General features: G+C 37.3%; 1 protein-coding gene across 1 annotated transcript; it reads left to right on the forward strand.

Moving 5' to 3' along the window:
• Window positions 1-9,588: 9,588 nt before the first annotated feature.
• ZBTB10 (zinc finger and BTB domain containing 10) lies at window positions 9,589-39,644 on the forward strand. Its single transcript, XM_045849425.1, has 6 exons — window positions 9,589-10,665; window positions 16,358-17,246; window positions 29,006-29,110; window positions 34,023-34,199; window positions 34,403-34,575; window positions 34,832-39,644. The coding sequence occupies exons 1-6, from the start codon at window positions 9,721-9,723 to the stop codon at window positions 35,135-35,137; spliced, it is 2,595 nt and encodes an 864-aa protein (XP_045705381.1). The 5' UTR covers window positions 9,589-9,720; the 3' UTR covers window positions 35,138-39,644.
• The last annotated feature ends 32,445 nt before the right edge of the window (window positions 39,645-72,089 follow it).

Consider the following 72,089-nt stretch of genomic DNA (forward strand, 5'->3'; position numbering starts at 1 on the left):
GTGGCTGTGTCAATTCCTCAATAATTCCAGAATATTCTTTTGTATAAAATATTCCTGTTTACACTGCATGAGGCCAGTGGTTCTCTCAGGTTTTGAACGCTGTTAGAAAAAATTTTTTTTTTAGCAATTTAGGGAGCAATGAAGAAAAGAACATGAAAAAAAGCTACCATGCATTAACATTATAATTATATATCTTAAGTCTAAATCATCAGAAAGAATATAATTTCAGAATAATAGTCTTTTAAGTTGAACAAATTTACATTTATTAAAAAGTCTCTTTTCCACCACCAACTGGTAAAAATGGCATTTGGGTCATATTGAATTAGGCCAGTGTCCCCCCCAAAACAACTCTGAGAGACTATGTATTATTTTATACATTCTTCAGGTAGCATCTGAGATATTTTTATTGTAAGTTCAAATTGTAATGGATGTCATTTCTGGCATGTTGTAAATATTGACACAGCAAAATAAAATATCTTCTTAGAAAATCCATTCAATGTCCTCTCTATACCATAATTATTTGACAACCACCATCACTCATTTAAAATACTTTAAGTTGGAAATTTACATTATTCCTTTACTTCTGTCCTACTTCCCCACAATTTTATAATATGATTTTTATACTCAGAAGTCTATTATCAATTAAAAATTTTTAAAATTTCCATATCCCTAAATGTTATAAAATACCCTGAAATTATAATAGCATTATAATTATTAGTGCACACTTGGTCAAAGTAACATAAATATATTAATACAAACAGGACATAAACATTTATTGGAAATACATTTCTTAATTAGTCGAATTTTCTTCCAACTAATTAATGTGCCAAGAATTTGTTTGCTGGAATGAGAAAGGGATTGTCATCATTGTATTCCCTTTTATTCTTTTGAATATGTGCTGAGAACATTTGGTCACAAGAAATTATGGATGACGGGAATAGAAGTGGTTTGTCTTAGCTATGTAATAAAATTCTTTGAACTCCTTCCAAGTTATGTGCAAAAAACCCTTAGTGATCTATTGTTGCAAATGATTTTTAATGGTCAACTGACACTTCAACTAGGCCCTTCAGTTTTGTTGAAGGAAAGCTGGAGACTATTAGAGCTGCTGCAGGGTGGCTTCCAAGCGATTAGTGACATTTACTGTCTCTGGGGCCAACTTTCCCATTCTGGGGCAGTGTAACACATTAGGGGTGAGTGAAAGGTTTGCCTTCTTTTGCTGAAGTGGGAGAAGGGGGTTTGTGAAAGGGGAGATGGGGAATTCTTTGTATTCCTCCAGAGGTAAGCACACCCCGCTGAAGAGCACTGGGCTAGCCCTGAAAGTACTAATTTTCTTTGAAGTAGTTATATTCCAATCCCAGATGTACCCTCAATCTCAACCATATGGGAGAGTCACCCTGATCACATCTTTGGGGAGGTGGGTTCTTTTGTAAAGACCAATCTCATGATTTATATCGATTCCATGGATTTAGTTTCTGACCTTGACATTACCTCCAAATTTAGGCAAAAGGAAGTTACTTAAGTTAGAATCAAAGCTCCCTATGAAGTGATTGCCTGAAGCTATGTAGGAAATCCTGCCCTAGGGTGTTTCTTCATAGCACTGGACCTTATGGCCTTGGTACCTTTTCCCCTTCCATACCTGGTCCTGTTGAAGGTGACTGGTTTGCACTGTGAATTTATGAAAGAGGTGGATGACTGTCAAATCTGTGGCAACTGAACAGAACCTAGGTAATCGACCTATCAGGGAAATAAATCTGTGAACCAAACAGTATCTGCAAACTGAATGGTTGGCAAGGATATCCACAGAAATCAGTAATGAATATGTGGTTTTAATAATTCAGTTTTCAATAAAAAATGAGTGTGAAACCCCTACTCCACTGTTCTCATTCTTTGCAGCCTATATAAAAATTCATACTGTAAAAAGAATCTATTTTTGTACAACTCAAAAAGGAGGCATTTTACTTTTTACTTCATCTCTCTGAGACTACAGTGACCTAACTTCTATTTGCAATTAATTAGACTATGAAGAAACTACAATCACAAAATGATTAGCTATCATTAAATTAGGAATAAAAAATTTTTAATTAAGAGCATAACTTCACAGATAAAGTAATGTTGTATTTAATGGCCTAGTAGTTTTAATTAGAATTATTTTTATTCATGTTTTAATTTTAAAAAAGTTTCAAAACCTTCTTACAACTGTATACTGTATGGAAATGCCTTACATTGAATAACATGCAAATATTTATCAACACTTTAAAGCTTCCACATTTCTCTTCTAGTAGTTTATTAAGTATAATTCTCACCTATGTTTTAGTCTTTTGTTGAAAGTTAAAGGTTATGTATACTTAGTACTTGCAAATTTTCACATTCATTCACTGATCCATCCAACAAACCCTTACTGATTGCCTGCTTTGTCATAGTCACCGTTGCTAGATGTTGGAAGTATAATATTCAACAAAACCAGAAGTGGTTCCTGCCCTATTGAAGCTATTAGTTTATTGAGGGAACATGCAATAATCAAATAATTATTTACACATGTGTACAAACTGCAACTGTGACAAGCTCTGTGAAGGAGAGTTAAAAAATGCTAGGAGTATCTGAGGCAAGATGTTTGAATATTGAGGTGGAGGTGGGGGGTGGGTTGGTGGTCAGGGAAAGCTGCCCTGAGGACATAATCTAAGGATGAACTAGGAGGGGGAGGAAAGAGCCTTGCACAAAAGGAATAGCTTGTGCAAAAGGCCAGGCAGGGATCAAAGCAAAAGTGAAGGACAGGAGTGTTGGAGGAAGGAGGGAACCAGGCAGGAGATGAGGCTGGAGTGCTGGAAGGCAGCCAGACCTTGCTAGGCTCTGCAGGCAAAAAGTGTTTTGATATCGAGAACAACAGAAAATAATTGGATCCTTTGTAGGGTTTTAAGTGTAGGTGGGGTGATAGGACCAGATTTGCATTTTGAAAAGATTACTGGCTTCACTGTAGGAATGGATTAGAGGGCAGAGCCAGAATGCAGGATTTTTTGAGATAGATGCTTCCTTGAACATACGCATGTAAACTTAAGCTTTTGAAAAACAAATGTTTTAAAGGAACTGGAATTTTCTAGGAAAAGAAACAACTGGTATTTATCTTTTAAGCCTTTTGTATTTATTTGGGGTAGGGGAGGGAGACAGGGCAAAATTGGTTCACAGTAAGTGGAGAAAAAGAAGAATGAATAGTATTCTTTCCCAGAAGTCTTGGGAAAAAATATGTCACTGATTATCAAAGTTAACTTTTTCCCCCACAATGAATAGCTTTACTGGAGGTTTTTGGATTATACATTCAATATAAATTATATGCTCAACATAAGACAGTATAGAAAGTGTATTAATAAAGTTTTTTAGAAACTGAAATTCTACTGAGGAAATTGTCTCCATTCTGATGAATATCCTTGTAAATAAACTACCTTCAATGCTTTTATTCACATACAAACTTACATATATATTCTAGGACCACTGCTGTTTCTTGCTCAACAATAAGCCTTGGAGTTATGTAAGACCACATCAACCTTTAAAAAAAAAAAGATTTTATTTATTTACTTTCGGAGAGAGGGGAAGGGAGGGATTGAGAGGAAGAGAAACATCAAAAGCACCCCAACCAGGAATGATCCCTAATGCAGACATGTGCCCCGACTAGGAATCAAACTGGTGACCTTTCAGTTTGGGGTATGAAGCCCAACCAACTGAGCCACACCAGTTAGGGTGGCTGCATCAACCTTTTCTTTTTATTATTTTTTATTTTATTTTTAGAGAGAAGATAAGGGAGAGAGAAGGAGAGGGAGAGAAACATCAATGTGTGGTCACCTCTTGCACACCCTCAGAGGGGACCTGGCCCCAACACAGGCATATGCTCTGACTGGAAATTGAACCAGTGACCCTTAGCTTTGCAGGCCCGCACTCAGTCCACTGAGCTACACCAGCCAGGGCTTACATCAAGCTTTTTAATGGCTAGTCAATAAATTATTATAGGTATGTGCCATAATGTATGTAAATAACATCACATTGATGGAAGCCCATGTTTTTTAGGCTTACGAACAATGCTATGAGGAACAGTAGAGTCACTGCGTGGTGGAAATGTGCGTGGGGGGAGGCAGGAGAGAGTAAAGGGAGGATAAATGGTGATGAAAGAAGACTTGACTTGGGATTGTGAACACACAATATACATATGACTAATTATAGAACTGTACACCTTAAACCTATATAATTGTATTAACCAATGTAACTCTGACTTAAAAAAAAGTGTATCATGTGTGTTTTAGTAGCTAGAGAGCATTACCCTTGTCTTTAACCTCACAAATATAATTTTGGCTTATCTAATAACCAAGTCAGTTAACCCTTTTGTACTTGACTTTCCTCATCTATTAAATGAAGATAATAATAACCTACCTTGATTAAACTCACAGGGAAGCTGTGTAAAATGTAATACACTGTAAGCCAGGAGTCCCCAAACCCCAGGCCACAGTCTGATATCAGTCCATGCTTGTTAGGAACAGGAGGTGGGCTTGAATGTGATGTACTTGAATCATCCCAAAACTATCCCCCTCAAGTTTCCTCGCCCCTCCACCCCAAACTTGTGCCCCACACTCCCACCCCCAGGTCCATGGAAAAATTGTTTGCCATAAAACTGGTAGCTGGTACCAAAAAGGTAGGGGACTGCTGCTGTAAGCTACATAGAAAATGGTGCTAACAATATATTATTTACATTCAACTACAATTATCATTGCTTTTTTTTGCTTAAACCTCTTTACTGAGGTATGACTGACATACAAAAAGCTGCACATATGGATTGGCATAGAACTTGATGAGTTTGGAGATAAGTATACAAGGTCTCTCCAGAAGGTATCCAGCCATCTAATATGAAAAATAGAAATATTTACTGAAGAAGATAGAAGACACAAGAAACATTGTACATAGGACAATGATGCCTCAGTCCCCTTCGAAGTAGGCACCTTGGGACCTCACACAGTTCTTCCAAACACCATCAGCTACCTTGTCTTTTCCTGAATCTCACTGATAGTCAGAAATCTCTTCCCTTTCAAAGGTGATTTTAGTTTTGTGAAAGCCAGAAGTTGCAGGGCACCGAATTTAGGCTGTAGGGAGGCTGAGTCACCTGGATGATTTGATGTTTCACCAAAAAATTCTGCAAAAGACGTGATGCATGAGAGGGCGCATTATTGTGATGAAGCTGCCAATCACCAGTTGCCCATAGCTGTGGCCTTCTGAATCATCCCAATAGTTTCTGCAGAGGAATGTTCAAGCTTAACACAAAATTTTATGTGGATTCATTGCTCTACTCACTCAGTCATTTTGAATGCGAATGTCACACAGTACACATGCTCACTCAATGGCATCTACCATCCCCACTGACTAGTACAGTGAAGTGGTCATTGTTCATGCATGTGCATTCCAGTCCACTCTCCTTAGCTGCCAGGCTGCATCAATGTCCTGAAAACTGTTCTCGTTATATCAACAATGGTTGGACTTTTTCCGGACAGACCTCATATACCCGTGAAACCATCACTAATCTATGCCATAAACATATCCATCAGCTCCAAAGGTTTCCTACAGCTTACTTTATTATTTTTTGGATGTGATATGGACACGTAAGATCTACACTCTTAGCAAAATTTAAGTATACAACAGAGTATTGTTAACTTTAGGCACTGTGCTGTCCTGCAGACTCTAAGACTGTTCATCTTGTTAACTGAAACTTTGTACCTTTTGGCCAGTAACTTTCATTTCCCTCCCACAGCCCCTGGCAACCACCATTCCACTTACTGCTTCTATGAGTCTCACTAGATTCCTCATATAAGTGATATCATGGAACATTTTTCCTTCTATGCTTATGCTTATTTCGCTTAGCATAACATCCTCCAGGTTCATTCATGTCGTTACAAATGGCAGGATTTCCTTCTGTTTTTAGTGCTGAATAATAGTCCTATACATAAATTATTGATGCTTTTAATATAAATTCAATGAAAGCATTAGGTGAATTCCTTTTACAATAATATTTTTAAAATTAGCTTGGGGGAAAAAAAGAAAAGCCAGGAGAAAAGTTGCCTACCAAAACAGATTGTGAGAGATAAGAGTCAACAAGCATTTACTAACTGCCTACTATGTGCCAGACTGGGGTTGGATGGGGTAGGGGAGTATAAGAGTGAATCATACACAGTCTCTATTCTCAAGTACTTTATTCTGGAAGATGATACATGTGCATCCACAGACAATCACAGGTCATTATCCCTAGATCCTAAAGAAGCAAAGCAAAGGACAGTCAAGTTTGACCATCAAAGGTCAGTTGAAGCAGATATGGGAGCTTGGCTTCATACAGAGTGACAGTGGGACAGTATCAAGATGGCCTGCAGTTTTATACAGGCTAAAGTGAACTTAGGGGACACATTGGTTGGGGATGCCCCATTCTTGAGGGGTTCCCCTGGTAAGCATAAGGGGGAATCCCCCTGAAATGGTGGAACCCCAACACTAAATAGAAGGGTTAGAGGGGAGAACAGATCCCTGATTGCTAGTAGAAGACTGGAAGGGGTGGGGGAATTCTTAAAAACTCCACTTACAGAATAGGAGATCCCCTTCTGTTACTCAAAGTTTCCTCAAACAGTGTATTCTGAGACATCTGTGGTTACTATCCTCCTGAACTTTGTTTCTGATTCTATTTTCCTTCAGGGTTTAGAGGAAGACAACTGAATATATAAGTATATATATAAACATAGAATAATAAAAGTATAAATACATATACACATGTACATATACCACACAATGGCTGTTAGGAGCTCAGTGGTCCCAGAATTCATGTTATTTATTTGTACCACTGGAAACTAATTGTTCATTCATAATTAATCCATATTTAAACATAATTTCAGGCAAGAGACAATGTAAGGCAAGATATATGTGTGAGAAAAATTCAGTCCTTACACAATACCATTAGGGATTCCAACATTTTTGGTGGTTCCAGTGCTACCAGAAAACAAAATAATACTAGCATAAACTTATGTAGTATCTATTATGTACTAGGCATACAAGATGAAAAGAAGAAAAGATATGAATTTAACCATTCTGGAATGAAAATAACCTTTGAAGTTGATGAAAATTCTTAAGTCCATTTTCATTTCCCATCACCTTAATCCTAGATAAGCAATTAACTTCAGTAACTCTTCTGTCTTTTTATGGAGAAGGCAGGGGTGGTTAAAATATAATAAACAATGCATTTACTTGCAAAGTGCATGGAATTTTAACAATGCATTAAGGACAGAGCACAGTATTATGGCATTCTTCAAAATGTTCCATGGAAGCACATATTAAATACAGCCACACAGACAGAATCCTCTCATCTCTCCAAGGTACAAATTAGTTAGATCAACATCAGACATTCTACTGCCCTAAACTTCCCAAATACTAAAACAAAGTAGAACAATTTTTAAAAAACCCATAAACTGTAACAATCTGAAGACTTGTAATGGAATTTCAGACTGATGATCACTGGTGGTCAGGTGACAATATAATCATTACTGGGGGAAAAAACCCAAAGCCAAACTTTTTGTGGCAGGTTAGTAGCATCATTCTTTACATTAAAATTACACTTCATCTATTATATAGATACTAAAATTAGAGTGAATTATGTGCAAGTTGCTTTGAGTAAATCTATGCAATCTATAGTAGAGTCTGACTCTGCCTACATGTGTATAGTTCATTCAAAAATATTCAGATAAATGGTATTTTATAATACAATGTTCAAGAAAATCTGTTTTTAAAGTTAATCTTGAAAAACATACCATATTTTATATTCCACATTATATATTCAAAGCTTTAAATACTTTTATTTTTAATGTAGAAATTTCTTAAGAGAACAGAATCATAAAACAAAGGGCCTAAAAAATGTAATACAAGCTCTTTATAGAACATGTATAACTTTCTATTTATAGATTAAACCTCTATAAATATCCTTTGCCCACTCAATAATTATCATGAATATATTTTGTTAGTTTGTGATTAAACTGTTCATATTTTAGCAGTAAAAAGCCCCTCTATAGTTTGAGAACATTTTTACCTGAAGTAGGTTTGAATAAACGTACTTTGAGATTTCACATATAAAAAGAGTAAAATGAGTCTAAACATTTTAGAATTTGCTAAATTTAGCATATTAAACATTTAAAAATCAGTATGAGGGCTCTAAGAAAAACTTTTTCTAAAAAAATTGGACTAAAATTATAAGTTTCATTTCTAGCTCAATCTGTTTTTCTAATAATTCTAAATTCCATTTGCAACGTCAAGTTAAAATGTTAAGTCTTAGAAACAGATTCTTGTGTTTGAACAATGATCAGAGTCCCACACGACGTCGGTGTGAGCAGACTCCTCCCCGCTTCTGGGGAAAACCCTGCCTAATATTTATAACGTTATGACAGTGTAATACTCACAAGGTGGTTGTAGAAGTATAAACACCACTGCACTTATCTGATTGGCTGCTGGTGATGTAACAGCCCTGTCAATACTTCCCAGCGAACGCACGTGTTCGACCTTTTATTTAAATTTCCATTTCATCACAGCAGTAAGACACTCCCGGAGGTGCATTTTCAGTGAAACGATTGTCGCCCGGGGCCCAAGGTGCTGCCTGGCACACACGAGGCGTCGCAGCGGGAGGTGTCCGTAGTTGGAGTCTCCTCGCGCAAAAGGCACCGCCCGGGCCAGCCTTTGTCAAGGAGCAAAATAAAATAAGTTCACTTCCTCGGGCGCCGCCACCCGCCCCCAGCTAATGACACCACCGGAGCGCCGCTCCCACCGCTCCCACAGTCATTTTCCAAGTCCCAGGTGAACGCGTGGCAAAAGAAGGAATATGAGCGTCCCGGGCGCCGGTAGGTGCGTGCGGGCTGAGGGGAGGCGGCCAGCCCCTGACACTCGCCAGCTGTCTGTCCCCGCGGAGCCCAGCCCCGGCTGCACACGCTCGCCCCTCCCGAGACCCCGGCCCACCGGGGCTCTGCGTCCTCCTCCCCTGGCCCCCAGCCCCCGGCCAGCCTTTCCCGCCGCCGCCTCCCCCGCCCCCTGCCCGGGTCTCCGGCGCCCCCACCCCAGCGGCCCGGCCCCAAGCCCAGCCCCCTCCCCGCCCGGCCCCCACCCTTTCCCCCTCCAGCGGTGGCTGCTACCCCGGTGCATTGTGGGCGCACGGTCCGTTGTTCATTTGCCATTCGACCTCCGCCGGGGCCTGGTCGGACGGAAACGCTCCGCCGGCTTCATTGTCGGGCGTTATGTGGCGGAGCCCCGTGCTCTAACGAGGCTCGCGCCCTCAGCGCCTCGGAACCGGAGGCGGCGGACCCCGCGGGCGGCGCGCCGGGTAGGCTCTCGGCTCGGAGGGTCGGCGCGGCGTCCGGAGGGGCGGCGAGGGGCGCCCCTACTCCGCCCCAACTTCCAAGGCCGCACGCGCCCGCCGGCTCCTCGCCTCCCCGCCGCCCACTTCTCCGCGCGGGACGCGGCCCGGAGCGCGGCGGGGCGGGGACGGAGGACGCGGAGGCGGCCGGAGGCAGCGGCCCCGCGGCTGCGGACGCGTGAGGCGGCCCCCGGACGGAGCCCGGGCCGGGCGGGAGGGCGAGGTCGGGCTCCGCGAGACCGGAACGCGGGGAGCGCGCGGGACGCAGCCCGAGGCAGGAGCTAGCCGGGCACCGGGAGGAGGAGGCGGCGGCGGCGCGCGCCATGTCTTTCAGCGAGATGAACCGCAGGACACTGGCGTTCCGAGGAGGCGGGCTGCTCACCGGCGGCGGTGGCTCAGCGAACAATAACGCCAGCGGGGAGGCCTCAGCTTGGCCCCAACAGCCCCCACCGCGACAGCTCCCGCTGTCCGCGCCGCAGCACCTCAACGGGCGAGGGGCAGACGAGGAAGTGGAATTGGAGGGCCCGGAGCCCCAGGACCCGGAGGCCTCCGCCGGCGGGGCCGCCGAGGAAGCACAGGAGCCTCCGCTGCCCCCGGACGCGGGCGGCCCCAGCTCCTTGGGCGGCGGTGCTGGGGGCCCTCTGCTAGCGGAGAGGAACCGTCGGACTCTAGCCTTCCGCGGCGGCGGCGGGGGTCTTGGCAACAATGGCAGTAGTCGCGGCCGGCCCGACCCCCCGGCGTGGCCCCCGCGACATTTCAATGGGCGAGGGCCAGCGGCAGTGGAATTGGAACTGGACGCGCTGGAGGGGAAGGACCTGATGCCGGACGGCGCGTCCCTGAGCGACAGCACCGAGGACGACGAGGAGGGGGCGAGCTTGGGCGACGGCAGCGGTGCGGAAGGCGGCTGCAGCGGTAGACGGTCGGGCGGCGATGGCGGGGACGAAGCGGAGGGAGGCGGCGTGGGGGCCGGTGACGGAGAGACTGTCCAGCACTTCCCGCTAGCGCGGCCCAAGTCCTTGATGCAGAAGCTCCAGTGCTCCTTCCAGACCGCCTGGCTCAAAGATTTCCCTTGGCTGCGGTACTGCAAGGATACCGGCCTGATGTCTTGCGGCTGGTGCCAGAAGACCCCTGAGGACGGCGGCGGCAGCGGCGACCTTCCGCCCGTGGGGCACGATGAGCTGTCGCGAGGGACCCGCAATTACAAGAAGACCCTCCTCCTGAGGCATCACGTCTCTACCGAGCACAAACTCCACGAAGCCAACGCCCAGGTACAGTATATCCTGCCCCTACTTTCTCAGATCCTTTACGGAAAGGTTTACCAGCTTAAAAAGCCGCTTTCCTTGGGGAAGCATCGTTGCAGTCGGGAGAGGTGTCGTCCACAACTTCTGCGTGGGAGGTTAGAAAGCCTGGGAACAAGTTTTCAGAAGTTGTGTATTGGGAGCGAGAGAGAATGACAACCGTAGCGCTGAGTTTGTTTTACTTTTTTATGATTCATATTTCTTTGCCTATCAGGTTGAATCAAAAACAAAACTTAGTAAAACAAGGTTGAAGGTTTTAACCCAAAAGGTTGACTTTGCGGAAAATGGGATTGCCTGTGATTTTTGAAAAGCTCCTTGGGTTCATATGCTGGTGGAAGTCAAATCTGGCAACTTTTTGAAGAATGAATTAAACAATTTCCTTAACATTTGACGCTTACCTTTTTTAGGGAAATATCCAGCCGAAAAAATTCTTTATATCAGGTTAGAATAATTTGAAATATGACAGTAGTATATAAATGTAGTGGAAGCTATTTGCTTACCACTCCTTTTTCTTGTGAATAATTTTACTAAATTTATTGCCATCGAACTTCTTATTGAACTTTGCTTTTGGTAAATTGTTGTAGTTTTTACCTGTTTCCTTCTACCCAGATTTCTGTGTTGAGATTTTTGTATAATTACCCTCTTTTCAAAAGGTAATTAGAACTGGTAGAGAACATGTTTACCAAAGTTGTTAAAAACAAGTTCTTAGTTACAAAACAAGTAAGCTGCACTTCATTCTTTTTTGTTTTAATATTTTCTTTCTGGAGATAGTCTTTATCATTTTGATAGTCCCCTTTCAAGCCAAGCAGATGTTGATGAGTTCTCCTTTAAGACTTTGAGACAACCTTTGGTAGTTGATGGAATTCATTCTTTTGTATTGGTAGCCAATCATTGGTTTAGAAAGTTGACTTGCAGGTATTAGTCCCTCTGTTGGCATGATATTGTTGTTCAAAACACATACTGGAGTTAATTAGGCAGTGTTTAATAACCCAGTAGTCCAGAAGCTTCTCAGAAGTTTAAGGCTTGAACCTCAAAGCATAGGTTTATTTTTCCCAGTGGACAATGGAAATAATTTTTGCCCAAATTTTAGCTGCCAAAGCCCTAGAAGTAAGGTTACTTAAAGATAAAAGGCCCAGAAAAGTTAAATAAATTATCCTGAGTCTTAGAGCCATTGGTGATAACTGAGACTATAGACTGTAAGGAGTGGGAAAAGAATGGGTTTTGGAGTAAATCTGGGCTCAGATCTCAGCTTTCTGCAATTACTAGCTTTGTGAGCTTGGGCAGTGGAGTGAAGTGGAACTGACATTTCCTTGTCTTCCATATGCAAACACCCATTTACCTTAACTCTATAAAATAGTTACTTTGTTCTCATTTTATAGAAGAAGAGGAACCCTTTAAAGGGTTAAGTAATGTATTTCTGAAGTTAATAAAATGATGTAGGTGGTGGACTTGTGAAAATGAAAAGTGAACCTTTCTAAATAATGGTAGGTTGGTTACTTTGGAAAATCTAAAAAGACATTTAGAATGAATTTTTGTAATATACAATGGACCAGTTATTCCTCTTATCAGCATAGTCTCTCCTTGTAGGTAAAGCTTAATGGGAATGAAAATTGGAAACTGAGATTAGAGGAAGGGGAATTAGTTGGATCACCTTATGACAGAATTGGTATGGTGCATGTATCCATCCCCCAGGCATATATATGTTTCAGGGATTTCGTTTCTAGGTAAAACCATTATTAAACTCAATCTCTGAATTATCCCTTCCTTCCCATCCCCTTTGCTCCCTTGAAGCTCCCTTGTTATAGGCCTTATGTGCAGCCCATTTTTCTCTTGGGACATTCTTTCATTAGACTGAGGGGTACAGCTTAGTTTGTCTGAGGCTATATATTGATTCTCTCCGTTGGATTTTGGATGTTTCCACTCTGAATTGATCCTAATCATTTCTCTATTTTAATTCTAGCTGACTTTTTTGGGGGGTGTTACTTTGCTATTTTGTGTGCCTTGCAGGTACCACCTGCATTTCTCTTTGTTAACATGAGTGATGGTTTCGAGAATTGACATATTTCTGTGGGCAGGAGTTAATTTTTTTTTTTTTATTGTTCTGCAGTCTCTGATATCTGTAGGAGGCAGTATAACCCAGTCTGTAAGAGCATTTTTGGGTTTAAGGTGAGGGGGACTGGGATCCTAATCCTCTTTCTTGGCAGGCAAAACTTCTCATTTCCTCACATATGCAAAGTATATATGTCAACACATAATCACTTAGTAAATGATAACTATTTATTTTTTTATCATTCTTATTTTACTTGTAGGTAAGTATAACAAGATGCTTTTTCTTGTGGCCTGGTATTTCCTGTGTCAGTGTTACCAATCTGATCAGTTTTGAAGCCACTTTATCTCATGGAATCACTGATTTTAGAGAGCAAACCAGCTTCCTTTTTCATACCTTCAGAGACTTTGGTCAGCCAGTTCTTTGAACATTTTGGGACTTTATCATCATACATGCATTTTTTTCTCAGCTTCATAAAAAATACCTTGCATTAACTTTCTCTTGTCTTAAAAATATTGAGAGTTGTGGAGTTTTTAGGCAAGAATTCAGTTTGAGCCTGGGGTGGTTCACTCCTTTTATTACACACACACACTAAGTTTTAAGGAGGCCTATTTTTTGAGACAAGTTCGGCCAAATCTTAGTATGTCACTAAGGCTAAGGGTTACTTTTCTTTCTTATTTTGCTGTAAGAAAAGTTCTTCTTCATTAATATCATGGTAGTGACCAAATCATTTTAGTATCCTCTTAAAAAGTTTGATATTCTTTTGATAATTGGATGTAGGTTGTTAAGGACTCATGGAAGAGTCTGCAAATGAGCTTTCAGAATCTGTTTTGAGCCTTCTGTTTCAAAAAGATCCCTGTGTTCTTCATAAGGATGTGTGAGTTAGGATGTAAGGCAGGAGTTCCCAACCTCAGGGCCTCCACGTTAGAAACCCGACTGCACAGCAGGAGGTGAGCTTGAATGTAATGTCCTGAAACCATCACTGCCACCCCCTGCCCCGCCCGTGGAAAAATTGTCTTCCATGAAACTAGTCCCTGGTACCAAAAAGGTTGGGGACCCCGATGCAAGGTACAACACATAGTTTTTATTTTGAATAACACCTGTAACTTCATAGAAAGTTAAAAAATTAGCTCATACAGAATTGACCATTTGGCTTAGAGGACTTTAAAATTGCTTTAATAACAGCATTTATCACTGTATCTTGGTTCAGGTCACTTTCTACCCACTTATGAAATTTTCATAGCCTAAATCACACATTCCGTCAACTTCTCAGTTTACTAACCCTGAAACATGTACTCAGGTATATTATTGTTATAAATTTATTTAACTTTTCCGAAAGTAAATACTGAAATCAGATTAGTGGTCTGATTCAAATTACTAATTAAAATATGTTGAGACCAGCAATTAACGCAAAGGTGAAACAAATCTGCCAGTCTTCTTGGATTTGGCAAAAATATGTCTCATCATTTTGTAGAATAATATTTATATGAGTTCTGATATTTATTGTGCTTGATTATGTGACCATTTATTAAAAGGAAATAATTCTGAGTAGGGAAGTAAATACTAATTACTTGTTGATTTTTAGCTAAATAATACATTCTTATTTATAGATTGACTACAGATGCGCTCACTGTTTGCAACTGAAGTTATCTCTGCCACTCTTCTCAGAAGGGTGTTGTAGATTTCTCTCAAAACTGATGGCAGTATCTATATGTCCAAGCTAGAATGCTGAAGACCCTGTAATTCTTTTTTCTCCCCAGCTCCCCAGACTCTGTCTTACCACCTCTCCCTCTATTAAAATAATCCATCTTCTCTAGTTAAGGTCCTTGCTTGCCACAAGTATGTTCCACTAATAACAGTAGTTTCCCCTGGTCAGATTATCTCATTTTAGTCCCCCAATATTAATCCTCCACAGTCATCTGCTAATCCATTCAGATCACTCTGCTTCTAAATCTCTGTAAGGCACCTATAGCAGTGTTCTTAATCTTGTTGGGGATTCCAGTCTCCTTTGATAATCTGATGAAAACTATAGACACCTCAAAGTGTTCATAAGTGCACATTTGCATTCCTTGGATTTTTGGATCACCTTGAAGTTCTTTCATAAATCTGGAATTGTGAAGATACTGTAGGCCATCTTTTTTTTTCTCAGTCTATCTCATTCACTTAGAATGTGTATCCTTCCATCTTACTCTTGCATCCTTTAAGGCTCTGCTGAAATGTTTCCTCCAAAAAGCATCTCCCCAGCATCTGAAAAAACTGGATTAGATACGTCTCCTGTCTGCTCTCATAACACTCTAGTCATATTCTTCAGTACCTTAAGAGTCTTGCCCACTAGTGATAACTTTTTTGTCTTTGGTACTAAGAACTTTCTTGGTCCAACAAATCATTTTGGCCATTTATTTTAGCTCTATTTCACCCAAATCCTCAAGTAATACTGTCCTTGGAAATTACACACACTCTTAATAAAGCCTTCATTGCAAAGGGCATAATTAATCGTTGCTTCCAAAACTTAGCTCAGTGCTCTAATCAGCAGCACGGAGAAATGCTAGTGCTGCTTGTAGAAGTAGGGAACATCACTGTTCTTATATAATAGTAATGAGAAAAACTAGTAGTTGAATCATTGTGCTTGATTTGTATAGTTTGTGTTAAAATAGAATGGGCAAATGTTTTGGTTAATAAATTTTTTCCTTAGTTATTTTTTAAAATTTGGTCTGATAATGGCAGAGAGTTTCAGAACTTGGTACTACCCCAGGAAATTCAGAACACTGACCATAGCCTAAAATGACTGCTACTGTTAGACATAGCCACCTCCTTAAAGTATCAAACTGCTTAATGTGTGAACTTGAAGTAGTTCTTATAAATGCTAATTCATTGCTTTTGTAGACATTTCATCATGTGCTGCCAAAGTTTATTTTAATTTTAAATAATTCTTAATTCGCATCCTTATTTTATATTTCAAAAGAATAGTATGGAACATGCTATTCTGTAAATGAAATCCTGCTGATCCTGATTCAGATGTTTTTCTCTTCTAATAGCAATGACACACCAAGCTATTCACTCTTTTCTCTCAGCATTTGGATTGTGAACACTTCATAATGATTACTAACATTAGTATACAGTTGGCCCTCTGTTACCTACAGGTTCTGCATCCACCAGTTCAACCAACTGTGGATCAAAAATGTTCAAGAAAAATTACATTGTTGCCAACACACACTAGGTGGTTAGACCTACTATGGTTGTGTCTGTTCGAAAGATACATGGACTATTTTTCTTTGTCATTCCCTAAACAACACAGTGTAGCACCTGTTTATTTACACAGCATTTATTACATTGAATTGGGCATTATAAGTGATGTAGAGATGACTTAAAGTACACAGAAGGATGTGTGTAAGTTGTATGCAAGTACTACCCATTTTACACGAGGGAATTGAGCATCTGTGGATTTTGGTATTGGTGGGTGTCCTGGAACCCAAACCCCTGTGGATACTGAGGGATGATTGTGTTTGATTAGTGTTTTTAAAAAAGTTACATAGGTGATGATAGTACATTTTTTCTTGATTTGGAGGCTTTAAGAAGTAAATAAAATTTAATATTAATATTTTCCATCACTTACAGGAATCAGAAATACCTTCAGAGGAGGGATACTGTGACTTTAATAGTAGGCCAAATGAGAACTCCTATTGCTATCAGCTTCTTCGACAACTGAATGAACAGAGAAAGAAAGGTATTCTTTGTGATGTCAGCATTGTGGTGAGCGGAAAAATCTTTAAAGCTCATAAGAACATCCTGGTTGCAGGCAGCCGTTTCTTTAAGACTTTATATTGCTTTTCAAACAAAGAAAGCCCTAACCAAAACAATACTACCCATTTAGATATTGCTGCAGTTCAAGGTTTTTCAGTCATCTTGGACTTCTTGTACTCTGGTAACCTGGTGCTCACAAGCCAAAATGCCATTGAAGTAATGACCGTGGCCAGCTATCTTCAAATGAGCGAAGTTGTTCAAACTTGCCGAAATTTCATTAAAGATGCCTTAAATATAAGCATTAAGTCAGAAGCCCCAGAGTCTGTAGTTGTGGACTATAATAATAGAAAACCAGTTAATAGAGATGGTCTGTCTTCATCACGGGATCAAAAAATAGCCAGTTTTTGGGCAACACGGAATCTTACCAATTTGGCAAGTAATGTGAAAATTGAAAATGATAGTTGTAATGTCGACGAGGGCCAAATAGAAAACTACCAAATGAATGACAGTAGTTGGGTCCAGGATGGTTCACCTGAATTGGCTGAAAATGAAGCCCAAGGTCAAACAAAAGTGTTCATTTGGAATAATGTGGGCTCCCAGGGAATTCAAGAAACTGGCAAAACAAGAAGGAAAAACCAAACTACAAAGAGATTTATTTATAATATTCCACCTAATAATGAAACAAATGTAGAAGATTGCTCAGTGATGCAGCCATCTGTTGCCTATCCAGAAGAAGATTTGTCATTCATTAAGGAAGAACCAGGTAAATACTGTACCTACAAAGGTATTTCAGTTTCAGTTTAATTCTGGTTGGATATAATGTTGAAGTATATGTTTTAAGGTTTCTTTTTTTAATTATAAAAGTAATACACCTATGTAATATTAAATTTGAAAAAAAACAGAAGGGAAATTACTGAAGCACAAAATTTTGGTATCTTGGGTTTTTTTCTTTAGGCATGTACATGTGGGTTTCTCAAAGGTTGTATTAACAATCAGGCATTTGCCTATATTGTGGTATGGCATGTGAATTCCACTTAATGTATAATTCTTTGACTTTCCTGATCTTTGGACTCTGCTCACTTTTTTTTTTACTAGTTTTTTTTTTGTATTTATACTTAACTTTTGGGCCATAAGCTTTTGTTTCTTCAGTTTTTTTCTGGATACCTTTTTCTTCTGTACAACTTCCTCTTCTGGTTTATAGAGCAATTTGCTCTTTTCAGTACGGATCATCTTGTGGCAGGGAGAGCTCCTGGGTAGGTTAATCTGCTCATGAGTTCTGGAAGTTCTACAGGGCATCCTGGGAGTTCTGTTCACTTGGATGTACTTGATGACTGGAGAATCTACATCTAAACTTTTACATTCAGCATTTTTAAGCTTGTGCAGCAAAAAAATTCAACACTCTTTTTGGGCCACCTACCCTATGTCCAGCCCCACTGTTTGGCCTGGGCACATCTACCAGCTCCACCATTGCGATGATAGGATGGCACATATTGTTTCTGTAAAGTGATATCCTTCAGATGCTTGGTAGTTTTTTGAATATCCATACCCATGATGCCCCAGGGAATTTCACAAATGTTCTTAAAGTGAATACAATATTTGAACTTCTTGATTTACATGATTTTGTGGGGTTTTCTGGATCAGGTGAAGAGCAAACCATTTTCAGAGGTGGTCTCTGGCCGCTTTCGGGAAGAGATCTGTGCTCACAGTTTTTTGCACTCAGTGCTGGGAAAGATAAACTCTTTAGTTGTAAAATGTTGTTTGTCATTTCAGAAATTTTTGAGACCTAGTCTACATCCTTTACTCTTCCATTTTTTTGATAAATTAAACATTTATAAGTGTTTATAGAATTTTGCAAATGGTATTGGGATTCTAATTTGTTTAGAGCTACTGTTCTCACAATGAATTTTACAGAAGCTGAATATTTTAAGCTTGTCTCATTTCACCTCATTTTTATTAGTTAAGAGAGGCCTCTGAGACCTATTAATATATCCCCAAAGGAGTACATACAAGAATCTTAGCATATCACATTTGTTGTGTGGGTTTTTTTTTAAAAAATGGGGTGAGGGGGCATTGTTGTAGAGTGTAAATACATTGAAACTTTAATGTAATTTAATTGCCTGTGTGTAAGTTACTTTTATTGGAAGAAGCAGCCAAGTTCTCTGTGCAGACCCCAGACTTGTCTACTACTAGAATATATGCTTTAATGCTTGCTTTGTCCTAAAGCACTGTATCTGTTCAGTGTTAAAAAGAATTACTGTTTTTATTTCCTTTCCCTTTGGGAAAAGGGCAAAACGTCCTAGTAATCCTATGAAATGGCTCTTCTGGCTTTTTAGGCTTGGGTTTGGTTTGCATCAGTAGAAATTTTACTTATTTGAAAATCAAAATACATGTGTAGTAAAACACTTGTTCTCTTTTCCATCATACTTATCAAGAAATAAAAACCTCAGAGGCAGTTTGTTTAAAGTAGCAGCACTTTATTTTGGCTTAATTTTTCATATAGAAGACCTTGAAACAATTCCCAAAATGCAGTTATGTTTTTTTCTGTGGCATGGATTGTTTAATAGCATGATGGGAACCTTAGCGTTTTTTAAAATACATGCATGTACACTCACAGTTTAAGGAATAAGCAGATTTTCTGGGTGGTAGCTGAATGGTAAAACTAGTCAGAGCTATCCCTATTCTTAAAATTAATCTCACATTTAATTGGAGTGATCCAAGAAAAGGAAAGCACTAATATTGACCCACAATGCATACCTCAAACAAAAAAAATCACCAGCAATTATCTTAGCAGGCATCTCTAGCTAAGGTTGTATTAATTTTTGGTAGTCAAATATGCTTTTGATTTCTTCAGTCTGTCTTGTAAAAGGTAATTCTGTTATGTTGTTGGTATCGCTTTGATATCTGAACATTGCTTATCTCACAAATTTTTATCAGCGATGTGTGCTACATTCCAGCTGTTTTTTGTTTTTGTTTTTGTTTTTTTAACAACTTTGTAGTGCCTCTAAATCCAACTTCATTTATTGGTAGAAAATGGGTCTTATAAGAGTACTATAGTTAGGCCATAATTGATATACAGCCAGGTGTTGGCAAATTTTTACTGTAAAGAGCCAAACAGTAGAAAATATTTTTGGCTTCGGTCGAAGTTCAGTTACTTAACTCTGCCATTGTAGCATGAAAGCATTTGTATACAGTGTGTAAACAAATGAAAATGGATGTGTTCCAGTAAACCTTTATTGCTAACCCTTCGTATAGAGCAGTGGATGTTAACCATGCCTGTATGTTGGCATCACTTGGAACTTTCTTGGGTCTCTCCCAGGTTGTCCATTTAATTGGTCTGGGATGTGGTCTGGATGGTGGGATATTTATAAGCTGTACAAGTTACTAACACTGTGAGCCAAGGTTGAGATCCACTAATAGAAATAAAAGAGTCCAAATAGATTCAGGATTTGAAAAGGCACTCTTCTACTTACCCACTATGTGGCCATGATCAAATTAAGTTAATTCTTGCCCTCAGTTTTCTCATTTTTAATATATGGTACCTAATAAGATTATTAGGAAAATTAAATGACAAACATAAAAGCACAACTATCATGGTCATTTTAATCTACCTTAAAGTTGGGAGACTGTTGAGGTTATTTAAAATCAGTTTTCCAGTACAGTGTACTTTCCACTAAATTCTAGATAAAGTGGTCATATTAGCTTCAGCTTGACCTTGTGTTTGAAAACTAAAAAGGATTCTTTTTAAAGCAGCTATTCCAGTATAGGATGTCTATGATTATGAGGAAGTTATTTTATATTGATACAATATTTGCTTTGCTTTAACTTCCTAATTATGCCATTTGGGGTAGTGTAATCTGACCTTAACCTTTAACCTTTAATCTCTGAACTACCTGATAACCCTTCAGATATTAGGCATTTAAAAAATTGCCCTGAAGTCTCCTAGGCTAAGTGCTGTGCTCTATCTCCCACTTTGTGGATTCCTCAGTTGTAGACAAGACATGGCTTGTTTCACCTGGGAATTTTGGTGGACAAAGTTGACTGCAACTCTTACAGGGAAGTTCTGACCAGCATAGAACACAGTGGATCTTTGTTTACCAAGGTTAAAACCTTTCTCAAGGTCATTTGACTAGTAGATAATAGAGGCAGGTTTCATGGTTTGTTTGGGACTGTCTCACATTAAAATCTTGCCATTAATAAACTAGTGCATTCTGTCTTTCAAAAAATGAGTCCCTTTTAAAACTAAACATGTTTATGAATTCCACATCATTGATTATACTTTGATTTCCACTTACTGAGAAAATAGTGAAAGTTTTCAGTGAAATAAATGCTTTTAAGCAAACTTAAATTTCTATGCATAAATGTCTGGAGAGTTGTGGATTCTTCACTTTGTAAGCAGTGCTTGGCATATTTGCATATCTGGATCCCTTAGGAAATGTAACATCCCCAAATTCTTAAGCTTCCAGTTTGTAAACCACAGCTCTAAATAATGTCTTTTTGCCACATGACATTGAAGCTGCTGTTTGGATGCCTCAAAGAAATGTAAGATGTTGAGATAAGATATACCCCAAAATATGAGGGATTTTATTCAGATGGTATTTTTTTTTTTATCTTAAACTAGCATCTCTGTAATTTGACTCAGTACTTAGATTTGAATCATTTGGTGTATGAGGATACTTGAAAGTAGAACTCAGGAAAGGTTAGAAACTTCTTTCCTTTTTACTGTTTTATTGGGGTTTATAGGATAATTAAAACCAACAGGAAAAACTCAATTCTGAGTAATAAAAGAGGAAAATAAAGTGTCAGTTGCTCTGGTAATGTAAAAATTTTAAATCTTTGTTTTGCTGACTTATAACCAAAAAATAAATTTCAGGTAGATAAAGTGGATAAACATGTAAGAATTTAAATTGTAGAAATAATTTATGCCAATTTTTTTCCCAAAGTATACTCATATACTGTTATTTTTAATCAGCACAAATCAGATATGCATCCCATTTTTGGTCTTTTGATGCTTTGAGCTCATGGGACATATTTTTCTGAATCTAGATTTTCTATTTATATTAGTCACACTAGCTGGTTGTACCCATTGTAAATAACTAGTCTGCATGTATGTGTACATTTTATTTATATATGCATACAGACCTCATTTTGAACAAAGATTGTGAAATGATTGACACGAAACAAATGATCAAAATGCAAATAAAATTTAAGTTTAGTGAGCTAGTCAGAGGTGTGTTAATATGGTTGTCCTAATCAAGCTTTTAATTGGCTCTAAAATAGGCACACCTCAGAGATATTGTGGGATGGGTTTCAGAGCAACTCAAGAAAATAAATTGTAATCTTTTTGCTGGTAGAGGATCTTGCCTTTGCTTTGTAAAAAACACAATGCTGGTGAAGTGCAATAAGACTAGGCATTGTGCCTCTACTAAGCAGCTTTTCTTTTTTTAATTAATAGACTTTTTTTTAAGACTAGTTTTAGATTTACTTGCCTTCCTTCCCCTGCACCCAGTTGTGGTACATTTAATAAACCAATATTGATGAATTATTATTAATATATATTAATGTGTTGTTTATCACAGTAATGGTCACTGTGTTGTAGAGGTCTGTGGGTTTTGACAAATGCCTAAAATCATGTTTCTACTATTACAGTATCATAAAGAATGGTTTCACTGCCCTGAAAGTCTCATGTTCTACCTATTTATCTCTCCCCTGCCTCCCTATCCTCAAACTCCTGTCTGCTCCTTTGATGTCTCTATATTTTGCCTTTTCTAAAATGTCATATAGTCTAAGTAGCTTTTTTCAAAAGGGGGAAATGACAGTTCTGCAGGATGACAGACTTCCCTGGCACTGAATTCTAAAAGGAATTTCTCCAGTGTGGTTTTGTAGAGTTGACACCAACTAGTATAATGGACAGTTTCTTCAAAAGTGTTCTCTAGTAAATGTAGCAGTAGATTATATAATTGATTTTCATCCTTAATAAAAGCCGATAGAATTCAATACTAATGATTGTTTTTTTCCTTAATTACTCACAAACATTCTGATGCAAGGTGGTTTTACTTGATCAAGGGATATAGAGTTAATCTGAAGTTCCTTCCTGTCATCTGTACTTCTGATGGGAAAACAGCTGTACAGCATTTGTAAATTTTTATTTATCCTTACAAGTAGAGTTAAATCAGGTTTATGCTTTACATTTTCAATATTATAATTGCCTTTTGGCTAAAAGCATATAATTTGAGTATTTAGTAAACAGTTTTGAGAAAAGAATGCTGACTCAATATCTTTAAGATACCCTAGATGCAGCACACAATTTGACATTTCATTATTAGTTCTAATTACAGTAAACTTTTATATTAGTTATCTGCTAACTAGCACTTGTGCTCTGCTCTGTTTTGGGTTGTGGTATTACTTTCATATGCTGCAGAATCTTAAAATGCTTTCTAAATGATATTTTTTAAATTATTAAACATTTTTATGATTCTGAAAATCTGTGGTCTGATTTGAGACTTCTAATATTTTGACCATGTCATATACGTTGACTGTATGAACTATTTAAAATGTTTAGAAACCATGGAGCATGGGCTTTGGACTCAGTTTTGCAACTTAACTAGCCTTGAGTGTATCCCACATGTCTCTAATGGAAAGGAAGGAAGAAAAAGGTCATAATTCTGAAGTCTTGAAAGCTGTAAAGCTGTAGAAACTACCCAAAGATTTTTCTTAATCATTTTGCTAACAAAACCTGATACTCAGATGGCAGCAAAACCAGCTTTTTATATTCTTATTTCTTTAAATGTGAATGTATTGTTGCAGAAATAACTGTTTGATTACAGGATGCTACCATAGGTAGATGCCACTGAGAGTGTTATATTTAATTACTTTTCTAAAATCTGAAATTTTTGCATTCTGTGTCTTACCCCAAGCGTTTCAGATAACAGGTTATAGGCCTGGATCTTAGGTTAGTTTTTTACTCTTAAATTAAAGTTCCAGATGTTCTGCCCTAACTTTCCAGCATCCTTTTTCATTGAATATATTATAAAGGATGAGCTACAGGTGATAATGTTAAGTAATTTTTCTTCAGAAACTGTTAATAATCAGGTTTTAAATGGTAGTTTGAAGGCCTTATGCTCATTTTAAAACATAAAATGGTCACTAGTTAATGGGCTATAAAATATACTAATACCTAAGAATCTTCAACACTTAATCTTAAAAGAATGCTAGTAAGACTATTCTGCCTTCTTTTTCCCCTTTTTTTTACTTTTCCTCTCCCTTGTATTCTTTTCCTTCTGTTTGCTGTATTTGACTCTAGATAAGGCTGTACTAACCTGTAAGTTAGAGCCCCTAAGGAAATAGACTGTGTGCACACTAAGTCTGGATGCTGAAGAAGCTTTGTGTAGATCAGGTAGAAAAGCATTTTTATGATTTCTACCTGCTAAGGTTACTAATTTATCTAAACTTCTAAAATGTCAAATCCTAAGTTTTTATAGTATTGAACATTTGATTTGTGACATGGCTTTAATATTGTGGGTTGACCACATAGTTTCAAATTTTCAAAGCTTTATTCTCTAGAAATGTTATGTTATAATCAAACATTGCATTTCTGAGGCTCCAGAGTAGTTTTCCACATCATAATATAAGAGGAAATTTGGTAATAAAATTTTTATTTAAAGCCCCAAGAAACTAAGCAACATGCCAGATAATTGCTGATGTAACACTGAGCACTTGTTCACAATGGAATGGCTGTGGTACCCTAGGCAGTGTGTTAAGTGTTTAATAAGAAATGTGGCAGGGGTACAGCTGCTCAGAAGAGTTGGGGGAAGCTTCCTGGAGAAGCAACAATAGGGTTGGCTCTTGTGTGTGTTGAAGTTTATAAGGAGGGGAAGGAGGACATTCACCAACTGCAAGGTAACAAGAAGTTGGAATAGTGGTTAAAAGAATAGAAGGGGGAGGGTATTGCAGGGAGGTGAGGTTGGGTGAATAGTTTAAGGCCAAATTGTGATTCTGTTTGACATAGTAATAAATTGTGAATTTTATTTTACAAACTCTGAGACAATGGGAGGTTTTAACTAGAGATTCGGTCTGTTTATATTTGCCTTGAACACAACATTTGCAGGGTGTTATTCATAGAGTGGAGAGTGCCCTAGGGAGCCCTGTTAAGGCCTAGTCATGGAAGAAATAACAGGCTTATTTGAGCAGTGCAAAGAAACAGTAGAGTCTAGTGTAAGACAGTAGTCACTTCAAGTCAGCAAGCTTCCGGGTGAAGGGAAACTACTGTTTGTTGAGTCTCTAGGCTGCTACAGGAATTCAGGATGCTTTATATAATAACACTGCAACTGAATTTACTCCACTGAATGGAGGAAAATCTTGATTGCAATGAAGGAAGAGAAAAATAATCTATACCTGTTTATAAAAACACTTTCTGTTGCTTGTTAATCAGATTTTTAAAAGACCCATGAACAAGAGGTCATGTTTTAAAAATGCAATATATGGTTAATCACAATTCTTTTAAATGCATGCTAAGGAGGAGGTGGCTTTAACGATAGACAAAAATGTATTGTAAAGAACTGATAGCCCAAATATAAGGTCCACTTTAGATTTTGACATGGTTTTATTAAATAAAGAGAAGGTTAATAAGCGAATGCTGGTTTAGCAGAATATAGGTAAGGTTTATTTTTGCATTTAGCAGAAAAGAAATTAAGGTGAATAGACTTCTGTACTTTCATTTCCAGCATTGCAAATTGAACCACCACCACCCTCTGCCCTTTTCTTGTGATCGCTTGCAGTGTGCCAAGCGACACGTTTTGTGCTCATAATACATTATCAGGAGGCAGTGTGATACAGTTAATGACCAGTGCAGCACTCTGCTTATAGCTTACCTTAGTTTCCTCGTACAGTTGAGGATAAGAATGTTCTTACTATTATTACATAAACATGTAAAGTTTGAATGAGAAGGCATATCCAAAAGGACTTACTGCTTGATGCATAAAATCTGGTTTTAGTTTGTGTCTACTTTTGGGCAGGGATCTGCTGTTTCCTGCTCATGGGAGAAAGACATTTGTAAAAATGGAAGAAATTTTACATGGCTTATCATTTAGCTTTGACTTGAATGATGTTACATAGCACATATAATACCTGCTACCATTCAAAAAAGCTATTATCTTGTGAAACTGTTTAAATTGTTCTCCAGAAAGGTGTGTCATTTGTAGAGAGATCTTAGTCCTTTTTGCAAAGTTTTTAGGTGAAGTGGGAGATTTCTATAGCAAAGTTACAAATGTTTAAAAAGCAGTATGTTAGATTTATTTTTTAATCTTAAAATTTTAGAGAAAAGTTGATGAGCAAGAGTTACTGTTTTTGCTTTCCAGTGAAGCAAATGCATTCCTTAATCAAGTGAGTGGTTGGTTGCCCAGCTTCTCTCCTACTCATGTCAACAAAACTGATGAAGAATGAGTTGCTAGGCAGTGTGGGTGTTTTTAAATAAGGTACAGCAGTGATATGATGTATTGGTTCCTGAGTTAAGCATGATATTTATGAAAACTTATTGTCAGCCTGGAAGAGCTTACCTGTTTTGAAATTTGTTGTTGATATAAAGAACTAAGTAGTTGGTACCTCTCAAAAGAGATTTAGTATCTATAGCATGGGTATGATTTTGATTTGAGAGGAAATATTGTATACAGGAAGAATACATTTGCCATCTATTAAGCATACAGAATACATTTTAGGGTGAGATGTTCTGTACTTAGTGTCCATGTAGGATTAAATATCATAAATTAAATTCTAATACTTTAGAGATAGGGTAGGAGAGGGGGTTTGGCATCTCTGGGCTATACTGGCAGAGTTGTCTTGAGCCACACTTTAAGTACACAAACACTAATGAAAACTGATAAGCAAAAAAAAAGGTTTTAAGTGAATTTATGATTTTGTGTTGGGCTAAGGGTTGGACACCCCTGGTTATTTTAAGAACCAGTAGAGGAAAGCCTTCAACAAATCACTATAGAATGTTATGTAAATAACATTTATACCCTGTATTTACAAACCAACTTGGGAGAACTTTAAGAATTGCCCTCTGAACAGACTACACTTTAGAATGACTTTTTAAGAAGAGATACTGGGAAACCTAGTAAAATTGTTTGGATAATAATTTGAATTTTATTTTTGATTATTGAAATACATTTAACTTTTCATAGGAAACCAAAGGTACTGAATTTCAGTTAATTATTTTCAGCTTATGGGTATGTTTTACTGTTTACTGCACACCAGAAAACTGAGAAGTTATTCTTCAAATGCTATTAATTAAAACTAAATTAGTAAGACAGGTTGTAAAGGGCAGAATATTTAAGCCAGCATTTAACATTTTTTGAAAAGCTTTTTATTTGTCATGCATTTTGATAAACACTGGGAAAAGAAAACCTAAACAGTATCCCTGCTCTGAAGGAAAGGAAGGTAAAGAAGTCTGTGACTGTTTACTGTCCATGAACTTCTCAGGTAAAGAAGTCTGTGACTGTTTACTGTCCATGAACTTCTCAGTCATCCTCCTGACTGCCAGCCCATTTCCTCTAAGCAGTAACGTCATAGTCTACCTGACAGAAAATAAGAGCCATTAGACTGAAATGTCCTCAGTGCCTATCTTCAAACTGTTCTCTGGACAGATTGTCTTTGCAGACAGACTCTAGGAATCTTACAAATCAGATCACTTCTTTTGGTGATATTTCTTCAGTACCTTTAACTTCTCTTGTTAGTGATTTGTGTCCTTTGGGCATCTAACTATGTTTATTACTTTAACCTTAAAAAAATCTTACTCTGTCACTCTTCCCTTTTTAGGGCCAAATTTCTCAAATTGTGTTGTATCTCATAATTCATTGTTTTCCATTCACAACACAGGCCACTCTTACTCTTTCTGTTTACCCTACCAACCCACTTAGGTGCTCAGTTTTCTTGGATGAAATGAAAGTAATGCATATTTCAGGCCTCATTTTGAATTCTTGACAGCATTGTCACAGTAGACTACTTGAAATACTTCTCCTTAAGCCTTTTTATATACCCTTTTGTAGCTTATTAAATGCTAGTATTCTTCAATAAATTGGTCATTGCCTTTTCCTCATGGTCTCATCTGTTCACTCCCATGGCCTTATTTACCATGTATAGTCTATAACAGACATTTTTGTCACCAGTTCAAGCACCAAATCTATAGCCTTTGGTACTAAATTCCTCCACTTGGAAATTTAAATGGAAAAAAAATACTAGTTAAATTTTTTGAGTGTTTGCTATATACCAGGCCAAGAGCTAACAAGTACTTTTCATTATATGAGTAAGTCTGGGATGGGGCCAGATAACCCTGCTGCTGCTTTAGGGACTACATTAGGGACCAGTGTAGCAGTTCTCAGTCACAGATGCAAAACAACCTGCTTCACTGCTGTGAAGTGGCAGAGCTGGTCCCAGGAAGTATTGGGTTGGCCAAAAAATCCACTTAGTTTTTCCATAAAATAAAAGACATATTTTTCATTTTCACCAATAACTTAATTGATTTGGATATTTTGAGTATGCCAGCCACTGTATTTTTACTGTGTATAATGTGCACCCACATTTTTGTGCACATTATACATGGGATTATTATACCCATGGTATGTAATCATTATACCCATGTATAGTGCACATCCTTATTTTCCCTCAAAAATTTGGGCAAAAAACTGCACATTATACATGGCAAAATATGGTATCTCCTACTACTGGCTTACAGTGGATAGAGGCCAGGGGTGCTGCTAAACATTTTCCAATGCATAAGACAGCCCACAGCAAAGAATTATTTGACCACAATGCCAAAAGTATCAAGAAACTTTGCAAACCACTTTTGACATATTTGATCAGTCACAGCACCTTCTTCATACACTGCACAAATCAAATTTTGTGTTTCAGTTGCATTTTTACCTTTCTTGAAATAATAAAGCATAATATACTGAAAATGTTGCATAGCTTTTCCATCTTCTATGGCTACACAAAAATTCACCAGTTTTTTAAAATGCATGCTGGTATGACAGGTGTCACAATACAATGTAACAAAGTTGTTTTGAATGAAATTAAAGACAGCTAAGCACTACTAGAGCCATCTTACAGAAAAAAAAACCCAAATGAACTTTTTGGCCATCCCAACATCTAGAATTTAGCTTCTAACCCACCATTCCCACCCCAAACATATTAAACCTTTTTCCTAAATATGTGATAGTCAGTGCATAACTAAACTTCCTAAACCTACTATTACCTCCAGAACTGGTTCTCTTCTAGGGTTCCCTGGCTGGAGTACCAAGTCATCCTGGCTCTAAAGCTTGTTCCTATCTAGTACACTATATTTAATGTTGAGCGTGCACTTTTTCTTGTGGTTGAAAATCATGTCTTATGCTTCCATGCCTTGTAGGTATTCAGTACTTGGAAATAGCCTTTCTATGTCTGTCTAAGAAACAATTACAAAAGGGAGTGGTGTTTTGCATAATGGCTATGGTATGGTTATAAATAACAGATTATTCTCCATTTCCTTTTCAGATCTGGATGGTGCTCTACTCTCAGGGCCAGACTGTGATAGGAATGTGAATGTGAATGCAAACTTATTGGCTGAAGCCAGCTTGGGTCAAGATGGAGGTGATGTTGGTAGGTACAGTAGGAATTTAAAAAGAATACATTTAAGAGCATTTGAGGATTAGGAAGTTTTCACGTACATGTTTATTAATATCCTCATGCAGTTTCTTTTCCTTAAAGAAAAGTCTTTTCTTTTTTTTTTTTTTCAGGAGAGTCTTTTGTTAGCCAGTGTCACCCCAATAAATTCAATACAAAGGAGAAAAAAAGAGTATTATATGTAAATATTTTCATCTGTGGTGGCTATGATTGTGATAAACTTTGAAAGCCTAGTAAATACAAATAGATAGGTGTTCCTCATTTTAGAGAACATTTTAAAACTCTGAAATAGCAAAAGTAATTATGGTGGCTTTCTGCTAATACATAGATGGAATTGAGAATGGTAATTATCAGAATGATTAATGTATTTGAATTAGCTTTGTTGTAAAATCATAGCATGATTCCTGATGACTACAGAAATGTTAATTATAAATAGTAAAATGGTAATACCTTGGTACTTGTCTGCTTCAGAAATCATCAAACCCTGTAACTCATTGCATTTTGATGGAAAAAAAAATGTTTCAGCACTCAGCACTTGTTAGGGATTTGTTGCACTTTCCAGAACTCATACGAGTCACAGCGCTGCCCCACAGGAGAAAATGCTTTATCACTCGTTGAATTCATTTGGTACTCATTGGTTTCAGTACTCATCACAGATTCCAAAACAACTTAATGATGAGTAACGAGGTACCACTATATTTATATCAACTGTACTTTGGGAGAAGCAGCCTGTAAGTAAGGACAGAGAATCCTTGCATATTCTAAAGAATTACATGAGCCTGGCTAGCATAGCTCAGTGGATTGAGCACGGGCTGTGAGCCAAAATGTCGGAGGTTCGATTCCCAGTCAGGGCACGTGTTTAGGTTGCAGGCCACGGCCCCCAGCAACTGCACATTGATGTTTCTCTCTCCCTCTCTCTCTCCCTCCCTTCCCTCTCTAAAAATAAATAAATAAAATCTTTAAAATAAATTACATGAGTACATTATAAGTCAATTAGAAAGGGAAAAAAGCTTTCTTTACAGAAGATATTTTGCAACACCCACAGGAAATAATTCAAGAACATCACTGGATGATAAGCCACTATTGATGGGCTTACATGATGATTGAGTGAAAGGGTATTGTAATGACATATTCACATGGTCTCAGTAACTTCTAATTGATTACAGAGGGGAAAAGATTTCTTTACAATAAAGAGATCTGATGAACATTACTATAACCAAGTGATTAAACTTAGTACTAGCAGTAAAAGAAACTGAAATAATGTGCCTTCTGATGGGATGCATGAGCTGGCACACATCATCATCTATGTGGTATTCTTGCCAAAATGTTTCACCCAGATCTGGTCACATGGGAAAATCAGACAAATCAACAGAAATCCAGCTGGTCTGTATTCTAACATGTTAGTGTCAGGAAAGACAAATAGGAACCACCAGGTTGGTGCATTCACAAGGAGAGCAAGTGAATACACCATGTCAATCTTGATTGCATCATGGGTTGATACAATGACTAAAGGGGCATTTTGGGAACAGTTGGATATTTAAATATGTTGTATAGGCTAAATGATAAGTCATGGAACAATTTTAAATTTCTTGGATGTGATAAAGGTGCTGTGGTTGTATAGGAGAAAGTTCTAGAAGATACATGCTATTTTTAGGGGTGAAGTATGGGTATGCATGTTTTCAAATAGACAAAATGTATGTATGTGTAGACATAGAGCACATGTGGCAAAAGTAACATTTGCTGAATATATATATAAAGGGATATTGGATGTTCATTGTTTCCACTCCTGTAGCTTGGAAATTCTTTAAAATTTGATGGAGAGGGGGACAACTAGGGGGTCCTTCTTACAGAAAGCTGTTGGGCTTCTGAATGCAGTATACACTGACCAAAATTAAGCCATTTACATCAAACTTTGTTTGCAACTAAAACCAAAGCACAACAATCCTGCAGTGTACCAAGTGTGTGTTTCAGTTTACTCTATGCAATCTAACAAAAATTTGGTCATAATTTACCAGATACACATAAATGATTTAAGCAGCAAAAGAAAATTCAGCTTCAAGAGAGTAAGCTCATGTCTTGAGGAGAAGTAAAAGTACATTAAGAATGTAAAGCCAAGTCCAGTTTCTATGCAGTAGGGTAGGGTGGTTTCTCCTAACTGTTGAAAAGAATTTACAAAAAAGGTTTTGAAATGAGTAGTTTACAGATCAGATGGGTTGAATTTTGAAGACTTTGCCTGTACAGAGAATTGCCACGTACAGGAATTTTTTATTGACCTTGTTTTGGTTTAGAGATCTGTTTCAAGAATGGGTGGGTTCAGTTGGGCTATGTGAATTTATATGTAAAGTTTTAAATTTGCACATACACATGCTCAGTGGATAATGGTCCATATAATTTATCTCATTCTCAATAAAATTCACCTTTGATTCAGTTAACTTCTCTTTAGGGGACACTTTGATCCATTGGAGTTTCTGAAACTGAGATAGCCTTTATTATAATTTTGACTTTAAGAACATTGCTTTCTTCTTAGTTTGCCATTATGGAATAATGTACTCAGAAGGATATTATTTATGAGTACATTATTTCTCAGAAATAATGAGAATCTACCTCATTAGGTAAGCTTATTAAAGATCTACCTCAAAAAAAGTTTTGAGGTCCTTCAAAAGTTTAATGATCCTTCAGTGTATTGATTTACAAAGGAATACCTTTCTTCACTGCTCTTATGTTTCCTACAGGATACTGGTTCTAAGAATTTGAAGAGATGATAGAAGCTTGGGATGAGGCTTTTTTAATTTGAATTATTTTGAATTTCAGGATGCTGTCTTGCCTATCATCATGAATACTTTTTATTTTATCTTTACTGCAGGTTATTTAGAAAAACAGAATTTCAAGTATTAAAAACTTTAAATTCTGACTCTTAGATTATCAATTTGTATGTTGTTTTAGGGCTATTCTTCTATCCTTTTATGTAGTGAATAATATTTAGTTGAAGATATCAGCATATCTAACATGATTTCTTATATTAATTTTTTAAGTATTTTGAGCAAGTCAAAAATACCTTGTGCATGTTAGCATTTGCCAGATACATGTACTCAACAAATAACTGAAGTGTATTTGGACATTAGACATCAAAGGTAAGACAGGCCCAGTTCTTGCTCCCTTAGGGCTTACTTGGTTCTGCATTGGTTTGGACAAGAACTATGAATCACAAAAGTCAAACTTTAGAAATGTGAAGATAATCTCTTCCACCCCACACACATAGATAGGGTGACACACTTTAGGGTTCTGAAAACCATAGTATAGTTAAATGGGCTTTCTTTTTTTTTCCTTTGTTTTTTGTTTTTGAGATGGCTTTCCTAACAGTAAAAAAAAGGGGGGGGGGATGTTTCAAGTAAAAAATAATTTATGTTAATACTAATGAAGTGTGATTTTTAACTACCTGAGAGTTTTTTTGCACTGTTGGGTATTGATACTGTCCTCAAGTAAGTCTTAAGTTCTTTTAAATTTTAAGAGAGGCAATGTATTGGGTTGGCTATAAGTCCATTTAGTTTTTTTGTTTTTTTCCTTAAAATAAGACAATTAAGTGCTCCATCGTATGGAAAAAAACTAGATGAACTTTTTGACCAACCCAATACCTGGCATGTAGATATAGGGAAGTAAAATCTTAGAACATTCATTTTTGGCAAGCACTCTTTTATCAAAACCATGGTGTCCATGGGAGGAAAACTGGGCCTGGAAGGGAGTATTCCAGGCAGAGGAAAGAATGAATGCAAAGGCATTGACATAGGAGCCATCTTACCACAGAGGGACAGAACAGAGACTAATGTGGTTGGAACAGAGTGCCTAAGAGGTAGTTGGAAGCAAGGGCTGGGTCAGGTAAGGCTTTGTAGGATATTGGAAGTCCTTGGCTTTTATTGAGTGAGATGGATAGTCTTTGCAGGCTTTTGAGCATAGCGCCAAACTCTGACTTAAAATTTAAAAAGAATATGATGATGATTGTATTGAACAAAACTCCAAGAGGACACATAAGCTGATGGCTATTGAAAATAATCCAGAGGCAAGGGTTGATGGTCAGTTGGATCAGGGTGGCAATAGCCATGGAGGATTCTGGATTCACATTACTAAAGGATAACCAATTACAAGGAATGTTCAAGGTGAAATTAAGTCCACAGGAGATAATTCCTACTTTAGCTGAAGATCCTCAGGCACAAATTCCCTTAGGGACTTCAATTATTCTATTTTGATTCTACCTTCTAGATTTCCATTTAAGAGGATGGATTTATCAAGAGGTTTTGATGAAGCCCTGAAAGGGCCAGTTACCTTGCCCCAAGGTGTCTGAAACCACAAGCAAGAGACTAATAATCTACATTTGTAATTTACTTGTGTTTATATTTTTCATCCTTAGTCCATTTTTCTTTAGAATTAGTCTTAAAACAAGACTGTGATTGTTTGGGGGAAAAAGGAGACTATTGTGTTCCACAGCTGGGTTTCAAGGTGATAGTCTCAAGTGATCGAATAGTCAGGGATAGCAGTTATTAAGACAGAGTTCTGTTTTGAATGTATTTGAAACACAGTATTTAAAGGAGCAGTTTCATGTGGTCTCCACACAACATTAAATAATATTCAGGTTTTTTTCACTGAATTTTTCCTGTGGTTGAATTGTACTTTAAACTTTAGATTGTTTTCTGTTTAAGATGCTTGCCAATTAGGATAATAAAGAATGAAGACATCTCAGTTTTACACTAAACTGTAGAGTTTTTTTTATTTAGCTATTTTATACTAAGCTCTTCTATCAAAATGATGAAATGTTCATATATATTGTGTTTTTTGATTCTAGCAAGAGACCTTTATTACCACTATTACCTGAAAAATCACTTTTCAATTGTATTAGGTACCTCACATGATTTCAAGTATGGCCTAATGCCTGGCCCATCAAGTGATTTCAAGTATGGATTGCTACCAGGTACTTCAAATGATTTCAAATATGGATTGATACCGGGTGCTTCAAACGATTTCAAGTATGGATTATTGCCTGAATCCTGGCCAAAACAAGAAACTTGGGAAAATGGCAAGTATTAGTCAACTAAATATCTATGGACTTATTTTAAATGCTTAACAATTAAAAGCTTCCATATTCTGAGTTTAAAAAAAAAAATCAAGAGAGCAGTAGCCCTGTATCAGTCCCTGTTTTCAGGGATAGTAAGCTGTTGATAGCAAGTTTTCTGTTTATATGTAAGTGCTTTTTGTGTTTTTTTTTTTTTATTCTCAAAGGTGAATCATCTCTAAACACGAACAAGTTAAAATGCCCTCATTGTACCTATGTAGCCAAATACAGAAGAACACTAAAAAGGCATTTGCTTATTCATACGGGAGTCAGATCCTTTAGCTGTGATATTTGTGGAAAACTGTTTACTCGCAGAGAGCATGTAAAAAGACATTCCCTGGTAAGTAACTTTAAATATAGTTGATGTTTATGTCAGTAAAGTTGAAGATATTTTAACACTGTTACCTGCAATTTTAAGGAAGGTTGAATGTTACATAATTTTAAACAAAGAATATGATTTATGAATTGATACTGAACTTTATACAGCAAAACAGTGGTATATTCACTGAGGGTTAAATGGGTGATTAAATTTGAGTGGTTCAAATGCATTGTGTTATCTACACCATCCTTATTGGATTTTTCCCCCCTTCAATTAGGTGCATAAAAAGGATAAAAAATACAAATGTATGGTGTGTAAGAAGATCTTCATGTTAGCGGCCAGTGTTGGAATAAGACATGGATCTCGACGCTATGGTGTTTGTGTAGACTGTGCAGATAAATCACAACCAGGAGGGCAAGAAGGTGTAGATCAGGGACAGGATACAGATTTCCCTCGGGATGAAGAATACGAGGAGAATGAAGTAGGAGAAGCTGATGAAGAGCTGGCTGATGATGGAGAAGATCAGAACGACCCGTCTCGATGGGATGAGTCAGGAGATGTTTGTATGTCTCTAGATGATTAACTGGCCTTCTATACTCCTCAAGGATGCTGCATTTGGACATAATATGAATCGACAGTTTGAATTGTTGAACTTGAAGGCTTGCAAAATATGGTACATGCTGGATGATAGTTTTGTTGCTGTGAAAACTGTAGGGTCAAAGCCTTATAGCAAAAAATTTTTTTTTATATTTGCACAGGACTGTACAGCAAACAACCTTGTGGTTGGATTACATGGAGTCCCATAACTTCAGTCATTTATCAAAGTAAAAATATTTTTTATTTATAGGATATACAATACTTCTTTGGGTCTTATGAAAATGGAGTACCTGTCCTTGAAAAGCTGACATTCATGTACCAGTTTAATATGAATGAAGAAAATCCATTTATGAGAATACGGTGACAGTTGGCCCAATTACTCTGTCCATCAAACCACTCAGGCTAGTTTGTACTAGTAGAGTTTGTTTCTATTTTTATTTTTATTAATTTTATTTTTTTAATACAGATTTTCAGTGAGGGGCCTTTTCAACCCCATTGGTTGTACTTTTCTGTATTTTCCATTTTAATTTGCTTCATAAGTTAAACCAAGTCTCTTCTAGTCTTAGGTATTTCTTAATTTTGTGCTGATGGGTATGTTTATAAGAACTGGAGAGGTAATTTATTGGAATGAACTAACTGACTTCCTCCGTTTCCCCTTCCTTTTTGACATGAATTTTACTACTTCACAAATGAAGAATGATGTTGCAAAGTTACCATGGCGAAGTTGGCAAATACCACTAAATGATTATGGTTTTGAAGTAACTTTCTCCTGCTGCTCCAATATGATAAATGGTTACTATATGATGTTTTCTGACATGGTATTTGGTTTTGGGAATCTGTTACTTTGGCACTATTCTAGTTTGCCTCTTTATTTTTGCCAATGTGCTATACCTCAGTCCTATTTGAAGAGACAGAATCTAATTGAAAGAAGAGTCATAGAAACAATAAGTAAAATGATTTAAGTTTATCCTCCACGTCCAGTTTGGTTAGCTTGTTATGCAACATAAGTGACATATCAGGTTTTTACTCTTGTGCCCTTTTATTATTAAAATTAACACAAAAATTGCATTCTCTTTTGTTTCATACTTACTAGGATATTGTTTTAAAATTATAAAGACAATTAATTTTTCACATTGATAAATAGTTTTTCTAATAGTCACCCAGATTCAGCAATTTGCAGAAGTCTTACAAATAAAATATTGAGAGGCTTTACAATTTATTATTAAATAAATTTTTCAGGGTACAAGCCGTGATGTATTACAAAGTAGAAATTGTCAGATTTATTTAGCCTGATGATAGATGAATTAGCTGATTGTAAAACTCACAGCAGCATTTCACATAATTAATATTAACATGCACAACATTTATCAGGAACATATTGTATATTATATAAGAGTAAGGGATATCATATTTTCAGCTTTCTTTTAAATAGAAATTGAGTATATTTTCCTATTTTATATCAGGTAACTAAATTATGCTAGTCATGTGAGAAAAGTTGCAGAGTACACTTTGACAGACATAATTCTTTTGGTGCTCCATCTGATCAAAGTTGAAACATTGATACATTTTAAGAGACGAGTTTTCTTGCTGTCTCTGATTTCAGTAGAATAATGGTTAAATGTTAGACACTGATGTTTCTGCTTGGATCAGTCAAAGATGTAAAGTGTAGCTACATGGTTAGATGCATCTTTCGTTATCTAAACTTTATTGTAGTTTCTACGTAAGTGTAAAACTGACATGCATAGTTTTGGTTTGATTTTTGTTTAGGACTGAAGAGTATATCTTATTCTCAGTGTTCTAGATAAATGAGTAAAATGTAGTTCTGGTGGGGTCCAAAGTAGATGTTTGTTGGGCAAAGATACTATGAATGAAAAAGTATTTTAAGCATAAAATGTTCTGCATTGTGAATATGTAAGTATAGTATAAAGATTTCTTTCATACCATTTATCCCCCCTTTAAAATAAACCATAGTTTACAATTGGTAGATCTGTCTATATATAAATATATATTAAAGAGAAAAGATATATATCTGAAAACCACCCTAAATCTGCTTTATTAGAATACAGTTCACTTATTGCATAGAAACTGGACTTGGCTTTACATTCTTAGTATTTTTACTTTTCCATAAGACATGAACTTATTCTCTTTAAGCTGAATTTTCTTTTCCTGCTTAAATCATTTATGTATATCTGGTAAATTATGACCAAATTTTTGTTAGATTGCATAGAGTAAATTGAAACACACACTTGGTACACTACGGGATTGTTTTGCTTTTGTTTGATTTTAGTTGGAAACAAGGGTTGATGTAGATGGCTTGTTACTATTAATTTAAAATATTCTATAATTGTCCATTACCTTTTATGTTGTGCTGTGACAGATTTGGCTATATTTTTAGTCAACTGTAATATGATACTTTACAATTTTGTTTTTAGGAAGGTAATCCAAAGGAAAAATGTTTATACTCTTGAATATATTAGCCTCAGCCTATATAAAAATTTCTTCTTTAAAGTAAACGTTTTGCCAGAAACAGAATTGACAGATTTTTCTACTTGCTGACTGCCTAACTTATTTTGTTCCATGATCTTGAGGGACTGCCTTTACCCCTCTAGATCTTTAAAAAAAAAAATAGTTTTAGTACTAAGGTATACTACTGGACGTTTCTATTTTTTTAAGTATATTCTTTTTCTGACTTACAGTACAATTTCAGGAAGTTGATAAATACTAAGAACTTATGATTGGTCTCTGAGGTAACAATGGAATACTCATAATTTTGTCTGTGGAGCCCTGGCAGAATTATGTGTTACACGTTTGCTGAATTTTTCTCTTGTAACTTATATTTTAAATGAAAAATATGTTAGAGCTTTTAATTTTAATGAAGGGGAAGAGTATAGACTGTTTCTTTCCTATTTGCTCTGTAGCAACAGACCCTCTCATATAAATCAAGATCTTGCATTATTTCTTGACCTTCTCAGAGACAGTTACCTCCATATAGTCCCCACTTTGTCATTGTTTTTGGCCCTTGTTTTTCATATTCACTACATGTTTTGCTAAATTTAATACCCTAGCTACTAAGCTGAAAGAAGAAGAAACATAGGAAGGGGAACTGAACATTCATGAGTAGCTTTGAAATTTAGGGGGAAAACACTAGCTGGTTTGGATAGAGCCATCCTAATGAGAAGAGTGAGATGAATGATTAAACTCATGTGAAGTGCTTTAGAATGGTACCTGGCAGTTTAATAATAGATGTGAACCAAGAGGAAAAGAAATGAGAAAGGGGGTAAAGGGGGAAAAGTAAGAGATGAAAGGATCAGGGCTTGGAAACTTCTCTTACTACAATATGTAAAGGCCTGAAAATAACTGGAGCAGTATAATCATGGGGACAGTATGAGGAATATGGGTTTTAAAAATCATAAATTTTAAACTTTGATAAGCTTTATTTATATTTTTAGGACTTTGTCAACATAGAATGAAGAGTTTATTTTTCTGAATAATGATTCCAAAAGCTACCATTTTTTAGTGCCTACACGTGCCATTGCGCTTTATTTTACCTGTTCCCCTCTAAGGTAGGTGCTATTGTCTCCATTTGGAGGAAAGGCTCCAGAGCAGCCACCTGCTGTAACTTGCCTAATGTAACACCGCCACAAGGGGCAGAGCTTGCTTTGAGCAGGTCTCATCTGAAGCCCAGGCACTTTTTACGGGCTCCATTGCTGCCTCCTTAAACCATTTTTGTAGAATTTCAGCTCTTTAAGGAGTCTTCTATGGAGACATATTTTCTCTTTAAAACAGCTACGTTAGGAATTGGAGTGTCTAACCCTTTCTCCCCCAAATATCCTCAGTGATATAGCCCTTGTTTTGTCATCTGACTACAAATAAGGTGCCCAACAGTGTGGCACATGCTATGAATTGGCTGTGGCATTTTCATTTTTAAATGGATGGTTTTTAAATGAAGAACTAAATATGAACCCCAGTTTTTGTGCCGTTCAGTCACCCAGATCCTTAAACTTATGATACATGCTACAGTATACATGCTTAAAACAGGTGATTTTTCTTAGTCACTTTAGGATTTAAAATGGAGAGCTTTGTTCCTGCTGTATCCCTGCTTTCAAATGAAGTTGAACAGCTCTAGTTTAAGATGTGTCAGGGATAAGCACACATTAAGCCCTGAATTTTTTGACATTGGGTACTTAAATTTTGGAGTACACTGGCTATTGAGAACAAAATTTTGGGTTTAGGAGAGGGATGGTTGAGGCCATTATGAAATGGGAGAATCAGCATTTAAACACTGTAAACATAAAAAGAACACTTCTGCCTGCTGTTTGTAAAAGCTCTTTGGAAAGATCTTTTACGAAGACCAATTTTTAAATGTAATTTACCTACCTAGTATAAGTGTCCTAAGACATGTATGTAAACTTCCAAAACTGTTTGTCTGTGTATTTAGAAAATACACAAGAATCTCTATCAAATCTAAAAAATATAAACTTGTGAGCACTAAATGGCTTCTGGCTTGTGAATTTTGTTGACTCTGACATTTAATTCAGATTTCTTTGCATTTAAAGTGTACAAAATTAGACTAATTGGGGTAGGGGAACACCTCTGTGAACTTAGACTTTTAATGTATAATTCAGATATCTTTGTACTTAAGGTTTACAAGTTTGAATTATAGAATATTTTAAGGGTTCCTGTTGTGTGCTTTTATAAAGTAAATAAGTGACTCAAACTACCTCTTAGTATTGCTTAGAGAGCTACTTCAGAACACCAGTGATTTGTAATCAGCATGTCATTTATATCACAATTACTTTAAGAATTCTTTACAAGTTTTAGAAAACATTAAAATCTTCCCTTATAATTTACATGTGTTCATAATTTGGGAGATGAGCTAAAAAGCAAAGGTAAATCACTTCATCCCATATTTCCTGCATATTAGTAGATTAATAGGTTATATTATAAAACATAAATTTCAAGTCTTTAAATAATATGGATAAAACATACTTAACTAGATTTTTTTTAGGTTTTTGTGGTCTTAACAGTAGAACAAAGGAAATCACAGAATGACCAGATGTTCATGCTTTACTAAAGGAATGAAAGTTACGATTTAGTTGGGAGGAGAGCAAATTAAAGGAGGGGTTAGGGAGTCCATGTAGCATATAATGCCCAGTTTCCTTAGTCTTATAAGAAAACTGTCAAGAGACAGAAAAATTAGATATACCCTGTATGCTTCCAATCATTTGAGACCACTTCGGTCAAGATTAAAGGGCAGTTTATAAAAATTACCCAAAGATGAAATGGGATTGCCTGAGAAAAACCCCAAATCTACCACTGGAAATGTTCCTGATAAAGTGAATGACTACCTGACAAGCATTTGGTTAAGGCAGTTTTAACCAAACATTTCTGTTGAAGGGTGCTATATTTTGTTTTAAATTTTTCAGACCATTGTAGTTGCTAGTTTTTTGTTTTGCTTTACTAAAAACATTGATAAGGTTATGTATATGTAAATATTATGAAGGGTATTTTGACACCAAAAAGGGCACAATTAAAATTTAGAAATCATGTTTCACTTTATGGAAAAAAATTGCTGTTGAACTTCTTTCTTTTTCCCTACAAGTCATCACAAACAAATTTAATTATTGGATCTGTGGTTAGATAGGAAATCAAATGTCCTTCAAGCCTTAGTCTGTGTCATAACTATCTGATTTTTGTACTAAAGAAGGAAATATAAAAGTGAACTACAAGATATCTATTAAATTGATTAAAGTGAATAAAAAATATGCTCCATAACTGCACAGTGCCTTACTTGCTATGAATACTACCTTCTGACCATCAGCCAGATATTTTTTTTTCCAACATCACCAAAATTTGGCAATATGAAAACATTCATCTTCCAAGCACCATTGGGTACATTTTTGAATCTTAGTAAAAGATGCACAGAAGACAATCTTACTTCTTGGCACATGTCCCAACAGCTGGTGAGAGAACAGTACATAAAATGGTTTCAAGGTAACTGGAATTTTTTAGGTTGGAAGAAACTTGAGAGTGATAAAGAACTGATTCCCAGAAAAGTTGTTATGATTACTTTGCCATGAATTTTAGGACAGGGCTCCTGAACTTCTATTTTAATGTTTTTACCTATATCAAGATGATTCAATAAATTTTAGATTTGGGAAAACTCTGAAATTATACACTACAAAGTATATTCAAATACAATACCTGGCACATAGTCTGAGCTCAATATTACCTACTAAATGAATGATAGTTAAAGGCAGCAGTAACTTAAGGATTTTGCCTGCTAGTACCTAATGGCTTGTAGCTTTCAGGCTAATTTTGTTTAGAAGTAGTTTGTGTTGCCAAGCACTGGATATCATGCATCCTGGGCCCTTGGCACCCTTACCTGCAGTACACCCATAGGTGATCATACCCAAAGACAATGACTGAACCCAACCTACAGCAAATATTTAGAGATCTCAATGAAAAAGTCTTGTGATGTTTTAATGTACACCACCTCCATAACTCAGAATACTTAGTGACAAGATTAAGTATTACCTGTTTGCTGCAAAAATATTTGTTTCAAAATAATTGGTGTAGTTACACTAACATGTAAATGTCTAATATTCAGTGTATATAAGGAAGATGTGAAAACCTAGGAAGAAAGCCCTGTTGGAGTTTTCCCTTGATGTAGTATAGAATGCACAATGCATCAATAAAGGTACTTGGAGCTGATGGTTAAGTTGCCAGTAGGATGTCTGTATTTGTGAAGAGGCATGTTGGGGGATGGCATTTATGTCTTGCCATATGAAACAAATGTGTTCATGTGAAAGATTCATGGAGCTGAATACTTCTGTCACCTCATCCCCCTTCTTGACTTACCCACCTTTCTAAACTGGGATGGTGCCGTTTACATAGAGACATGGGCAATTCTCCAAAGCAGGTTTTACCACACTAATTTTTGAAGTAACATATCTTGCCATATATAATGTGCTCCCATGTATATAGTGCATGCCCATGTTTTTGGCCCAAACTTTCAGGAAAAAAAATCTTTAGTTTTAATTCAATTATTTATATTTAGAAACAAAATGATTACTGCATTCCAGGGTATTATTTTGCACATGGATATCAGTTGCTTTCTAGAATTACACTTTTAATGCATGAGCATAAATAAAAGAATTAACATTATATAGGTACGGAATTAGTACTACCCGTGTATAATGCACATCCTTATTTTTCCCTCAAAAATTTGGGTGGGGGGAATTATACGGCAAAATACAGGTAATTTTCACCTAAATGACTAAGTAAAACAATTAGCTCATTCCAAAGAATGGCAATTACAGAATTGGATCAGACTCCAAGAGTACTACTAGCCCAGGGCCTTATCCTCATTATGGCAAAAGAAATTGAAGGCATTAATTAAAGGCTATGTAAACAACTACAGTTTTATATATGTAAATATGATTTTTCTTTCATTGGTGTTCTTCAATTTGCTTCCTTTTAAGATTTTATTACACAGGCTTAGAGATATTGAATAGAATCTTACACTAGACTTCAAGTTTGCCTTCTGAAGGTAGATTGACTGCTCTAGTCTTGTCTTGTTGGCTTTTCTTTGTTACTATGGATGACTCACCACACTCAGAAGGGAGCTCCCATTTCAATCTATGGACCCCTTCTTTGGCCACACAGATTCCAGATGCACATAAATACCCGTTTGTGAGAAAATGGTTACCTGTGATGAATAATGAGATCACACTGAATATTCTGTTCTTAGCTATTTCTACAAGCCATTTGGGAATGAGAAAAGCTACAAGATTAAACAAGCAGGGAACTTTATCAGAAAGGCCCTTCATTTCAGCAATTTTGAAAAGTGGGAGAAATTGGGAGGAATGGACAGGATGACTAAAAATAAAATGGTGCAAACTAAGGTAAGCTAAGGCACACACAGCACTTTATATTGTTCACCTTCAATGTAATATAATACTTTGACCTTGGAAATATATCTTAAGTCTTTGGGAAAAGTGTTTATTACCCATATAATTTTTGCAGGGACCTTAATATTTTTGTCTTAACTGGCAAACAAAAATGTTTATAATAGCCATTTGTATCTTTTTCTGGGACAGGAATGTGCATAGATTACTTTTTAGTGCCTCCTAGTTCTGTCAGCTCTGTTGGACCACTCTCTAAGATTAGACAAGCTCTTTTTTCCCCCCTAGAACCATTTATGTACTCAGGGAAACTGACACCTTAATTTAAGATGTGAGGGCCTAGATGAAGGAACATTGATCTAGTGAAGTTTTTCCTATCCAATAAATCAGTAAAATCACAGTCACTTAGAGTTAATGTTCATTCCGCATACATATTGGGTAGGGAAACAACATCATCTTCTCTCAAAGGATGAAATCAGGAAACTTCTGAGTTCCCCCCTCCCAGATTATTCTTAAGGAAAGTGATAGTTTTAGTATCTCTACTCAATTTTCAAATGCTTTTTTAGCATAGCATATTTCTACATCACCAAAATCTCTTAATAGCAAATATCAGTGTTCAAAATCCCAATCATATCCTGTTTTGTACATGCGCATGTGTGTGTTTTACAGTTTGCTCTCAGTTAAGATTCTCATAGTCTATAATAAGAGTCAGCAAACTTTTTCTGACAGGACCAGATAATACATATTTTTGGCTTTGTGGCCATAAGGTCTCCATCACAACCAGGTAGTACATATTTTTGGCTTTGTGGCCATAAGGTCTCCATCACAACCAGTCAACTTTGCTATTGTACCTTGAAAGCAGCCATAAACCATATGTAAATTAGTAGCGTGACTGTTCTGATAAAACTTCACTTAGGACATCAAGGCAACAGGCTGCTGTTTGCTGACTTCTGTGTAAGTTCTCCCTGCATCCATTTCTCCCCCAACCTTTCTGTCCTTGCAATACACACACTGAAGAATGATGTGCCTTCTTAACATCAATGAATTCCATCCTTTCCAGCATTACAAGTCTGGAGTAGCACCAGGATTTAATGCTCTGGTGATATCATTTTAGCTGAGAAGGGTAAAAACCTTAACCATCTTGGCTCTGGTTAAACAATAGGCCCTTCATAAGAAGTATGTTAAATACCAGATCCCAGTATACAAAGTGCCCCTCCATACTCCCTGGTTCCTGAACAAGAGAAGTAAAGAATAAAGAATACATCCAATTCAGAAGCCCATTCAAAAATTAATAGGAAGAGACTTTTGCTGATAAAACTGTATCTTTCTAATTCAGACTCTTTTCTTGCCAATATATCCTATGTTAAAAGATCCTTTTATTTTACATCATGTCTAAACCCTAATTGAGGACTATGACATTGACTTTCTGTAGCCTTTAGAATGTAAAATATTTGGGGGTCTTCCATTAATATCTACATTCTTAAGAGGTGTCAATAAATTAGACTTGTCAGTCACTTGGACATGGCTTGAAAATGCTAAACTAATGAGTAATTGACCCAATACATCTGACCTTAACACTTTCCATCAAACGTCTGATAAAATAAATTCCCAAGGTCAAAGACTATCAAACTGAACTGGAAGTCTGTCTTTGTTTCAGATACACTGATTCCCCATTGTGAGCCCTACTGAGGACAACCCGGTGGCCTATGTGTTGTTCAGTCTCTATGTGTCAAATGTACCAAGTATTGAGGACAATTCTAGTCAGAATTTCTATTTAGAGAGCATTTGAGATCTTGCTCCACAGCCCATGTCATTAGTTTGACACACAAACTCTTTTTCAAAGTTCTCAAAAAAAAAGTTCTATTTAAACAGTTTCAACATTTATCTAAAATAGTTTCAAGAGTTTTTCCTTACAAAAATTCATAATCAGAATTATGACTCATCAGAATTCATAAACAGAATCAGACTAAAATTCATAATCAGAATCAGACTAATCAGATAGTCTGATCCTTAGGGACACTCTCCCATTGGGGGTATTAGACCTATTCTGAAAGGACATCTGATGGCACTGCAGCTACACTAGGGTTACCGTCTGTGCCTTCCATTCACTCCTGCATCTGCTGCAATCTAGAGGAGCTTCAATATTTGAATGAAACTACCCTCATAAAGGCCGCTAATAACTAGTCAAATCCTTACCTCTGCAGCATTGGCATTGTCAATAACTCATTTCTTTCACTCAACTCTCCTCTTTTGACTCCATAAGAATGGTATTCCCTTAATTCTTTGAGGGGGCACTCTCCCAGTGTTCTTTCCCTTAGTGTTCTCATTCAGTTCCAAATAATCACAGTGACTCAGATCTTGGTGACTTTCATCACTGACCTCTCTTCAAAGTTTCCAAATATTTGTTTAAATAATACATGCATTTTTTTGGAGCATAAAGGATTTTAGTCAATGCTAATTAGGGTCTTGGTTCTTTCATTCTTATTGGACGACCAGAAGGGTCTTTAGACATTATACTGTATGAACTCTTGCCACAAGCAGATACTGCCTAGCAAAGTCACCCTTAGGAGAATTATAACTTTGATTTTTCTGAAGGTGTTTAAAGCATTTTAGCCACGTTCACACTATTTTTGATGAGGTGGTGCCTGGCTGACTTTATCATGTCATATCAGCACATATATATCTCTGTGAATTATACCAACTAATCAAATGTTTGAACTGAAGGAACCTCAGAAACAAGGACTATATACATGTTTAGCCAGCCTCTGAACTCAATGAATGTTCATAAAGCAGGTCATCTGAGCTTGAGACTCTCCTGTTTGTTCTCTAGGCTGAGTAAAGTTGAAATCTGTTTATTCCATCTCTCGATGCCACATAAATTTATATCCTTTCACATAATGGTCTGTGTGACAGTGGAAATTGGAAAGAGGCGGGCACTGTATTTGAGGAGAGCTTAGGGCCTTAAATTTTTTTCATTCCTAGGAAACAGTATTCTGGGTTTATATTTCTGTAAGAAGAGTATCAAAATCTCATACTGTCTGCCACTTAGCCATTTATGAGTTTAATGTACTACTTGTGATCTTAAGGCTAAGAATCAAATATTTAATATGAAAAACTAATGCCCAAAGAGAGATTTTTATTTTATTTTTTAAATATTTTTAAGAGAGGGGAAGGGAGGGAGAAAGAGGCGGAGAGAAACATCAACGTGTGGTTGCCTCTCATGTGCCCACTACTGAGGACCTGGCCCATAATCCAGGCATGTGCCCTGACTGGGAATTGAGCTGGTGACCCTTTGGTTCACAGGCCAGTACTCAACCACTGAGCCACACCAGCCAGGGCTCAAAAAGAGATTTTTTTTTAAATTCAGAAATATTTCTTAAAAATAGAATGTTAATTTGCAGGCACTACACTTATGAGATAAAACTTGCTTCTTCAAGATAAGATTAAGTTTGTGGCCTGATACAAAAATGTTAATGTTGCTTAATTCTAGGCTTCCAAGAATTTCATAATTAATTGACTTCTTAATGCACTATAATTTTACCATATATAAACTTAATGATTCAACTCCCTTTAGAAAATGTATTACAAGGAAGATAAGAGTTATTTTTTCTTTTAATTGCATTTAGATCTGAAAGATGAGAAATATTTCATTTATATTAAATTCTTATAAAACTTCAGCTCCTACAGGCCTAAGCCATTCCTCTCTTTACACAGCAAGACAGATTTATAATTATGGCTGCTTTGTTATTTTCTATACTCATTTTGAAAAAAAAAACAAAAAAACGAGTACAGTCCTAGTGCATTTATACTATTAAGGTGGGAGAATGGGAACAGTGTCCTCATTAAGTAGCCAGTTTAAGTCCTAAAAATTATTAAATGTTTATTAGCATGGTATTTTTTTCTCAATGTTTGAACTTTAAAAATATAAGGGGATTCCATAAAAATAGTTATCATAATGCATTCTGTAAAGTTTATTGCATGCTGTTTGAAAGTTACTACAATATTCTTCATCTCTGTCTCAGGAAAAAATCCAAGACTACAAGACCTGAGAATCCTAGCACATTCTGCCTGTGTAGGCAATGCATTTCATTGCCATTCTTGGCCACTTACGGACATGCAAGAAAAAGAAGGGGTGATTTTACTCTTTAAGCACTTATCATTCACTAACATCACATCAATTAGTTATAACTTTTATGTTTAACATAAGTGATTTCTTTATAGTGTGATTATGACTGTAATCCAGACCTCAGAATAGCCATTTTTTGGAAACTAAGTATAAATGGTGCAGACATAATATTTTTTGCAAGCAAATAGTGAACAACTGCATTAGCTGGTTTGCCACTGTAAAAGTCCATTTTCTGCCAGATTTGAGAATTTTTCCAATAAACTATTATTAATGTCCTACTTTTTAACAGAATCTTTTTTCTTATATTCCTGCCTTTATTAACATAATTCATTGTTGGAGATGATTAATGAAACAACTGCAAAGGCAAAATCTGGCATTTTGTATATCCTAGAAAACTTCAGTTTTATTTTTGTAGCCACATGTACACACAGGAAGCAAAACTTAATCATGTCATTAAAGAGAAATTTTAAGCAGTTAAAACTAAGGATTGATGTACTATGTAATGATCTAAGTTTGTTTAAAGTAGTTCTATTGTGGGATTCATATTAGAATATGGTATATATTTAAGGCTTGCAATATTTTGGTTTCAGACTTGAAAGCCTTCTGAGGCTTCTGAAAAGTAAAGACTCATTCACGTGGCTGTCTCGTTCATGGACATTGGAGAAGGGACTTTATATAAGTCTCATGAGGGACAATCTATTGACAAGAGGATTGATTCCTCAAGCAAAAGTTTTCATGATTCATAGATGTGACTTAGAAAGGTTTAACAATACAGTACTAAATTTCATACTAATTTTACTTATTTGAATCAGTAAATTTGGTGAATAATTGAAGAATGTATCCAAACCAATTGGGAGTTGTTTTTTCTGGCTGAAATCTAGACATGTTTTAGATATAAATACAAAGCTAAGTAAGGATCCACTTTGTCCTCAAAGTAACGTTAAATGAATTGTAAGCTTATATTATCTTGAAAAAATAATCTCAAAAAAATTTTAATCCTACTGGTAGCCATGTGAATTTACTGCCTAATTTTGAATATCTTACTTCCAGGAACACTTTATTCAGTGTGTTTTTCTCTGCCTTAAATTTGGCCATCTTACCCTGACTGTGACCTTTCTTATTTAAGCCTAACTGGCTAACAAATGCAGAGCAAACCTCAAAAGAGGGACATTGTTTTCACTTGCAAATAACCTTCTTTAGGGATTTTCAAATTGTGCTCTGGTATACTACAGGTTCTTTGAAGATGTCTCTCTGGGTGTGGGGTTTGCTGATGCAGAGCAGGTGGGGCCCTGAGCTTCAGCCAAACCTTTATAGCAGCTTCCCTTTTATCTTGCTGTGCTTTCAGGGCCCAGTACTACAAAAAATGTTTTAAAACATTCATGGATAATGACAACAATAACAGTAACAGTGCCTACCATGTGTCAGACCCTGCTTTAAATATTTTCTAATATTAATCCATTAATCCTTAAAAATAAAAAACAACCCTTTAAGATCAAGCATTTTTAGTATCCCTATATTACAAATATGGAAACTGAAACTTAAAGAGATTAAGTAACTTGCTCAAGGAGTCACAGCTGCTAATTGACAGACTTTGGACTCAAATCTGGGTGTGCCAATTGATGTCTTAGTTTAAGTTAGGAATAGCAAATCCAAGATAAGTGTGCTACCACGTGGACTCCCACACCTGAGCCAGACAGGCTAATGGCTAAAAACTGTCTTACTGTTCACCGACTCCACAAGGTGCTATATAGACTGTTTGGTGTTGGCATTCAAGATGAGACCTATTTACTGCCCCCGCTTTAAGGTGAGACATCTGTGACCTCACTCTTCTGTTGGGCAGTCTCCCCAGGTCTAAAAGTGTTGTCAAGTCTTGTTGGATATTGGTAGTAGAAAAACACCCAATTATAATAGTCCTAGATGTAATTTTTCATGATGAAGCTATTCTATGAACAAAAATCCCTAACTATACCATCCTCATTCTCACCAACTACTAAGAGGATTTTTGTTTTTGTATTACATATTTGTAATTTGTATAAACTTGTAAGTGGATAATTATAAACACTATACAATCCTCATATTCAGGACAGTTAGAATTTTTAAGTTTCTCTCTGCATGGCTACTGGAGCAAAGACCTAAAGTAATTTATGTTCTGAGACCTAACATTTTAGATGTGCGGGACAGGTAGAGGAGAGAGAGGGTGGAACACTTAGGCTTAGGGTAAGTCTGCCAGGTTCCACACTGTAGCAGAGAGTTTGAATAATATTCACTATTTTCTCTACCAGCATGCCCTGCCCAGGAATGTCATAACCAAAGGACTGGGTGAATACCCATACTTTTAAAAATGGAACACACACACCCAACCCCTAGCTGATTCCTCAGTTGCTCTAGCCAGGAGGGAACCAGTAGTTTCAGGGCTGTGCCCATTCTTACCAAGGAAAGCCGAGTGCAATTAAAGTTTTTCCTGTTAGGTACAAGATTTTTGAGTGACTCCTAGCAGTTCCTGCTTAAGACATGTCAAAGAGGCCCAAGGTTGTACTTAGGAATGTGCTATAAAATTACTGTCAGTTCCACCTAACTTTTCCAATGTAGTATGTATGGAGAGTTAGTAGCAAGTAATTTATAATTTTCAATACATAAAAAAAATCTTTCTTCTTGTAAACTGGTATTGAAATCTAGATTTCCTTAAATGGATGGACATTCCTTTTGAGAGATTATTAAACATTCATTCAGTATACACATTAGTGTGTAGTATTGAAATGATCTTCATATAACCATTATCAGGGAACCCATTAAATCCTTGTTTATAAAAATGTTTGAATATTTCCTAAAATGTTCTATGTGTGAATAAAAAGTTTCTTCCTAAAACTATTTCTTATGCATTCCCTGTCCAATTATTTGTAAAATTGGAAATTGATGGGCAGTGCTAAGGGGAATTAAGGTGCCTAGGTCCAATGACACTTGGACAGTGCTACTCAGTAGGAAGTTCTTTAGAGTTTAAAGAACCACCTACTGATGATGGTGTTAGAAAATTCCATAGTGACAGTGTATGGTGAGCTCTACATGCCTCTTTGCTCCTGGTTTTTGCTTTTGTGAAGTGAGAGAACAGAATAGCCCATTTTAAATTGTCCTCTTGCTAGCTGATCAGGGCTTCCTAAAAAAAAAAAAAAAAGACAACCAAAGCCATTGATTCAATTACATGAGTTTTAATTAGTTTTAGCAGTCCACAGGAAGTGGAGATAGCAAGCCAACTGAAGAACTATGTTGTTGTAAGATAAGCTTCCCAGAAATGTAGAAGGGAACATTATAATTAAGACTGGAGTTAACACCAGAGTTATATAATGGTGATTGGTAGTAGTTAAGATTTGATGAGAAAGGTTTAGTTATGTATATTTGTTTCAAAAGCTTGACATTTCTTTTTTTTTTTTAAATTCCCTCCTGAGGATATGTGTATTGATTTTAGAGAGAGAGGCAGTGGGGAGGGTGGAGAGAGAGAGGGAGAGAAACATCAGTGTGAGAAAGAAACATTTATCGGTTGCCTCCCATATGTTCCCCCACCGGGAATGGAACCCACAACCCAGGTATGTGCCCTGACAGGGGATTGAACCTGCAACCTTTTGGTGTATGAGGTGACATTCCAACCAACCAATCAACCCAGCCAGGGTCAAAAGCTTGACCTTTCTAAGTTACTTTATTAGATCATCTAAGCCTAAACATCAAAGTTTTTTGATTTTTTGAAAAGTAAACAAATATGCCACTACTGTACCACATACTGATTGCATGAAAAATATTCTACAGAAATAAAAAGTCCTAAATGCAGGATTGATTTCCAGTCAAGATGGAGGCTTGCCTCCCCACACAACCACATCAAAATTACAACAGAACTATAAAACTATAAAATAGCCATCGCTTAGAACCATCAGAAAGTGTGTTGAATGGAAGTCTGACAACTACAGAATTAAAGAAACCACATCTATCCAGATTGGTAGGAAGGGTGGAGATATAGAATGGGCTTGTCCCCCATCTACATGTGGTGGATAAAAATTTGGGAGGGATATCTTGAGAGTGAGGAGTCTCAGCCCAATACCATGTCCCCCCAGCCCAGAATTCTAGTGCCAGGAAGATAAGTCCCCACTACTTCTGGCTGCAAAAACCAGCAGGGATTGAGTTGGTGGAAGACACTTCTGAAGTCCCAAACAGTTCCTCTTAAAGAACCCACACATGGACTTACTCAGACTCAATCCCTCTGAGCTTCAGCACCGGAGTAGCAGATTGAAAGGCATCAGTGGCATATAGGGAAGAACTGAAGTGTCTGGCATCAAAGCAAGAACTGGGGAACAGCTTTCTTCCACACAGAAAAGCTGGCAGAGGTCATTGTCCATCTTCTGAACCCTCCCCCCACAGAGTCACAAAGCTGGCAGGCACCAAATCCTGGCCTCTATCAACCTGGCTAACAATGTTAGCCCCACCCTGGAGATCCCCTTAGGCTCCATCCCACCCAAGTAGGTGGCCCACCCAGGCTCTCAGTGGCTTTTCCATATGAATGGCTGGTCTTGGCTAATGTTTCACAACTTCCTAAATCCTTTGAAACAAGCAACAGTGGCTTCAGTGGGCCCACAGTTCTCATAACTCTTGCTAAGGGGCCCCAGGCCTGGCATTAGCTGCAGCAAACTTAGGTTTACAGCTTGGCTTCCCAACCTTGGAGTTTCTTAGGAAACTCCAAGACCAGCACAAGTAGCAGCAATCTCAGATTGCTTTATAGCTTAGGCAGGATGGTCCCAGGCAGAACACAGGTGGGGGATGACCTTGGCCTACATCACCCAGGAAACCCCACAGCCTGCACACCCAGTGGGTAGCTACAGACCACATCCGAGCACCACCACCCAGCCCCTGCATAGCTGATCCTCCAAGGAGGGCAGAGGTTGGTGTTCAGTGGTCACAGACAGTCCTGGCAGCTGACTCGCCTGGGTAAATTCCTCCCATTGACCTGCCAACAGCAATGAAGGCTGAACTACAAGAGGAGGGTGTATTCAGCCCACACAAAAGGCATACCCATGTATCCAGCTTGGTTGATAGGAGAGGGACATCTACTACATTAGGCCACACTTCCAAGATAGAGAGGCATAGCAGCCCTATCTAATACATAGAAACAAACATAGGGAGGCTGCCTAAATGAGGAGACAAAGAAACATGACCCAAATGAAAACACATCAAAACTCCAGAAAAAGAACTGAACAAAAGGGAGATAAGCAATCTATCAGATACAGAGTTCAAAACACTGGTTATAAGGATGCTCCAGCAACTTATTGAGGACCTCAACAGCATAAAAAGATCTAGCCAGAAAGGAATGATACACTAATTGAAATAACAATTTACAGGGAAACAACAGTAGAGTGGATGAAGCCAAACATCAAATCAATGATTTGGAACATAAGGAAGCAAAAAAAAAAAAAAATCCATCAGAACAAGAAGAAAAAAGAATAAAAAAAAAATGAGGATTGTGTAAGCAGCCTGTGGGATGACTTCAAACATTCCAACATTCTCATCATAAGGGTACCAGAAAGGGAAGAGAAATAGCAAGAAATTAGAAATCTATTTGAAACAATAATGAAAGAAAACTTCCCTAATTAGGTAAAGGAAATAGACATGCAGTCCAGGAAGCACATAGAGTCCCAAACAAGATGGATGCAAAGAGACCCACTCCAAGATACATCATAATTAAAATGCCAAAGGTTAAAGATAAAGAGAGAATCTTAAAAGCAGCAAGAGAAAAGCAGTTAGTTACCTACAAGGGAGCTCCCATAAGACTGTCAGCTGACTTTTCAAAAGAAACTTTGCAGGGTAGAAGGGATTGGAAAGAAATATTCAAAGTGATGAAAAGCAGGGAGCTACAGCCAAGATTGCTTTACCCAGCAAAGCTGTCATTTAGAATCAAAGAGCAGATAAAGAGCTTCCCAGGCAAAAACAAACAAACAAACAAACAAACACCCTAAAGGAGTTCATCATCCAGAAACTATTATATAAAATGTTAAAGGGACTTATTTAAGAAAAAGGTTGCCAGATGGGAGGGCCTGTGGGGGAATGGGTGAAGAGATGAGGGCATTAAGAAATACAAATTGGTAGTTACAGAGTAGCCATGGGGATACAGATTACAATATAGAAAATGGAGTAGCCAAAGAACTTACACATGACCTATGGACATGAACAATGGTGGGGGGAATGCCTGAGGAAGTTGTGGATGCTGGCTGGAGGCAGGTAAAGGGGGAAAATTAGGAAAACAGTAATAGCTTAATGAACAAAACATCATTAAAAATAAAAAAAGAAAAAGTCCTTTTGGATATAAACATATATATTGATGGTAAGTATCATAAACTAAAAATTGAATGTAGTGCTTTCCCTTAGTGATTTAGTGAAATGGTTATAATCTAGGCATAATATGAATACTAAATACTATATACCACTTTAACAATTAAAATTTAAATACTGTAAGATCAGAATACTCCCATCTTGTGGATTAATAAAAGGCTATCACATTTTTGGAACCAAATATTCTACATAAATGTGTCATATATATAAAATTATACCTTAAAACCAACTGTTAAACATATTTTTAATATTTTATTGTTTATGCTATTACAATTGTCCCAATTTTTGCCCCTTTGCCTTGCTTCCCACCCAGCCTGCCCCTACTCCCATAGTCAATCCCCACACTGTTGTCCCTTACCATGTGTCATGCATACATGTTCTTTGATTAATCCCTTTACCTTCTTTCAGTCAGTACTCTTCCTCCCCTCCCTTACAGCTGTCAGTCTTTTCCATGACTCTATGCCTCTGGTTCTATTCTGTTCCTCAGTTTCCTCTTGTAAGTGAGATCATATGGTATTTGTCTTGCACCGCCTGGCTTATTTCACTTAGCATAGTAGTCTCCAGTTCCATCCATGCTGTCGCAAAAGGTAGGAATTCCTTCTTTTTTACTGCTACATAGTATTCCACTGTATAGAGGTACCACTGTTTTTTACCCATTCATCTACTTAATGGGCATTTAGGCTGTTTCCAAATCTTGACTATTGTAAATAGTGCTGCTGTGAACATCAGGTGCATCAATTTTTTTGAATGCTGTTTTGGGATTTTTTTAGTATATCCCCAGCTGTTGCGCGTGGGTCACCGGCCAGCAGTGACCACGGAACGCTGTGGATGGCTCGACGAAAACACGCGAGAAAAAACATGCACAGAGACAAACTAGTTTCTGTGGAGAAGTAGGGACGAAATGGCCACCCCCCCTAGTGGGGAGCGCGCTGCTTTACCATCCATACCTGCTTTTATTAGGCTCATGCTGCATAATAATTCAGGTAAGGTACAGTACTCATTAGGGGAAGTAAGGAACTATAGAAAACAAAGAACTCTGCCGGTCTATTGAGTTGGGGGTCAAAGAGCTGTAAGACTGAGGAACAAACTAACTTCCTCCTAAGACCCTTCTCATTCAACTGAGAGCATTCTAAACAAAGAAGGTTTCACAGTAATTTACATGTTCTTTCTTAGGCCTGATCACCCCGGGAAACCGCACTTCTCAGTACCGAGCTGTACCACCCTGTCATTGTTTCAGGCTTAGGTGGAGCAAGGGAACTAAGGCAACCGAGAGATAAGGAGATTTTCTTCCAGACGCTGAGAACTCAGACTTTGTCAAAGCCGAGGAGTGAGGGTCCATCACCCCCTTTTTGCTGCAGCCCCCCAAAGTGATCGTGCCTGGCTTAGGTCGTTCCCCCCGTGGGGAATCTTACCCGTCTTTGGCTAACCGACCAAGCTTTTTGGGGTTCAGTCATGAATAAAGCAGCAGAAGCAGCATTCCTGCCAGGGAGATAAGCTTTTGTCTCCTTGCTGGCTCACGGTTCCAAGGGCGTTCCCTTAGCTTTAGCCTAGGCGGGGGTTTCAGCCTCTGATACCAGTCAGGGCGGTTCCCAACACCCAGCATTGGAATCACTAGGTCAAAACGCCATTCCATTTTTAGTTTTGTGAGGAAACGCCATACGGTTTTCCACAGGCATTGCACCAGTCTGTATTCCCACCAAAAGTACACTGGTGTTCCTTTTTCTGAACACCCTCGCCAGCACTTGTTTGTTGATTTATAAATGATAGACATTTTGGTAGGTATGAGATGATGTCTTATTGTGGTTTTAATTTTCACCTCTCTGATGGCTAGTGATGTTAAGCATTTTTTCATGTCTATGGGCTATCTGCATGTCCTCCTTAAAGAAGTGTCTATTCAGGTCCTTTGCCCATATTTAAATTGGATTGTCTTCCTGGTGTTGAGTCATATAAGCTCTTTATATATTTTGGAGATTGAATCCTTGTCCAATCTTATCTGATGTTTCTTTAAAAAGCTTTCTAAGAAATTTCTGGCCCATCACTTATTAGATAATTGTCATCAGTATAGTGCTATAACAATAGCACTTGCCATAAAATGCCATTCATATCATAAATAAACATACACAAATAATTCAATGAAACTAGTTTTCAAATATAAGTTAAAAAATTTCAGAAAAAGAGTGATGTTATTTTTTTTTTAGTTTAATTACTCTAATTTGGCTAGTATTAGGTAAGTAGAGACCAAGGGACATTGGAAGATGTTCTCTGGCAATACAGTTCAAGAGTTGTTAAAAATGTCTAGGCCCCAAAATGTACTCCTAGAAAACTGTCCCACAGCAGAGATAATTGTCATACAAGAATATCTTTCAGAGTGTTATTTATAACAGAAAAACAAAAAATAACTTAATTTCCAATAATGTGTGAGTAAATAAATAATGGTAGATTCTCATTTTATTAGGTACCCATTAAAAAAATTTTAAAAGAATGTTTGATAATACCTTTTCTAAATATTAATAAAAAAGACAAACTGTAGTATGTTCCCAATTTTGTATAAAAAGTAAATATACCAAAAAGATTTTAGGATAATTTATTATTTTTTATCATTTACTATATTTCCAAATTTCCTCCAATAAGCTGTTTTTTAAATCAGAAAAATTATGACAAAAATTAAAAATCAAAGCATTTATTATTATTTTAGAAAACAAACATAGTTCCATTTCATGATTAATGGAAATTGTGCTATTTGGTTGATTTTTTGTTTGGTTTCTTCTTTCCTTTATTTCATTTTCCAAATATATGTAGCTTTTTTCTGATTTTAAGAGTAATAATGCTGTTAATTTTTTAAATACCTGAAAATATATAAAACTATGAGTGAATAAAAGAAACATGAAAAATCACCCACAATTCTATAACCAGAGATGGTCATTATTAACATTTGTTGTATATTCTTCCAAATGATGTCCATACATAGATGTGTGCACCCAGAGCTAGTTTCCAGAGATATATGCTGATAAAGAACCATATCCATTAGTATTCGCAACTGGCAAGTGTTCTGGTGGTTCAGGGTCCATGCCCACTAGTGGCAAAATATGTTGACTATCACCCTTTTCCAATCTATCAGTCCACTGATCAATTAGTTGATCTAGATTTTTTAATATATTTTATTGATTATGCTGTTACAGTTCTCCCATTTTTTCTCCCCTTTGTTCCCCTCCACCTTGTGTACCCCCCCAACCACCATCCCCCACCTTAAATTCATGTCAATGGGTCATACATATAAGTTTTTTGGCTTCTCCATTTCCCATACTATTCTTAACCTCCTCTGCCTATTTTGTACCTACCATTTATGCTTCTTATTCCCTGTACCTTTTCCCCCAATCTCCCCTCTCCCCATCCCTGCTGATAACCCTACATGTGATCTTCATTTTCTGTTCCTGTTCTAATTGTTTGCTTAGTTGGTTTTTGTTTTTCATTTTTTAGGTTCAGCTGTTGATAGTTGTGAGTTTGTTGTCATTTTATTGTTCATATTTTTGATCTTCTTCTTTTTCTTAGATAAGTCCCTTTAACATTTCATATAATAAGGCCTTGGTGATGATGAACTCCTTTAACATGACCTTATCTGGGAAGCACTTTATCTGCCCTTCCATTCCAAATGAAAGCTTTGCTGGATAGAGTAATCTTGGATATAGGTCCTTGCCTTTCATGACTTTGAATACTTCTTTCCAGCCCCTTCTTACCTGTAAGATTTCCTTTGAGAAATCAGCTGAGAGTCTTATGGGAACTCCTTTGTAGGTAACTGTCTCCCTTTCTCTTGCTGCTTTTAAGATTCTCTCATCTTTAATCTTGGGCAATGTAATTATGATGTGCATTGGTGTGTGCTTCCTTGGGTCCAACTTCTTTGGGATTCTCTGAGCTTCCTGGACTTCCTGGAAGTCTATTTCCTTTGCCACATTAGGGAAGTTCTCCTTCATTATTTATTCAAATAAGTTTTCAATTTCTTGCTCTTCTACTTCTCTTTCTGGCAGCCCTCTGATTTGGATGTTGGAGCATTTAAAGTTGTCCCAGAGGTTCCTAAGTCTCTCCTCATTTTTTTTAATTCTTGTTTCTCCATTCTGTTCTGCTTGAATATTTATTTCTTCCTTCTGCTCCAAACCCTTGATTTGACTCTGTTTCCTTCCCTTCACTATTGGTTCCCTTTATTTCACTTTGTATAGCCTTCACTTTTTCCTGTCTTTTGTGGCCATACCCAACTACTTCTGTGAGCATCCTGATTATCAGTGTTTTGAACTGTGCATCTGATAGGTTGGCTATCTCTTCATTGCTTAGTTGTTTTTTTCTGGAGCTTTGATCTGTTCTTTCATTTGGGCCATATTTGTTTGTCTTGGCCCACCTGTTACATAGTAAGGGGTGGAGCCTTATATATTCACCAGGGCGGGGCAAGCCACATTGTTGTGTTGTGGCATTGTATGTAGGGCAGGGGTCCAAGAGGGAACAATGTCTCTTGCTCAACTCTGGGCTGGCTTTCAGTCACTTCCTCCACTACCCACAAGCAAATTGGGCCCTCTGGTGCCAGTTCCCAGGTGGGTGGGTTTGTGTATGTTCTAGGACCCTGTGGGTCTTTCCAATGAACTCTCCTATGAAGCTGGCAGTGTTTCCCGCCACCTCAACCCCATTGGTTTTTTCAGTCAGAGGTTTTGAGCCTTTATTTCCCTCCACTGGAATCCTGGGTTCCGGGGTCTGTCTCACTCCCCGGTTGTTCCTCCCGGTTTATCCACACACAAATGTGGGAATGCCTGCTCCTCCAGCTGCCACCCTGCCACCACCTTGCTGTGAGTCCTCTCTACCCCAGCTGTCCTTCTCCACCCCTTCTACCAGTCTGGATGAATGTTTCTTCTTTAACTCCTTGGTTGTTGGACTTCCATACAGTTTGATTTTCTGGCAGTTCTGGTTATTTTTTGTTTTTAAATTTGTTGTCCTTCTTTTGCTTGTGCAAGGAGTGAAGTGTACCTACCTATGCCTCTATCTTGGCTGGAAGTCTCAATTTAGATTTTATTTTTAATAATGTGATCATAGTATGCCATATTTTTATTCAACCATACAGTAATATCTTTTTATATTAATGAACATGGGTCTACCTCATCATTTTAACAGCTGCATTGAATTTGTGTGCTCAGAACCACCTTCTTACTTCAAAATTTTTAAAATAATCATCTATTTTGCTTTCTAGTTAAGCTTAGCTCCAGCTCAGTGGTCAGCAAACATTTTCTGTAAAGAGTCAGATAGTAAATATTTTGGGCTTTGTGGACCATCCAGTCTCCATAACAACTGCTCAACTCTGCCTCTGTAGAGGAAAAGCAGCCAAAGACAATACCTAGCAAATGAATGTGGCTACATTCCACTAAAATTTTATTTATGCACACTGAAATATTTTATATATTGTTCACATGTCATGAAAAAATGGTCTTCAACCATTCAAAAATGTAAAATCATTTTCCCTCTTCTTAGTGTTCCAGTCACAGAAACACAGCTAGCAGGTTCAATTTTGGCCATGGTTTGCTAACTCCTCCTCTAGCTGAATGCTTTCCCTCAAAGCTTTCATCTCTTGCTATGAAGTATATCAGTGTCACAACTAAGTTTTCTTCAGTTAGATGCTAACCTCCTTGGAAAATATTCTTTCATGGTACAGAGAATCCCGAAGGAGTAATGGAAAAAAATCATACCTCTGACCTAGTTTGCTATTTCTATCACATGGTTCCAAACCAAGTCCTAAGACTAAAATTAAAAGGTAGAATGAACACCTTCATTTCTTTTTTAGAATCACAACTATTCCACTTCTTCCTTCTTTAGAAACTGAACATGTTCACTGAATGCACTGGTATATTTTGTACTTCTGTTTCTTTCTTTCTTTTCTGGTAAAATTTTCTCATTGTTTTTATACTTTTACTGAGACAAAATGACTTGATATTGAAGAAGGAGGCTTTACCTTACTGTTGTCTTGTAGAAGCCATATTCCCAAGCCTCATTATATAAGCTTTTTTGTTGTTGTTAACTAAGATAGGAATTTATTTTTCTTTCACATATAAAAAAAGTTCGGAAGCCCAGAATTGTCAGAGCAGCTTCATGAAGTCATCATGGACTCAAGCTCCTCGCTTGCTGCTCCATCATCCTCATGTGTGGGTTCCTTCTTTTGGCACAGTATGGCTACTTGGACTCCAGCCATCATACCTACAACCCATTCTTTTTCGGTTTTTGAGGTTGCCATGCTCATTGACTCATGGCCCCTTCCTCCATTGTGAAGTCCAGCAATATGGGGACAAGTCCATTTTAAAGTAATACATGAGAATCCTATGTATTCTTTCTTCTTAAATAATTTGTAGTGCTTAAGTATTGCTACTTTTTCTTAATTGACCACCACCAAGGAATACTGAGTGTTAATAGTGACCATGTATTTAGACATGTTTTGTTTGTCAAATATTCTCACAAGAACCTAATATAAATTATCTCATTTAACCATCATATGAACCTTGTGTGATGGGCACTTAGATCCATTTCACAAATTAAAAAAATATAGGTCAGAAAAGTAAAAAACATGCCAGCTACCAAGTGCAGGAACAGAATTTAAACCTAGATTTGTGAGCTTTCTAAGGCCACAAATGCTCTTGAGTAGTGCTAGCCTATATTCCTGTAATTTATTTGCCACCTGATGAAGTATAATTTTTGCTGTTCGAGGAAACCCTTGTTAGAGGTTATTTTAATATATTACAAAGGCCCATCTCTACAAGGTCTATATCCCACCCAAAACAAATTACAAGCTGGTTGGCAGCATGATCAGAGGCTCAGAATGAATTCAGCCCAACAAACTAATTACATGCTTAAAACCCTTTGCAATGGATAGAGGTATGTTTTTCTGATGCCATACCACAAGCAACAACTCTTTAACATTGTTTTGTCTATTATCTTACCTTTTTGCTGTACAGATTTTGTATGTAAATGTATAGACCATTTTTTAACATAGGCAAATAAATCATTTTTTATTTTTTTATGGTTTCTGTATTTGGTATCTTGTATCAAAATATGTTTCCCAATCCAAGGTTATTTTAAAAGTCATCTATTTTTCTCTCAGTATTTCTCTAAAAGGAAACTAGTCTCTAGCTGTTTGTAAGACTGCCTGGCCATTTATTAGGAAGAAATCCATGCCAGAGAACCCAAGTTTAGTACACTTTTGCCTTAATCTCAGTCCTAACAAATTAGACCATTTTATTTTCACATTCTCTTCTCCATTACAAGTCTTGCTATCTGAATTTATCATGTTCAAGTTTAACTTCACTTTTCAAAAGATTCAGTTACCTCTGAAACTGCTTCATGTTGACTAACTGCAGAGAAGCCCATGAAATGTGGAAGAGGGCTCCTGTTCCTAGAGATTAATCTCAGATTACTATCTACATAATTAGCTTACATCTTAAATGAGTTCTTAAGTGGTCTCATTAATTTCCCATGAGAGAGAAAATTTAACTCAGAAATTTCCTGTAGTATAGCTTTCTGTGCACTTGTGATACACAAATGGATAGTCCATATGTTACTTTGTGGAAGAATTAGCTAAAATTTCAATCTCACCCAAAGATTTACTGAATTCTTTATCTGTTCTTGTAATGGAGATTTACAGTCCACCAAATGAGCTCTATTAATGTGCAGCTGAGAGGTGGCCACCAGCACCTCACAGTACCTTTTTCTTTCATGGTTTCTGATTCCACAGAGGTACTTTATGAAGTTCTACAGCCTTCCTCTTCTGAAATACTCCTAAGTAGTGTGTGGATTTAATTTTGCGTACATTTCTTGTTATTTTTTTTCTGATTAGAAATGCCAAGTCATTAGACTGTAAATAAGTAAGAAAAAAGTAGTATAGTTAACTGACAGAGGTTATGAACTTTGAACAAAAGAAGAAGAGTATATATCCACAGAAGGAAAAAACCTTGCAAAGAGCATAATGTTTGCTCTTTTATTATTATTCTTGAGTGGTGGAATTAGGAATGATTTTCAGTTTCTTTACACTTTCTTTCATTATTTTCAAAATTTCGATGGGAATATATGTTACTTTTACATTAGAAAGCAATTATTTGGAAAAGAAAACATAGACCTATATTCCTTTTTACTAAAACATACTGGATTATATTATTTGATATAAGTATAACTTTATTTCTGAGTAAAAACATAAAAAGCAAAATATAAAAAATAATTATCAAGACATTGACTTATTCTGTAGGCCTGGAGGGAATAGGAGATGAAGAAATACCCAGAACATGGGGAAGGAAAGCAGACAGGTGACTGATACATGGTGGGAAGACATATAAGGTTCTAAGTATTGTTTCACATCCTTTTTCTTTTCTTTTTAAATGGAAATATTTCTTAGAATGAGAGAAACTTCTTGAAAACCAAAAGATTTCTGTATTACTTAGAAAACGGAATTAACTCTTTGATCACAAGAACTGGTGATCATAATTTTGCCATTTTGAGGAAACTTAGTATTTGTTGAGTTAGCATATGGAGAAAACTGCCCCAGAGAGGCTCAAATGAAACCAGTCAAGACTTAAGTGAACTTTTAAAAAAACTCAAAATTATGTTTCATTCCTTGATCTTGGTGATAGTATATGGGTGTTTTCACTTTGTAAACATTCATTGAACTTAATACTTGTAATTTATGTACTTTTTTGTATGTATTACAAACATAAAATTTCTTCCTTGAAAAAAAATCTCATCCCAGCTCTGCTTTTCTATTTTTCTGCAATGCACTGGGGTAACCCCTGTGTTTGGTTCCCCAGAACACTTCCTTCACATCCCCCATTTGAGGATCTGGCCAATCATAGCGGCCTGTCTCTTGGGCTCAGTGATTGATGAGTATGCTTCTCAAACAGAGCCAATCAGAGTCTTCCTTGGGCCCCTCTGTGTGGTGTGTGGAGGGATTCCAGGTGGTAGAGTAGGCGTTGGTGTGCTAATTCCAGCATATAATTTAGAAATATAGTCTGCTATATTCTTTGTGGGTATAATCAGAACATCTACTCTGGCTGCCTCCCATGAGAGTCTAACTTGGCTCTAATTTGAGCCAAGAGAGGCTAACTGCCTCTAACTTGGACCAAAGCTAGATCATTTTCTAGTATGGAGATAGGACTGGTGTATTTTAATATTTCCCTAAATCCCTCTGTACTCTCCCCTCCTTTTATTATTTTTTTTTTGTACTGTGCTACTAATAAATGTAACTATCCAGAGAGTTGGGAAGTTATTCCTCCCTATCTCAATCCCTCCTGTTATCAGCCAGCTCTCTGTGGGGTGGAGGGAAAGCTGATAGCCTTTCATATCCTGCTTCTTTTCTTGGTTAAAATGCCAGGTTCTTTAACCTGAGGATAAGGGAAATGTTCCCCATGAATCCTTTTGCTTTATGGAATACATGTAAGAGAATGAATCTTACAAAGAAAAAAAGAGCAAGATTAAAAAAAAATAGGTTCTACTGCTCCATTTTCAAGTACCCAAATAACAAAATCCTAATAGCTAAACGTCATCTATAGTTGCAGAGTCACTTACTTTAGGCAGAATAGAATTGAACAACAGGGCTGAGAAAATTCTGAAGGCTTGGTCTCTCCAACCCAGGCTATAACCTTTTCTGAAGCTTTCCTTCCTAACCATTTAATTTTCTCTTCAATGTGTTCATGGTCAGCCTGGGTATGTTCCTGAAAGGAGCCCAGCAGACAGGACTGTTGGGCGTGGCACTACCTCTAGGCCTGGAAATGGACTATTTCATCTACGTTGTTCTTTTGTGCTTTTCTGGATCTTCTTCAAAGGATTCATATCACATTTTAAAAAAATATCAAACAGTACATTATTGACTCAGTTCTAACTGCTTTAACCAGAGGGAAGAAGAAAAGAGTGAAGAAAAGAATAGACATAGTGCTACATGTGTCTAATTTTATAATTGAGATAATTTTATTTATCTCAATTATATATAATATTATTTTCTCCTACACACAAGCATCATATCTGATCTTAGAAAATGTACTCATACATTTCTTAGGCTTCAGTCACATTTACATTGTAGCCTGAATAAATATAAATGTGGAATATCTTGTTGATGTATTATTGTACATTTACTAGCTCCAGGGAAAGCGCATTGCAACATTTCTATTAGCAAATGTTTTATTTAAATATTTAAACACCAAAATACTTGATACATGTGTATAAAAGCATACTCAAAATTTGAAATTACCCAAAAATTAAAAATTGTATTGATTCACATACATGTCCTAAACATTAAACATTTAACTATATAACTAAATATATGAGTGTCTTCCTTCATTTCTGGCTTTTGTATACTCTATATATATTTCTAATATCTCCACATCTAACCCTCCGTGGATGTAATTCTGTGTACATATAAATGCATTTTTCCCAGCATCATCAGGAATGCATGCCATGAATAATTTTAAAGAGCATCAGAAATTATTCAGTTCACTTAACACTTAAAGCTTCTAAATATACGAGAAGCCATCATAAAAAAAAAAGAAAAACAAAAATTGTGAATTATGGCAGATAAAAATGTACTACTCTTTGTGTATAAAGAATTCTTACAAAACAGTAAGGAAAATCCCAAAAAGACTAATAGAAATTGGATACAGGCCATCAAATGGGCAATTCACAAAAGAAGAAATACAAATGGTCAATAAATGTGTGAAAAATACCTGTTAGTAATTACAGCATTGCCATATAACATGATAATGGAATGCATATTCTCATGTAAAATCAACAAAGTCAAGATTTTTGTTATTAGCTAACCCATGATATCAAGAACATTGGGAAACAAGCACTCGCGTATGCTGTCAATACATAGAAAATGTTGTAAACTGTCAGAAAGCACTTTTACTACATGCATCAAATTCATACCTTTGACCGGGCAACGCTGCATCTAATAATCTCTTCTAAATAATCTTAAGTTAATTCAAGGATGTTTGTACAGATAATGATCACAGCATTGTACACAACTGAGAAAAATAAAAAAACCCCAATGCCTATTAATCACAAAGAAAGAAAACCCAGGCTACGTAGTGATGCAAATTTTCAAAACTCACATCAAATACAGTGCAGGGTTGAATGAAAACCCAGGTCTGTGCTTTCAACCCATCTCTCTAAGCCCTGGAAGACTGTGGTTTACCTGGAACTTTTCTTTGAGGTGCCTCTTAAATTCTGGGATTACAAGTTTGCTTCTGTTTTTTTCTGAGCTCAATAGTAGATAGTGGTTTCCTATCCCTCCCAGTGCTCTGAACTCCAAATAAGGGGTTGGTTTTTTTTCCCAATTACAGCTGACATTCAGTATTATTTTATATTAGGTTCAGGTACACAGGATAACGGTTAGGCATTTATATAATTTACAACATGATTCCCCTTGATAATTCAAGTATCCATCTGACACCATACATAGTTATTACAATGTTATTGACTATATTCCCTATGCTGTACTTTAATTCCCCATGACTATTCGGTAACTGCCATTTGTACTTCTTAATACCTTCACTTTTTCCACCCAGCCCCCCAATCTCCCTCCCTTCTGGCAAGCATCAGTCTGTTCTCTGTACTATGAGTCTGTTTCTGTTTTGTTTGTTCACTTATTTTGTTCTTCAGATTCCACATATAAGTGAACTCATATGGTATTTGTCTCTCTCTGTCTGGCATAACTGACTTAACATAATATGTTCTAGGTCCATCCATGTTGTCACAAATGGTAGCATTCAAGTAAGATTTCTTGGGGTGGGGGAACATGGAGGCAGGGAATACTGTTGAACAATGAAACCTTTGACACCCTCCATCACATTAGATTTGGCACCAGTGTGAGCTGAAGAGCAGCGTCTGCCTCCATGGACCACTCAGCAGAGTGCCAAGGTGCACACCCTGGCAGAAAAAGCCTTCATCTGTGTCACCAAGATGGCGTAGCTCATCGAACTGCACTTAGATTCAGCTCATCACCTTCTCCTCCAGGAACCAATGCCCCCGACGCCACCCCTCTTTTCTGTTTTGTTAACAGCAAATAGTGTTCTCTCACTGAAGAAGTGGTATTGCAAAGCCTCTACTGTGGTTCCTCTGTGAACCTTCTGAGGTGGAAGGACAATGTCTCTCAGGGCCACAAAGCACAGGCAGGTCTCTGAATGGAATTCCTGAGTCAGCTGCTGCAGCTAAACAAACCAAACATCGTTTTCCCTACACTGGCTTAAAGGCCAAATAAATTTAATTACCCTAAGCCACTGATTCTCAGAGAATGCATCATCAGCCAAGACTTGCTAGTTATATAAGATATACTAGATTCTGGGCGCTACTCAGAATCCACTGGGTCTACTAGGTGCAAGGGAGTTGCAAGAGGCTGGGACCCCTAGTCTGTGTTGTAACAGGCTCTCTGGGGATTCTGAAGTGCTCAAGTCAGAACCACTGCCCTAAGCTTGCAGTATACAGTTGGATTCTATAGCCATTTGTGGTTCAACCAACCACAGATGAAAATATTCAGAGAAAAAAATGTCACATTGTTGCTGACCTGCACTATGTGGTTAGACCCACTGTGGTTGTATCTGTAATGAACATGGTACAGACATTTCTCTTGTCATTATTTCCTGAGCAACACAGTATAACAACTATTTACACAGCATTTATTACATTGAATTGGGTATTATAAGTGATGTAGAGATGATTTCAAGTACATGAAGGATATGTGTAGGTTGTATGCAAATACTACACATTTTACACGAGGGACTTGAGTACATGTGGATTTTGGTATTGGTGGGGTCCTGGAACCCATGCCTGCAAATAGTGAGGGATAACCATACACCCTTTCATATACCATATCATACATAACATCTATACCATAAACTGACTGGTTGAAAGTCTGTTTTTTTTAAGTTGTATTTTTAATGACCCCCAATCAAGTGTCATGCAGAATTCTAGGTGGAGGAGGACATACAAGAAGCCAGATTAGGTTCTGCTTACTCTTAGGTGATGGTAAGAGTAACAATGTGAGATTTAGTTAGTGGATAAAACATCAAGACTAAAATTACCCATGGATTGTGATTAATTACCAAGTGATGATGTAGAGGAAGAGGAAGAGAACCTCTGTGGTTAACATTGACTGCAGAATCCTTTGCTCCAGTCTCAGGCTTACTGTGATCCATTCTAGGAGTTTTTTGGTGTGCATACAACTCTTCTCCAGCTTGTCATGGTGTAGGCAAGTAATTGATGTCTGCAGACTCCTTGATAACTTGTCAGTGCATTTTGCTGTATTTCTACAGAATATATACATTCATGGGCAGAGTGCTCCCAGTGCTAGAGCCAAACAAAGACTGATGCTATCTTGATATTGTTTTTAATATGACACTGAAAACAGTGAGAATCACTGTCATTTCTTCTATACTTTGTCTCTTGATGCTGCTATTTTCCTGGGCTGTGATGCCCCCATCTTTCAGACCCGAATCTCTCTTAATGCAATGAGTAAGGAGGGGGACAGACACTGGAGAGAAAAAGGGAAAGGGGCAGAAGAAATCTGGTCCTAGAGTAAGCAGGGTGGTGGCACTCCATGTAAGGGGATGGGAACTGGGCCTGGGAACTGGCTTCCCAGCTTCCCTCCCCTTTCTTTTCTTTCAGGATTCCCTCCTGTCTACGGTCATGTTTCCAGAGATGTGCACATGCACACACACGTCAATGAACTATCACATGGAGTAACGTACAATGTATTTCAAGTGCCAACTATAGTACCTGATGCATGATAGGTCCCTATTATTACTATTAACATTTTTATTATTTATTTTAAAAGTAGTATTGTTTTTTTAAAGATTTTATTTATTTATTTTTAGAGAGGGAAGGGGGGGAGAGAGAGAGAGAAAGGGGGAGAGAGAGAGAGAGAGAAACAGAAACATCAATGTGTGGTTGCTGGGGGCCATGGCCTGCAACCCAGGCATGTGCCCTGACTGGGAATTGAACCTGCGATGCCTGGTTCACAGCCCACGCTCAATCCACTGAGCTATACCAGCCAGGGCAAAAATAATATTGTTTATTTTCCCTTTCATTTATCTTTTTTTCCTGATGTTTAGTTATTTACCTGGCAAACTCCCACTCCCATTCAAAATATTTCTATGGGAAGCCCTTTTCACCCCTTCCATCCCTCATACCCTTCTGTGTGGCCAGGGCTATGTCGTGCTGTGTTATGCTGTGTTGTGTTACATGATTACATTATGATATTTAGTTGGATGTCAGCCTTCCTGCTCACTGTGAGGACCTTAAATGACAGGGCCTAGGTGTTATACATGTTCATAGCTTCAGGCAAGCCTAGGCCCTAGCATTTACAAAATGTCTGTTAAATGAATACTGAATAAATCGAGTCACGAAGAGGAAAGGGAACGCCAGAAAGCTGCATGTCATATTGTGACAACACTGTCCAAGAACACAATGTATGACCTATTGCATGTTCTCAGGTTCCCCAAACCTGCCTCTTTTGTACCACCTTTCATAGGTTTCACTGTCTTTCTTAGTGGGTTTGAATTTTTTGCAAGTTTCCTCATGTGCAATATCTTAAGCTATGATTTGTCCAATTTTGTCAGTTTTCTCACATCTTCCACAGAGAGCATTTTTTTCTTTCACGTTGGAAATGTAAGACATTGTTAATATTTACTGAGTCCTTACTATTCATTTAGTCAACAAATATGTACTTACTATCTAACCTATGCCAAGCACTGTTGTATATGTATCATAAAACAGAAGAGACAGAAATCTGCTCTGTGTCTGACTCAGTGTTGGATGTTTTCCACAAACAAGTATATCATCGAGTCACATGTTGGGAAAATTAACTTTCCAACTGTCGTGGTGCACTTCAACCTAGAGAATTGGGGAAAGTTTCCAACTTACATTAATCTCTTTTCTATTGTGAGTGGCAAAAGACAGCATCCAATGATTACGAACTATGCCCTATCTCTTTATGTAAAATCTACCAAGCTCCTCTTCTGGCTCGTAGCTCTTTGCTGTTCAGCACCAAGTAGGTGCTCAGGAGAACTGCATTCTAGCTCATGGGGTACACCCAGCTCCAACTGTTTATTGGGGGAGGTGACTAACAGTATTTTGCACCAGGCAGTTGCTTGAATACAACCATTAAAGCTCCTGTGTGCCTTGGTTCTTATAACCATTATTATTATTAGGGTGATAACCACATGACACAGAATTTTGAAACACCTGGTTTGATTTGTAAGCCCTTGTTGACCATAGGGACTATTATAGAGTAAAGAGAAGCTAGCTAATCTAATTTTTCTGCTTAAACAGTATTTTTAAAAACATACACAGTGACATGTTATTTTACGGTGGTAAAAAAGGTAACAAAATTTATCATCTTAACCATCTTTAATTATTTTGTTCACTAGTGCCAAATATACTCACATTATTATGAAACAGATCTCCATTAACTTTCTCATCTTGAAAATCTGAAACTGTACCCATGAACAACAATTCCTTTTTTCTCCCTCCCTAAAATATTTTTGTATGGCTTTCATATACAAAGCTTATACAGTTCAATCCTTTTTCTTGTGTAGGTCTCCTAAGTACAAAAGAAATTGAAAATGGCCCCTACACTGCTGTCTATGGGTTGTTTTTATCCATCTGTAGAAATCAGAGGCTGTCAGAGAGCTCTGAGTAGCTTCAGGCCTTTAACAGGTACTCTGACCCCATGTAGTACCAAGGAGTTGAGACACCTTTTGCTTGTTTGTGTGCTTTGGAAGAACTTCAAGAAATGTGCTCTAGGAGATAAAAGGGCGTCAGAGCTGTGGGTTCATCCCCTGCTCCCCAATGCTAGAATTCTCTCCTTCACCCCACGCTCAGACAATAATCACATGACCCGCATTAATGACAGATGTGTCATCAAACCTGAGGTCACTGTTCATCATCTTCCCTTTATGGTTGCTATAGGTTTTGAGAAAACATCACAAAACTGCTCTCTTATGTACCTTAAAGTATTTGGAGCTATGTATCTGGTCTGGTTCTGTGTCTTGATTGCTTCAGGCTTGCTTTCTTTCCTCTTAAACACAATCTGGATTTAGGAAATTAAAAGAAAATATGTTAACAAACAGAATATTAATATGTGGCAGGTGAGTCTTCCACATCAGTACAGTTCACCCATGCATTCTACAGTCAGCAGTACAGACAGCAGCTTAATGAGGAAGAGAGTCTGGGAGCTGGGAGCCCTACTAGGAGTGACCTTCATTTATGTTGTTTGGTCTTTGGCCTTCTCAAAATCTCTGATGTCATCCTTCCCTCCATTCTTAGTCCATGTGGTTCAGGTAGAGCTAACTCACCCTTGCCTTAATGGGCAAGCATGTCATCCCAACCACGGTGATGATGGAAGCCACCACGTCACCCTTCATCTCTAACTGGGGCTCTGGTAATTGCCTCCTGCCAGACATGTATGTCTAGGGTAAGATCCAGTAACAGGTGCTATAATGTACTCTTCAACTATAGGGTAACATGTCAAGAGAATTAAATGGATCACGATGAAAGTCACCAGCTCAATCTGATCAGAAGGATAGCTTGGAAATTAGCTATATTAAAGAATATGAAAATAAAGTGGGATTCCATTAAGAAACTGTTAATAAATTCAGAAAATGTAAAGGCAGACCCAACTCTGAACAGTTTTAGAGAATTGAGTCAAGTAGAAACACTCCTAAACTATATTAAATGTCATATACATCTGAAATATATCAAAACTTATTTTTTTGACAGAGAAAAAGGTAACACTTGCTATTTCCACACTGAGCCCTGTATAGAATGCTCTTTGCAACATTGGTACATTAATACATTCTCTACAAAGAGTTTATTTATCCATCTCCTATTTCAAAAAGTATTTCCAGATAGTTTAAAGTGAACTGTGCCTTTGAGTTGAAGATTAACTTGTTTAGAAGATTTTGTGCTGCCAAAGACACCAAAAGATTACAAAAATAGTAAAGACATAATGACTTTGATGGTCATTACAATAACCTAACTTCACTCATGGCTATTTACCTTTCAATGCTCAAAAAAAAAAAAAAACAAAAAACCCCACCCAGGTGTTTAAATGTGTGTGTGTATACACATAATTGAGAAAAAGTTTTATAAAATATTGCTTTTCTTTATCACCTGCAATTTATTATTTTCCATTTTATTTCATTCCATCCCATTCCATCCTATTCTATTCCTCTATCTGTTTTGTTCTATCCTATTCTATTTCATTTTAAAATGTCAATTGTGGCTCACAAAGTTGACCTCACAATTTTCTAATTGATCTTAATGAGCAGTTTGAAGAACATTGCTCTAGTTTAGGGCACAGAATGGATAAAAACAAAATATGCCTTCTCTCAATGCGAGGGAGGTGGGGAGGACTTGGAGGGTGGGATGGGATGGGAGTAAAAGGCAGAAAACTGTACTTGAACAACAATTAAAAAAAAAGAAAGAAATGTCTTTTTTCTCAAGCAGCCCAAAGAACTTTGCCAATCTATGTCAGATTCACTTCTACACTTCTTTTTCATTCATTCATTCCTTAATTTATTAGAGTAATATCTACAAAACCCCTGCCATGAGTTGAGCACTTGGCCAGTTGTTGGGAATACAGAGGTGGGCAAGAAAGATGTGGAGCCTACAGGACTAACCAGCTCTAAGGAAACTTAAGTCAGAAGAGATCTCACTCCCACGGGAGGGGCAGTAAAATGAGGAAGGTGGAGTGAGCTCTTACATCATGGCACTGAGGGAGTCATTTACTCAAGAGTTTCCTGATACTAACAATGAATGCAGTTTTCAGAATGGAAGACATTATACATTGGCTCTGCTGATGTGAAGATCAACAAACAGTGTCCCTTTAACTGCTGCTAGTCTGATAGGGTGGGGCAGGCAACACATAAATAATTACAATACAATATAATAACACATTAGACCAATATAACCATTTTGCAGTTGCACAGAGTTAAGGAATAGTTAAAAACAGAGGAAATGGAGACTGTAAGTAGGGGAGGAAATGACGGGAGAGGAAGGCAGACATTGGGAAGGAGCCTGTAGGGAGATATTTTCTAGGACAGGAAGAAATTTGAAAATTTTGTACAGGTTGAGGGAAAGGATGCCCTAGAGAGGCAGACAGTACATGATTAACTGCTGCAGTAAGTATTGATGGATCTGAGGGTGGAGATGGGGGATCAAGTATGGAGGTGGAGAGTCACCTGGGAAAAGTGACTAGCATGATGAACACTTTATGGACAAAAAAAAAAAGGAATAATAGTCAACCTCCACAGAAGCATTAAGTTTATTATGAAGAGTAAAAATATTATGTGAGATGGTGGGAATTATGTCAGCTTTTTGTCCTGAAACTACTCCTTAAGTTACACGTCCTCTCACCTCAGCCCTTTATTTCATTGACTTCTTTGGGACTGCCAAAATGACATCATCTTTCCTACTACCTTGGCCTTTTATTTATTAACTTGTACTTAACAATAATGTACATACAGTAGATTACAAGAAATAGAAGT

The sequence above is a fragment of the Phyllostomus hastatus genome, unplaced genomic scaffold (genome assembly GCF_019186645.2).
Source record: "Phyllostomus hastatus isolate PE091 unplaced genomic scaffold, TTU_PhHast_1.1 phas_contig_65, whole genome shotgun sequence".
NCBI lineage: Eukaryota > Metazoa > Chordata > Mammalia > Chiroptera > Phyllostomidae > Phyllostomus > Phyllostomus hastatus.

Coding starts and splice junctions, on each gene's coding strand:
- ZBTB10 (XM_045849425.1), top strand. CDS start 9,721: ATGTCTTTCAGCGAGATGAACCGCAGGACACTGGCGTTCCGAGGAGGC. Junction 17,247..29,005: donor ATTCATTAAGGAAGAACCAG/GTAAATACTGTA, acceptor TTTCCTTTTCAG/ATCTGGATGGTGCTCTACTC. Junction 29,111..34,022: donor TCAAGATGGAGGTGATGTTG/GTAGGTACAGTA, acceptor CAATTGTATTAG/GTACCTCACATGATTTCAAG.